Source organism: Botrytis sinoallii (genome assembly GCF_014898435.1).
Source record: "Botrytis sinoallii strain Bc 23 chromosome Unknown BSIN_003, whole genome shotgun sequence".
Classification (NCBI taxonomy): Eukaryota; Fungi; Ascomycota; class Leotiomycetes; order Helotiales; family Sclerotiniaceae; genus Botrytis; species Botrytis sinoallii.
In genome coordinates, this window is record NW_024066030.1 from 569,136 (window position 1) to 641,224 (window position 72,089).

At 38.2% G+C, this 72,089-nt stretch overlaps 11 protein-coding genes across 11 annotated transcripts; 5 read left to right on the plus strand and 6 right to left on the minus strand.

Moving 5' to 3' along the window:
• Positions 1-3,181: 3,181 nt before the first annotated feature.
• Positions 3,182-5,184, minus strand: EAF02_001957 (uncharacterized protein; the record flags this gene model as incomplete). The annotated part of the gene is made up of 3 exons (XM_038898005.1): positions 3,182-4,613; positions 4,666-4,957; positions 5,013-5,184. The coding sequence occupies 3 exons, from the start codon at positions 5,182-5,184 to the stop codon at positions 3,182-3,184; spliced, it is 1,896 nt and encodes a 631-aa protein (XP_038761697.1).
• A 1,626-nt stretch (positions 5,185-6,810) lies between these two features.
• EAF02_001958 (uncharacterized protein) lies at positions 6,811-7,017 on the plus strand (the record flags this gene model as incomplete). The annotated part of the gene is given in 2 exon segments (XM_038898006.1): positions 6,811-6,914; positions 6,927-7,017. The coding sequence occupies 2 exon segments, from the start codon at positions 6,811-6,813 to the stop codon at positions 7,015-7,017; spliced, it is 195 nt and encodes a 64-aa protein (XP_038761698.1).
• A 3,651-nt stretch (positions 7,018-10,668) lies between these two features.
• On the minus strand, positions 10,669-15,188 carry EAF02_001959 (uncharacterized protein; the record flags this gene model as incomplete). Its single annotated transcript, XM_038898007.1, has 12 exons — positions 10,669-11,168; positions 11,222-11,401; positions 11,756-11,895; positions 12,585-12,658; positions 12,722-12,856; positions 13,389-13,517; positions 13,809-13,902; positions 14,001-14,128; positions 14,195-14,344; positions 14,394-14,463; positions 14,538-14,671; positions 15,165-15,188. The coding sequence occupies 12 exons, from the start codon at positions 15,186-15,188 to the stop codon at positions 10,669-10,671; spliced, it is 1,758 nt and encodes a 585-aa protein (XP_038761699.1).
• Positions 15,189-18,413: 3,225 nt separating this feature from the next.
• On the minus strand, positions 18,414-19,463 carry EAF02_001960 (uncharacterized protein; the record flags this gene model as incomplete). The annotated part of the gene is made up of 1 exon (XM_038898008.1): positions 18,414-19,463. The coding sequence occupies one exon, from the start codon at positions 19,461-19,463 to the stop codon at positions 18,414-18,416; it is 1,050 nt and encodes a 349-aa protein (XP_038761700.1).
• Positions 19,464-21,033: 1,570 nt separating this feature from the next.
• On the minus strand, positions 21,034-21,291 carry EAF02_001961 (uncharacterized protein; the record flags this gene model as incomplete). The annotated part of the gene is made up of 1 exon (XM_038898009.1): positions 21,034-21,291. One exon carries the CDS (start codon positions 21,289-21,291, stop codon positions 21,034-21,036), a length of 258 nt encoding a protein of 85 aa, XP_038761701.1.
• Positions 21,292-21,818: 527 nt separating this feature from the next.
• On the plus strand, positions 21,819-23,525 carry EAF02_001962 (uncharacterized protein). Its single transcript, XM_038898010.1, has 3 exons — positions 21,819-22,300; positions 22,384-22,842; positions 22,896-23,525. Exons 1-3 carry the CDS (start codon positions 22,152-22,154, stop codon positions 23,101-23,103), a joined length of 816 nt encoding a protein of 271 aa, XP_038761702.1. The 5' UTR covers positions 21,819-22,151; the 3' UTR covers positions 23,104-23,525.
• A 3,043-nt stretch (positions 23,526-26,568) lies between these two features.
• On the plus strand, positions 26,569-29,418 carry EAF02_001963 (uncharacterized protein; the record flags this gene model as incomplete). The annotated part of the gene is made up of 3 exons (XM_038898011.1): positions 26,569-26,691; positions 26,855-27,386; positions 27,437-29,418. The coding sequence occupies 3 exons, from the start codon at positions 26,569-26,571 to the stop codon at positions 29,416-29,418; spliced, it is 2,637 nt and encodes an 878-aa protein (XP_038761703.1).
• A 4,647-nt stretch (positions 29,419-34,065) lies between these two features.
• On the minus strand, positions 34,066-35,145 carry EAF02_001964 (uncharacterized protein; the record flags this gene model as incomplete). Its single annotated transcript, XM_038898012.1, has 2 exons — positions 34,066-34,869; positions 34,954-35,145. 2 exons carry the CDS (start codon positions 35,143-35,145, stop codon positions 34,066-34,068), a joined length of 996 nt encoding a protein of 331 aa, XP_038761704.1.
• Positions 35,146-36,019: 874 nt separating this feature from the next.
• Positions 36,020-37,916, minus strand: EAF02_001965 (uncharacterized protein; the record flags this gene model as incomplete). Its single annotated transcript, XM_038898013.1, has 6 exons — positions 36,020-36,788; positions 36,857-37,142; positions 37,216-37,403; positions 37,457-37,499; positions 37,555-37,743; positions 37,790-37,916. The coding sequence occupies 6 exons, from the start codon at positions 37,914-37,916 to the stop codon at positions 36,020-36,022; spliced, it is 1,602 nt and encodes a 533-aa protein (XP_038761705.1).
• A 2,292-nt stretch (positions 37,917-40,208) lies between these two features.
• EAF02_001966 (uncharacterized protein) lies at positions 40,209-42,574 on the plus strand. Its single transcript, XM_038898014.1, has 4 exons — positions 40,209-40,305; positions 40,362-40,870; positions 40,927-41,014; positions 41,087-42,574. Exons 2-4 carry the CDS (start codon positions 40,577-40,579, stop codon positions 41,503-41,505), a joined length of 801 nt encoding a protein of 266 aa, XP_038761706.1. The 5' UTR covers positions 40,209-40,305; positions 40,362-40,576; the 3' UTR covers positions 41,506-42,574.
• Positions 42,575-47,040: 4,466 nt separating this feature from the next.
• EAF02_001967 (uncharacterized protein) lies at positions 47,041-48,114 on the plus strand (the record flags this gene model as incomplete). The annotated part of the gene is made up of 1 exon (XM_038898015.1): positions 47,041-48,114. One exon carries the CDS (start codon positions 47,041-47,043, stop codon positions 48,112-48,114), a length of 1,074 nt encoding a protein of 357 aa, XP_038761707.1.
• Positions 48,115-72,089: the final 23,975 nt, after the last annotated feature.

Here is a 72,089-nt window from a genome sequence, read left to right on the forward strand (position 1 = left end):
AAAGGTCTATACATATTTGTTATCAAGCATACCTAGTTCACAAAGCCACAAGTTCAAGTGAATGAATCAGAAAGCCCCTCAATAACTTGTTTATTACCCCGCTCCCCGGTCATCTCATAATCTGACCAGAGCTCTATATATATCACAAGATACTTCTCTCTAGATCCGTAATTAGACTACCAGCATGCCTGCCATTACCCGATCATGACCAAAGACCCCTCTTAACTATAGCTTAGTTGTCAAAACTACTGAGGCTGAATTAGAGCAAGAGATTTTAGGATTATACGCCGGGATTTTCGTCCAACTATGCACCTTTTTGGGTTTACAATGACAGCAAAAATTCGATCTCTCATCTTATCTCATCTCATATTATATCCCATTACAGTACTATAAAAGTGTATAAACACTAAGGTTACCTAGGTACTCCCCCGCATTTTCTGATTCTCCACCAAATTCTGATTGACATATTCCATTTTTCAAGTGCGAGTGTTATATGTACCCGCTCACCTATCCATTCCGGATCTTCATGAGACACTAGCCAAGTCTTTACTGCCATGCAGGAAAGATTTGACACACCTGTTAACATTGGCGCTAATGTTCTTGATAATTCGAAATATTTAAACCTATAAAGACATTTACAAATATTCTTCCGGACTTCTCATCTCATCTAATAATCCATCCAAAAAAACCTCACTGTCATTAATCGCAAAAATTGCTGTCAAGAACCTATTTACCTAGATATCTACCGCCAGAATATACTCTCATCGCCATCAATGTTCACTTCTAAATCTTACAGCCACGGAACTAATCAGAACAACACTATCTTCTTTGATGATCCATCAACTAGATGGAAACAATTGTATTTTCCCACCCACATATGAAGGCTCCTTGTGCTGGAGTTCATTTAGTCATTCTTACTCCTCATGTATTAAAAAGAGGGAGTTTATATAACAAGAAAACCTTCTCGAGCGTTTAGAAGGCATGATCAAGAAGGGAGAAGGCGAATCAACTTCTGAAGCTGGGTCGATCTCTTGAGGATGATAAGTTGTCAAGTGAATCAAGTATATTTACCAATTCCATCTCTTTCTTGACCCCGCTTATCAAAATCCACTCACTAAATCCAAATCCAACTACAAAAGGCTGGCTTCATGCTATAAGGATGTCATACAACTTTGAGATCTGGCTACAAAAGGTAGTAAGAATACCGAAGTCGTCTGACTGATCGGCTGCTACCAAAAGATTGTAGTCTCTATGCTGCTGATGAAAATCAAACAGTATTTGTTCCTTCACTATTTCCCGGGGTTATAGCTCATAGAACACTCATTAAAATACGGGATCTTGCATTCTGATTTGTATAGATTGGAGTTTAATTGCTTCAAATGGGAGTCTTTGTTGTCATTCTTTACTATTCATTCTTACCTTTCATTCATCGCCGTCACTCTCACACGCGACACCAATTGTCACCAAAATAAATTAACCACCATCTTCCGGACCTAACTCTATAATAATCATGTTCCCATCATCAGAGCAAGCTCTCTAAGATCACTAGAACAAACCATACCTTATGGTGCATTCCAGCCCCGAATCCAATTCCACATGTAGGGGGTTTCTGAATTTACAAGACTCCTAGATACTAATCTCATACCACCAGGGAAAACGGTGCTTTATGTAGATAGATATTTCTTCCTCATCTGGACCCTCAAACTTCACTCCTGTACTTTTTGAACTCGATTCACTTGATCAACCACATCGTCACCTCATTCCCATACCCAGGTAAGCATCAACATGTGACTGCGAGCCCCGGTTTCATGACACCGATATCTGAATCATTCACCACCCTAGCTTACGTCTCCCCCTCTTCTCTCTCAACCCCCATCCCCATCATAAAAGTCTCCCCTCCCCCTCACATTTCCATCTTCAGTACAACACCAGAATTATATCACTGTCGGCACCCATGGGAGCTTGGATCTTCGTGTCGTTGTCCTGTGATTCCATGCCATAAGCATTTCAGTACACAACAAAACACAACATGTTTTCTGTGAATTCGTAGATCAATTAATAGGTAAATGAGATAAGATGAGGTGGTGCTATCTTTCGTGAGTTGTGAAGAGATGAGAAGAGATTGGGTGAGATGATATGGGGTAAGATGAAAGGGGACGAGATGGTATAGTGTCGAATGAAATAGCATGGTGAAAATAGGATGTGAATATGAAGAACCTCTATGGCAATAGACGAGAACGAAAAAAGAGGTTTTGGTAGAAGTGAACAACGACATTGCTGGATATCGGTGTGTGCATAAGAAGAGTACATTAATCGAAAACTTGTCAGTCATCACACAAAGCAAATTACACATCATAAAACATCACATCACATCACATCACATCACGATCACATAAACCACATCAAGTATCTAATAAGTATTCAGATAAAATATCCATTCACTTCGCCATTCCCGCAAAAAGGTATCTACTATCTCTCATCTGCAAATATGTACCCCAATTCATTTTATGTACTTCATCCCCCTTTCCTCTGCACTCCCATAACTCGTCCTTCCTATCAAAAGCCCTCCCGCCCCATCATTCACCGTAATCATGAAAATGCCTTCCTTCTCCCATCCTCAAATGTAGATGCAAATGCAACGATATCCATGCCATCCCAGACTGCAATCCTAATTGCAAATCGCAAATCCCAATCCCAATGGTACATAACCCAAAGTAAAAACCTTAACACCAAAAATGTCTGTTTCTGCCTGTAGCAAGCAAACTACATGTAAGCCGCAATATGCCTCCCAATGCCACGCCCACCCCATGTCCATTCGTTTCTAGTGTATTTCGTTTCGTGCGTATAATTTGAAAGAGAAGAGAGTAAAGAGTTAAAAAAGAGAAGAAAATAGATAGAAAGAAAAGCCTTAGTGGGGAAAAAAGAATCCTGCACTGCGATGCAAAGCCTTGTGACGATGCTGATTGTTGTTGAACATGCGGAGAGTTTTGGCAATCTGAAACCAGAGATAATAGCAGCCAGATCCTGAGAAAAATTGGTTTTGTGAAAAAGCCAACGTGCTGGTATCAAGATGTTGTATTTAATCTCCAGCCGTTATTTTTTATTTCAAGCAAGAGCCCCTTGATGACCTTTTGAAATCAATGATAACGGAGGAAATCAGTTCTGATATCACAAAATTCCTTTAAAGTTCCCGGTAATCACTCGGTCTCGCCCTCCTCTGTCTTCCCACATGTCTATGAGGATTGACCGGTTTTCTGAAATATGCATTATCTTCTTCGTTTGGTAAAGGTTCCGCAAAAACAGTCTTTTGTTGATTAGGAAATCCAGCTGCTGCACCATTTGGTACATTCATTCCTCTACCCATGCCATTCATCTGTGGCATATTTCCATTCATCATGGGATTCATATTACCAAATGCGTTTGAGTTGTTGAACATAGGCATATTGTTCATACCCGGGAAATTCATACCCATCATAGGATTCATGCCCATCATTGGATTCATACCTCCCATACCGAATTGGTTCATCATGTTCATGTTTGGCATGCCGTTATTGAAACCATTTGCGTTGCCGTAGAATTGTTGTTGCATGTTATTCATGTTTGGAAACCCATTCATACCATTCATTGCGTTCATTCCGTTCATCATGTTTTGTTGTGGGTTCATGGCAGATTCTTTTTGACGCATAGCTTTTGGTCCTTTGGGAATTTTTGGATTCTCGAGTAATTCATCTGCAGGTCGCTTTTTACCCTGAGGTCCTGACGGAGCACCAGGAACACTAACAACTGGGGTAACCGATTTTCCTTGTTTAGGACTATTCTTCAAGACCTTCGAGACTTCTGGTGACTTTGATTTAGGTGATTGCTTTGGTGTTGGCGATTTGGCTTTTCCTGCCATTATTGATGCTTTAGATTGGGGGGGCGTTTTGGTGGCCTCAGACTTTACGCTAGGACTTTTAGCTCTTTGGTCTTCTTTTTCTTTCTTAGCGGCTGCATCTTTCTCTGCCAAATAAGTCTTGATCTTTTCGGTCATCTCATCATCAGGCTTCAGATCATCAATCAATACTCCATCAGTCTGACATCCTGGGCATGTGAAATCGCTTTCGATAAGAGCATTAGTAATGCAGTCATTGCAATACGTCTTCTCACAACAGGGCGTCTTCATTGGATCTATGAATATTCTCATGTCGAGCGCGCATTCCAATCCTCTATCTCTCAAAACTTTATCTCCTAAAGCAGCAGCTTTCTGGGCAGCAGCAGATGACTTGGTCTTAGCCTGAAATTGTTCCCATGAAGCTTTATCAGGCTCAGCAACGACAAATTCTCCTTCAGCATTTACCATCACACCAGATGGGGTCTTTGTATCATCCACCGTACCATCATTGGTCAACTGAACTGGTTTCTCTACAGTCTTCAAAAAAGATCTTGGAATACCAGTTGTACGCTTAATCCGAGCCTTGTTATCGAAATTTGGATCATCATTCGTAGGGCAGACCTGAATCCAATGACCTTTCTCTCCACATCGATAACAGATATAACCAGTTGGTGGTTCATGATCTGGAACGTTTGGTGGGGGTTGACCTTTCTTACCACCTGGCCGGAAGACTGGGGTTTGACTATAGATTTGTTAGAACAGATTACTAGATCGGAAAGGAGAAATTAACTTACTTGGCCATATCTTCTTGTTGTGCCGTCCATTGATCACTTTGAGCCTGAAACATAGCTTCCATCTTCTCCTCCTCAGTCATCGCACTATTCATTTGTGCCAACCCTTGTGTAGATGCAACGGCCTTTGCATTTGCCTGCTTTCCTTGTTCTTTTCGCGACGAATTCTTTTGTTTTATCGGCATTTGTCCCGACATGTATCTGGCAGCTCTTCCTGCTCCCGGCTTGATGGAAGGCAATCGACGAGCGATGATCGAAGTTGATCGTGGGATAACGGTAGTATCGTCATCATATTCTATGATGGTCAGCATCAGAATCGACATCTAGTTTGGAATATAACAAATGCTTACCTTCGTTGTCTGCTTCATTGTAAATTTGAAGATCGAAATCGGTTCCGTCACCTAATCCACTCTTGATAATGATATCACGCTTGAGTTCAAATACGGAGATACCAGTACCATCAAATTCAACTCTAGAGGGTTCCTTTTGGGATCTGAACTTGAAGAACACGGAGGACGTCATGACTGCTGTTGGTTAAGTTGATCAAAAGTTGGAGTTGTAAAGGAAGTTGTTGATCCTCGAGTTGAATAAATCGATTTCGTTGGCGTGTACAGAGAAACAAACTACTCTTCCAATGCACTCAATAAGATCAAGTAAACTCTTGGGGATAAGTTAATATGATGGAATATGGAAGGGTAGAAGGGATAGTTCGTGAATGCGACCGGTGCAATATCAAGATTCTTCTCTCCGTTCAAGAAAATGAAGTGAAATCAAGTATGATTGCGATCACTGGAGATAACTCTGGTGACACAGAAAAAGCTCTCTCAAAAGGAAATGATTGTACAAGATTGCAGATAATACTGCTATTGTGATGTTTCTTTCTTTCTTTGAAAACTGCCGCTTTCCTCCACAAGACCAAACACAATTTTGCACCACCAAGATGATCCACTCTTCTTTCTCTCTTCTTTGTATTATTCTTTTTCTTTTCCCTCCAAATCAATTGTTTTCCTTTTCCTTAAGTTCTTTCCCGACAGTGCAAGTATCTTTTCCAATTGTACAAATTCTTTTGATGCGAAAACCTGGTCGTAAAGACGTGAAGTTGTGGTTGTGTTGATGTCGAAAAGAACGTTGATGAAGATGGAGATGTAAGAGAAAGAAGGGCTTTTGGGGCGAAGTTGACAAACTCTTTAAACTCTTTGTTGTACGGAGAACTGCTAAGCCTGAACGCTTAATTATCGGAAGGCACAGTAGCTGTGAGACGCTAGTACGAATACGGCCTACCTCAGCTCAGATAAAAATCGTGCTGATAGGATCTGCTGACACGTGATCAAGATAAGTACTGTACTGCACGGTCCTCCAGTCCTCCACTCCACTTCACTTCCTCGGTTTCGGCATTCACAATTTGAATTGATGGAATGGTAAAATGGGTAAGTGTGGATGAGAGAGAATGAATGATTCATTCCTCCTTGAAAGTCTTCAGCAACCGTGGATGAAACATATCTGCCATTTTCTGAATGAGTTGAAAATGTTCATCACCATTTGTATCTCTGAATGCCAAGACCCTCTTCAAAAAAGATATATTTGGCAACGGGAGAACAAATTTACACCAGCACAGACAAAGTATTTCGTTTGGTCACATCCCCATTCATTATTATTTGGCATCGTCTTGTTTGAATATATTCAAGATGTCTAGTTATTTAGCAGAGTTAAACATACCCCATGCTATTGGAGGATGTATCAAGATGATATATATCGACGTTTACTTCTGTCTCTGCTCCTTCCAGAATGCAACTCAAATATTTGCATGTCTATTGCCAATGAAGGCAAGTACTTTATATAGGTAGAGTTTCTCAGAAGAGAAATTCAGGCGATGTCTGCGCGAGCTCTGACAAGTTGATGTGCATTGTTCTCCGTTTGCTTTTCTCCCATGACGATAATTCCCGAATATGGTTCTACGAGACTGGCGAGAATGATGCTCCTCAACGGTTTTCTACCTTTCATGGTAGGAATGAGTTATCAATTTTCTTGAGAGGTATCATCATCTCGTCAAGCTGAGAGCCGAAAGTGAAGGCTGTCTCGCACTAGAGCTAGTTAATTGTCGACAAGCTTTCTGCAACTCCCCTTTTCTCTCCAAGGACAATCCAAAATATGGAATCGATTGCTATTGCGGAACAGCAAACATCAACTTCTGCATATCATTTCAGCCAAACCAGCAACACTATTCGATTAAACTTCCTTCCAGATAACATCACGTAAATCGATAGTCTCGCCGACTTTCGCTCGCCACCGACCACCTGCTACACTCCACCGATGAAATCTCATCAATCTAAGAACAAGTTCATAGCTTTCAGTTGACATGGTTCCATCCTCAAAGTAAGAGGCTGGTTTTAAAATCTCAGGGTAGATTCTAACCAGCTCTCCTAGACTCGCTAAGGTCGTATATCTTCACCTCACTATCTCTCCTCTCTGAGCTATCATCTTTCAATCCTCATTCCATCCTTTTTACGAATTCCAGTTCTGTTGTTCTTCCATTCAATGGTACCAGAAACCGCTTCTCGCATAGTTCTCATCCTCTCGGTGCTTTAGTCTCTACAAAGCTGGTGCGCTCAATCTTGTGATTTTGGTTAGCAAATCATACCTGTATCCCTCGGGCGGCTCTAGATTTAAGTGCACAAAACTTTGCCATTTCTTTCCCTAAGATGGATCTACTATCATCAATGCAAAATTAAATCTACTCGGCGATCTCGTATCCGCAAAAGTGTTGTATAGTTTGATAGTCGCATACTTCCCGGTATAGGAAACGTTACTTAGGATGTATTTGCAACGAAAAGCCGAGACTGTTTGTAAAGTGTCGATGGACGACTTGCTTTCAGAAGTCTAGCTGGAGGATGTCATTTTCGAAACTCGATCTTACGAACTCGTCACCTCCGCTACTGATGGTCCTGTCTTTCAATAGGGAAGTCAACCAGAGCTCTAAACCCAATATCGCACTTAGGAGCTTTGGTTGCCCTTGAATTCAATCGTGTAAGAGGTGACATTAATGCTCAATATCGGCTCACGCTTTCACAGTATTTCTCAAATAACAAGACGACTGGGAGTCACAGTAGTCTGGAAACAAAAGCTTGACAGTCATTCTGAACCAAACTATAAAGGTCCTGCTATGGGGTCGTGTCCGGATTCGAATCACGATATTTCTCAAACTCACCACTGTGTTCTGCCAGTTCGAACCGAAATTGCATGCCAAAACACGCCTGGTGGGAAAGGTCTTTCGTTGCTATTTGAAATCCATTAATGTCAAATTTGGCTTCACTACATCAGTCTTCTTACTGGGAACAATCAAACATATCAACGCTTCAGTGCCCTACAGACTCCCGTTCTTGATCCTTTCAGCGTCTGCTCTCAGAAAAAAACGAAATCGCAATGTGGAACAATGTGGAACAAATACTAGACGACGAAATATGATTTTCAAAAATCTGGCAATTGATACTATTTTCAGGCTTCAAACTAATCTTCTGCATGGTTGGGGTCATGCTCTTATATACATTATTCCTCAAAAGAGGCAACAACATTCATTGGTCAACGGCTGCTCTCCTCACGTTGTACCCCTTTGAATAGATTTCGTCTGGAGGCTATACAATTGGACTTGTCACAGAACCATTCGGTGCATCCCGAAGAATCATGACCTGAAGTATCAGGCGGAGAATGAGCGATCGTCTCCCAGAATTCTTCTGTACCTCAGCCCTCCTATGGTGAGGATAGCTGAGTAAACTTCATCCGGCAACCTAGAATTATAATGAGTATTTGGACCAGATGAATTTGTGGAATAGGGAACTTACCTTGGGGTTTCGAGCTTTGTCTTCTCCTCTCGCCGACCAAACGAAAAATCGGGCCCTTGGGCCAAGGATGCGTAGCGTGAACGTCTTCAGTTACCTTGCCGGTAAGTCTTGCAGCAAGAGCCGTACTTCGAATCGCTTTGTTTGATCATTCTGATACGAATGACCTGCTGCTCAGCGTTGTTATCATTTAACGTCCTCAGTTACCTTGCCCGTCGTAGAGGTAAAGCAAGCCAGCAAGATCTGGAGTTGCAACTAAAGCACTCGAGCAAACCCCATGCTTGTTAACGATTTCGGAGATGCTTGCCTTTTGGATGCGTTTTTCGGCTTCGCTAAGCTCTTCTTCCAAAGAAAAGGAAGGAAGTAGGTCCATGCTCAATGTGGGATGTTGTAGCGAGGAACGAGCGAAGTGTGAGTGGCTTTGTGTCTCCGAGAACCCGTGAAGAATATTCACAGATTACTTGGGTGTCGGAGACGAAGACGGTGGGAGCGGCAAGGAGGTATCGAGAGTCGGTGTTGTTGGCAATGCCATGCCGAATATAACGCGCGGAGAGGTGTCTGTTGCCTTTTCATAGAGGGAGCTTATGGTGTGTCAGCCACACTGGTCCAAGTTCTCATGACGTTCGCCATCTAGCTATCTTGATGACAGCTCTTGGAGTAGGTAGCCCCGCCTCTTCGTGTCTAGCCTGCTTCAATGCTGACTAGTTATATCGCTCTCCATTCTTAAAAGTGGCCATGTAAAGCTCTATCACCTTCTATCGGCGGCAATTTCAGTAAACTCCAATTGACACAAATCTCGGTACCTCGAAATCCTTTCACTCCAATGTAAAAAGAATTGGCCGGATAATTAGCCGGGTTTACCGGTCGATTCTCTCGAGTAGTTCCTCCCATAAGCTTACACATCCCCAGATTGCCTCCTGTCGCATCATTAAATTTATCTTCGCCAAGTTTCCAATGAAGCTTTTGAGGAATACTAGAACGTATGGAGAAGCTTTGCTCATCTCCTCCCAGGTTTGGGGGTGGGAGAGAGGGGAGAGGAAAGGCCTCCCTTCCCCATTTCCAAAGCCAGGAAGATAAAGTCCCAAACGTCTTGCCTTCTTCTTCTTACTTTGCTTTTGAGGAATACTGGAACGCACAGAGAAACATTTCTCTCTTGAACTCTGTCGAATTCCGGAGAGATGATTTTGAGATCATCTCCGTCTTGGAGATGACGATCTAGAATGCTAATGTCTCTTCCAAAGACTTGTGGTAACTATCCCATCTTAAGACATGGATATCGCCGTCCTGTTCCAAAGCTACTTTCATTATCATTAGCCAGAATCTACTACGATAAGGTCTATTTCCAAGTTCACTTACCTCAAAAGAAATGAGCACCCGCTGGTATCTGCATCAAATATCCAGCATATTTCCCGGTTCCTCCGAGGAGCATGCCTGTTCGAGCGTCATTTCAACCTTCAAGCTTAGCTTGGTATTGCTGCGTCCTAGAGCTCGTCACCATCCTTTTCCTGGTATTTACCAGCTATATTCTGAAAAAATTCAAGCAAAATTAGTGCACGAAAGCCACGAACCTCAAAAACACACATCAAGAAGCCACGCCGAAGCGGCTAGAGTGAACGGAATATATTGCTATATAAAGTAAAGCTACCATAACACATTAAACATGATCATAATCTCAAACCCCGCCAATCTTTGTACCTTCTCCATCTTCAACCCCTCCACCGCTGCCCTCCCAATCCCACGCGGCCATCAACAAATGATGCAAGACCTCGTTCAATCTCATACCACCTTGAAACCCCCTCCAATATCAAACATACAAAACGGCACACGATGAAGACGATATCGAACAATCCACCAATTGCATGTCAGATTTCTGAAAATTCCAATGCTTCATTTCTTATTATTTAGCAGAGAGCGCCGCTCCAATGCTAATCGTTCATCTTGCTTTCTGGCAGCAAGTCGCCAGAAACCCGGACAACTGTTTAGGCATTCAAATGTTCCTTCTGGACACTTGCGAAGATCTATATATCACATAGAATCAGCGATGAAGATAAGAAGGCTGTTTGTTGGCAAGTACTTACGATTTCATGCTCGCGCTCGGATTTCCTCCGACCTGCACTTTCCAGACCTACCCCCTTCCTTTCCTCCCCTCCTGCGTGGTCATCCATACGTTGGTCTAGAGTTGCTGACGGGCTGAGGCCAGTATTTCCCTGCCCATAGCACTGGGCGCAGGGAAACAGGGCCGAGCAATTGCTGAGGCATTCAAATGTTCCTTCTGGACAATCCAGCAATTGGATTTTAGTTTGCTAAAAAAAATCCAATGCTCCTTCTGGTGGGCAGAGAGCGTCGCAACAAGTGCGGCTCTGCCAAACGACGCTCCAGCGCTTATCTCTCTTCCTTTTTCCTGGCAGCAAGTTGCCAGGAAACCGGACAATTGTGAGGCATTCAAATGTTCCTTCTGGACAATCTTAGCAGATTGTGAATTATCGTGAAATTCCTGAACCGGAAAGTAAACATGGCGAATCTTGGAGAATCCCTGCAGTATCTGCTCTTCAATTTCCCCCTCAAACTTATCTTTCCAGTCCATGCACTCCTGTCTATTGACAATGCATGCACCAGCTCCAATGTCCTCGATAGGACGTCCATAAGGAACAGCTTCAAACCTCGTATTACCGACTACAATAGTCATAGGAACTAGCTTTGCATGGTGAAGGCCACGCCACCAACACCGAAACCAGTGAAATTAAATCCGTTGATTGGTGCTGTCCAGGAGCGTCGGAAACCGCGGCGCTTGGAGCTCAAGGATGTGGAGGCGATGTAGGCGGGGGACGTATCGGGAGGAGGATCGGTTTCGATTGTGGTTGGTTCGACTGGGTGTGAGAGCCCATAATCGAGTGGGGGCGTCTGATCTCGCACCCGTTAGGGGGCATTCAAATGTTCCTTCTGGAAAACTCGAGCAATAGCTTGGAGGTTGTCATGGAATTCTTGCATAGGGAGTCGTGACACCCAAAATCGAGGGGTCGTGCTCGATTTTGCACACCCAGGAATATGGAGGCTTTCAAATGTTCTTTCTGGACAACTCGAGCATGGCTTGGAAATTGTCATGAAATTCTTGCATAGGAAGGCAAATGTGGTGAATTCTAGAGAATGTCTCCACCGCACCAATGAAGTGGAATGGTGGTGGCTCTTCGCCCCGAGAATTTGGATGCTTTCAAATGTTCCTTCTGGACAGTGGCTTGGAAATTATCGAGGAATTTCCGGACTGGCAGGCAAATGTGTCGGATCGTCAAGAAACTCTCCACAGAACTTAAGAGCCCCAACAAAGTCGAGGGTTAGTGCTTGGTTTTGCACCTCAGCAATGAGGATAGGACCAATGCTAGTGGATGGTGCTTGCTGATGTTTCCTTCAAAAATCAGGATAACAACGTTGCTTTCAGTTCGGAGGAACCGCTTTCGATGACTACCCCTTGACTTGATTGATAATTGGCCAGAAAGAGCTAAGACTTGCAATTTGGCTGCAGGAGGAGCTCAAATCTTGAACTTCCATAGAATGGTGCTTGGATTCAATCATCATGAGAAAGAAGATGGTTGATGAGGAAAGCTGTTAGGTCGTGACTGAGATCCCTCGTTATGAAACCAAGTAGCGGAGTAGAGCTGGTAGATTTTCATTAGCACGAGTTCAAAATCCAAGACATTAAATGATGATTTACCTCTCAACATCCTATCAGACATCCGAGGACGAAGACTTATCACCACAGACACACTGTCTACGTGCAAAGAGAATTAGCATAATTCGACCAGTAATAAGGACAAAGAAACTTACCGATACCAAAAGACAACCATCCCAATCTCCACGCATGATGAATATCACTCAAATCATATGAAGATGCACGCCGAAGCGGCTACGGGAAACTTCATTTCATTTCCTATGACTGTCTATATACAATATCTGCAGTAGCAGTAATGACAGATTTCCACCACGATTTTTTCAGCCGCCCGGGACTTCCACCCCTGGTAGAGGTATGAGAGATCTAGCCCCCACTTCTCACCATCAGTTCTTGAGTCTTTCTTGAAAATTCGAAAGAAACCTCACGTCTTCTCGTTCTCTCTATAGGCTAGAGTTGGCGATATAGCCTCCTCGTCACCTTTCTCCATTGCCATGTCGAGCTGAGAATATGTTAGTACCAACTAACAAGAGAAATGGGTGATGATGGTGTGAGGTCCTAATACGTACATTGAATCACCACCAGAAGGGTGCATCATCCACTGATCTTGATGTCGGACGAATGGAAGGAGCGGTGCACTCCGGTCTTCCGAGAAGGTCCACAGGACTCTTTCAATGACCGAGGCCAAGAGGAATTGCCACTGAAGTGGTCTTTTAGTCAATAAAGGACTTCAGAGGAAGTTTGAAGTGATGGATCAGACTACTATTGCGTCAGTACAAATCCGTTTAAAGAACTCTAGCATGGGAATGAACTTGGAACTGGAAAACTTACAGACAGTTCTGTGCAGAAAACTCAATGCAGTCGTGAGAGATTTTAAACCCGTTTCATCGTCGTCAACGGGATCCGTTCATTCATCAATCGCTTCGAAAAGACTTTTCATCTCTCCGATCTCCTTGATTTACTCTTCATTGAAATGGTGCCCGATTCTATCCTATTCAAAATCAGCATCAGACATCAGACACGAAAGTAAGAGCTAAGAAACTTACTAATCACTTTGCCGAAGGAAGACAACCACATGTCAACGGCTGGATTGACCAGACCACCCTTCTTAGTGCCATGGTACTTGGATGGGTTGAGTTGGAACATTGGTCTATAAATGCCAACCCAACCCATCCATGCAGATAAAGCACCCTTACAGGCGTTTAAGAGTCTTGGACGCGTGGTCCAAGTACTCTATATTGGTCAGCATCAGGCAAGTAGCCGATATGCCCTGGCGAGTAGACAGGCGTGGAGGTTGTGACGAAGTCTTCGGAGTGACCCCGGTATGAAATGGCCAAGGTTTGAAGACGGCAGGTATATGTCTGATGATGTGTTAGTGATTTGTACTTCAAGAAATTGGGTGAAAAGAAAACTTACATTCTCCGAATCTCGTTGTGAATACTACCACCAGCACCATGTACACACATTTAGCATTATCTCTTACGATCACAACTATTGAAGAGTTGGATCGTTCGCAGCGAGGCGATGGATATGCAATACATTTCACAAATTACATACCAGGGACAAGGATCAGTTCCCCGTCATTCTTGTAACGATCACGGCAATCAGTGGAAAACCTCAAGGTGAATATGTTGCCATTGTATTAAACAAACCGCTAAACTCTTCCTCCCATTCATTCCGATATTACCACTCGCGCCGAGAAGTGTCTCTTGGATGTGTTGTTCAGTATTGTTCAATGCCCAATCCCTATCAAAAGATTAGTAAGTGTATACAATCCGCAACAAGATTTGAATACATACCATGAAGAAACTCCCACCTAACTCCCTTTCCAATCATTCGCCCACCCCGGCCTTGCTACCTGAGTATCAGAGCCGGCGCCAAGCCGCACCGGGGTGAGTATGAAGGCGACCGGTAGAACGTTTCGTTTGCTGATCGGAGGCGATTGAAGCCGTCGATCAATATTGTTTTGTTTCTAACGACACAAGTAAGAATCAGCGTGCGTCAACGAGAAAGTTTCATCAGCATGAGGAACACCAACGCTTATTCTAGCGAGAGTATTGAGTGCCGAGTCCATGTCGGCTCTTCTCATCGATCGTGCCAGCCAAGCCACCAATTTCTTTACCGACCGAGAAAGCCGGAGGAGATTCACGGTGATGCATGCTGCGTTGGCTGAATTCCGTTCGTAGTACTGATTCTACGTTAGTAATAAGAGGTAATTTTTGGAATCAGTTACGTACCGTTGAATCCTGAACGTAGTAATATCTCTCGTTATAGGTTCTCGGTGTGCTTGTGCCAAACCTCAAATTTCTATGGTGGTGATGGTGTTAGAGAAAGCTTGCAAAAGTTGGAAAACTGTAGGCACAAGCTTGTCTCTAACTTACAGCTCTAGTTGTGTATAGGCCACATCATGATGGCGTCTATTGTTTGAGTTGGCAGAGCCCAAAGACAGAAAGAGGTAGTTGTTACTTACTTCTTTTCTTGACGCTATGCTATCATCGGCAACGACCGCGACGAGCTTGTCGCCAAGCGACGTAGATCAGAGACCACAGGAATCATGAAGAAAGAGCGAAAGCCAGAGTAATTCTGCGTCCTCGATCTTTGCAGGTTTGGTGCTCAGAAGGTCAGGCATTGAGAATTTGATCTAGCAGCAACTTCAAAGTTAGCCAAGCAAACCCGTAGATACTTGATTAATATCTCACCTGCATCAAGACTCTAACAGTATTCCTCCGATCTTGCAGATCAAGTGATCAGCTCATCGTCACTTTACCAGGAAGTAACTGGACAAGAAGTTCGTTCCTATTTATTCATCGTCAGTTTTTAACCATCAAGATCAATTGACAAATACTGCGAAGTACAAGTGCAACCTCTTGAAGTAGTGGCACATATGATTTTACCTGCCTGTAGCGCAGCCTCAAGTTTCAAACTCAAGAGTTAGAGTTGAAGTTGACGGCGACTCAAGGTCCAAAAGATAGTTGAAAAAGACGTAGAAAAGGAGAAAGAAAACTTACAATCCCCCAAGAAGAAGAATCCATTGGTGCTATCCACAAATAAAAAAAACTATATCATTGTGTTGTTGGCAACCAAAAACTATGGTAATTCGTTGTGAGATCGTTGTGTTAAAGTCCAAGAAGCTGAAGTTGTGGAAACAAACTCAAGGAAAGAATAACAAAACAAAACAAAACAAGAAGCACTACCCCATTTCCCAAAATTGAATTTGTGGGAGCTAATCCCACTTAGGACGCCGAGACACTAAGATGCTCGAGGGTATGGTTTGTAGATTCTGGGTTTGGGTTTGGGTTTTGGTTTGCTTAGTCGTTCGAGTGGTGTGGTGAGAGTGCTTGACTTGAATAGTTGATGGGGTTTTGAATGAAAGTGTTTCACTAAGTAGCTTGTGAGAGGGTTCTCTAGGACTTTTATTGAACTTATGGAACTTTGCAGTATAGATATATTCGTTTGTTAGAACTTGAGGGGGAAGTCCTTTTGATATTTTGAGTTGAAGAGCGTTTTTCATAGGGAGAAGCAGGATATCTGGATACCTACCTATGTAAGAGATTGAACAATGAGATGAATACTTGCTTGCTAAATATTCTTTCAATTAATATTCTTTCTCTATATAATTCTATGAACTATCTAGTAATTCTAATGGTAAGATATAAATACCAGGTATGTACGTGACATTATCAGTCAAATCTCTCAAAGCAATACTAGGTATATATCCCATAAAACCTTAGTCAACCATACTCTTACTCGCCAACAAATCAACTACCTATGTATCTACCTTAACCCCTCATATCCTCATACCCTCAAATACTCCAGCCTCATCTTCACAACCTCCAATCCCAATCCCAATCCCAAGCACACTCAAAAGTATCATAACACCTACTCAAGAAATCAACATAAATACCTACCTAGTATCTACCATCTACCCATCTAATCACCATCACAAAACCACAAAGAACCTTCAAAACCTTCATCACACATATAGAAATCGAACCTCGATTTTCCAAAAAAAAAAAAAAAAAAAAAAATGTATATACATCCAGCGCAAATCATTTTATATATATATCATCCAACTCTCACTAGATAGTACCTACTACCTACTATTCAACTCAATACTCAACACCTACTAGGTGGGCACACCGAACAAAATATACTCTTACCTACCTAGTATGATCCCCTCCATCCAACTACCTCCCTACCTCCACACTCCCTCCCCACAACCATATCAACCCAACCCATCCCATCAGTGCCACGCCTCTTATAAATGCCAGTCCCAAACATCTACCTAACTACCTATCATCCCCCAACTTCCAGCGCAGTAAGAAATATTCCCAGATTCCAAGATTCCTAGATTCCCGCTAGAACTCATCTATCCCCCTCCTTCTTCCTCTCCTTCTCCCCCTAAAGTAAGACTTACATCGCTAACCCTTTTATTTAATTTCATAATTTCACAATCCCAAAATTTCACAACCACCCATCCATCCGTCCAACTATAGATAGATATCAAAACCTATCAAGACCTATCTACCTAAATATCTATAATCAAATTAAATCAAATGAATATAACTTTCAGAAATAGAATCCTATCCCAAATTTCCTCTCCATCTCCTCCATCTCCTCCATCTCCTCCATTTCTTCTACCCCTCACATCCCTCACAATCCACAATTCACAAAATCTACACCTACACCCAGACCCAAACCCAAACCCAGAATCTCCCAGAATCTCCCACAATGCAATAACACAATAACACAACCAGACCCCTAGAAACTTCCCCTTCTTCCCCTTCTTCCCCTTCTTCCCCTTCTTCCCTCCCCTTCTTCCCCTTCCTTCCCCCTTCTTCCCCTTCTTCCCTTCTCCCCTTCGTTCATCTCTCTCACCCTCTTTCTTCTCTATAATACTCTTCCTCCTCCCGTCTTCTTCCCTCTGCTCTCCTCTCCTCTCTTCCATTTCCATTTCCATTTCCATTTCCATTTCCATTGCCTCCCCCTTCCTCAATCTCAAATCTCAAACCCTCAAATCTCAAATCCTAAAACCCCAAACCCCAAACCCCAAACCCAAACCCTAAATCTCAAATCTCAATTATCAATTATCAACTATCAATCACCAATCAAACAAACAGAGATATCAAATAGAGATATCAAGTGAATAGAAAGAGAATGATTAATATATTTAGATATATACATATTTATATACATATATATATACATACACATATAATAAGGATACGTTCGGATCGATTTCCAATTCATTTTATGAAATCTCTAATAATATTAAAATGATAAAAGTATCAAGGTTAATATATTTGAGTGATATTGAATATATCTGAATGATATTGAAATGATATTGAAAAATGATAGGAATAGATAATAATAAAGATTTATTAAAAATTTACTTATAAACTTCAAAAAACTATGTTATAATTAATGTATAAGAATCTGAAAAGCATGTGTTATTTTAAAAATTATTTATCAAATAAATAAATTATTAGGAATTATTTGATAACTCTAAACATTCGATAAACGCATTTATTTGTCAAATAATTCCCTAATAATTTATTTCATAACCTTAAGTGTTCGTTCGGTAAACCTATTACTTCAATTATTAAATCTAAATTATTTAGTAAATAATCTCAAATAAGTCGAAATAAATCGATCCGAACGCACCCTAAACAAGCAAGCAAGCAAGCAAGTAAACATCTCTCTTTATAAAAAAAGCTATGTATACTACTTAATACAATAATATACTATACAATATTATACCCTACTGTACCATATCATATCATACCATGCTATACTATACTATATCCCCATCACGATACAAAATTCCCAACAAATCCCATCCCATCCAATCCAATCCAATCCATCCCATCCCATCCCATCAGTCCTCAAATCACAGATAGATTAACGAAGCACGAATCCCCAACCCAAAGAAGAGAAAAGAGAGGAACCCTCAAGATTCTCATCAACACAAATTAGACCACCCAAATGAGACAAAGCAAAAACACCCAGAAATTTTCCTTCAGAATGCCTTTCCTCCATCCATCCTTGTAAATGTATATCTATCCATCCATCCGTCTTTCTTTCCGTCATAAATCATAGAGTAGTCATAAACCCCTTTACATCACATCCCATCGCATCCCATCGCATCTCATATCAGCTCCTCCTATTTCCATAATCCTTCCAATTATATATTACTACCACCATCACCACCACCCCCACCACCCTTCCTATCCCCCTCTTTCCCTAATCCCCCTCTCCTACAACCCCCCGACTCCACTATCCTTACTCGCCAACCTCTCCCTCTCCACCTCCTTCCTCCTCCGATCAATCCTCCTAATCCTTCTTTTCTGCGCCACCTCAGCATCCCAAATCCCCGCAAAAAGTTCCTCACACTCATCTTCATCTTCCGAATCAAAATTCACCCACCCCTTCGCTTCTTCCTCTTCTTTCGTTTCCACATTCAAAATATGTAATTCTCCATCTCTCCTCGCACCTCCAAAATTCCCCATTCCCACCCCCCCAAATCCCAAATTATCATCCTCCTCGCCGCGAAAATCAAGCGAATGCGTCCGCACATCCTCATCCTCAAACGTCTCTACAACCCCCACCCTCTTCGTTTCCAAAATAAATTTTCCAATTTTGTATCTCTGGCCCGCCTCCCGCGCATCCACATATTTCCACCCTAACAACGTATTACAAACCGCGCAGTTTACATCTGCGACGACATGATGACCTGTTAACAATTCTCGATTCGCAGGACGCCCGATGCGGACGTTGGAGATATTTTTAGAGCGATCGTGAGCGGTGGGTGGAAAGGGAGGGATTTGAGGAACGGGGGAAGAAGGAGGCGGAGCGACGAGATAGGCACGGCCGTGGCGACCGGTAAAGCCTTTGGAGATTATTTGCGAGGAGTACGAGATGTGGGTGGAGCAGGTGAGACAGCGGATTGTAGAGGGAAAGGGACGGGAGAGATGAGGTTGAGGGAGAGGTTTGGTGCGAGGAGGAGAGGTGGGAGTGGAAGTTAAATCATGACTCTCGTTTTCATTCTCATTCTCGCTCCAACTCCCACTCTTGTGGGTGGAAGTAGTTGGAATGCGCGAGAGAAAACTCCCAGATGTAGGTGATGCGAGTGGAGTTTCATTACAGCTACTGGTAGGCGAATAGCTTAATCCTGGAACCAAAGGATTTGCGCTTGTACTTGTGTTGAGCGATGCGGTTTTTGTGCTAGGAGAGGATGTGCGACGACGAAAGGGGAAGGAGAAGGAAGGGAGAAGATAGGTTGGGAACGTGAGGCGTTCGTTGGACATTTTTGGGACGGTTTCTTTTGTTCTACTCGCAGATAGCTACTTCTCGTGCTTGCTAGCTAGCTAATAGTATGGAAGATTTGCGTTGTCATAAAAGGTGTATCGTGGTTAGAAGGATTATTGGATATTGTCTGAATGTCAAGATTAGAAAGCTGCGATGAAATGACATGATGGTGAATAGGGGAAAAATTGGGATTCAAGTAAGAAATAAGTAAGTAAAGCTAAAACATCACACACACAAAGAGTCGCGTGGGAAAGTCTCAAAGGTCCTAAAAGATAAGACTGTTTGCGCGACGGAAAGGGATGGCATGATCACTCACTTTTATAGATGAGACAATGCTATTATTGGCATTTGTATGTGTGTGTGTCGATGAGTTTCGCATGTGAAATTGGGGAATCTTGTGAGCTTTATTTGAAGATATCGGAGGGTATGAGATGGATAGCATAGATATAGAGATATCTAGGTCGAGAGACCAAAGAATTGAGGGATAAAAATGAGGTATTTACATGTATATAATGTCATACCGCGCAGCTTCTTCTTCTCACCATTCAAATGATTGATGAGAGATATTCTAAGCAAAAGTACCGAGATCAATCTGATGTCGTAGGACAAGAAGCGATAATAGGATAGTGTGGTAAGTGACATGTGCGTGTGAAATAAGAAAGCGATTTGAATAGCGATTTATATAGACAAGCAGACTTACTTAATCTTGGATTTGAGAATTGAGGATACATTTGTAGATATGTATGACCGAGACGAGACGAGACGACTTACATAAATCATGTGTTTTTTCCCACTTTTCACTTTTCACTCACCACTTACCACTTCCCACTTTAGTATTCAAGTTGTGCAGAGATGTGTTGTCGCATTCATTTGTACAGAGTGAGTCCAGACAGAGTATTATCGTGGGTTGTGTGATTGTGCCTCCGCTTTGCAGAAGATAGATGGAGCTGGTGAGAGGACTAGGTGACAAGGGAGCTGGGTATCTCGGAGCCAAGGGAGGGAGGAGGAGGTAGTCGGAGGTAGTAAGAGGTAGTCGTAGGTGATTATAGATAATCGATAATTTACTATCACTTACCTAGGTTGGCTTATCGATAAGATAATTGTGAGAATGATTGTAAGGATGTACGGATGGATGTAAGGATGATTTATATCAGACTGCCAGTACCGGTAGTCAGATGATTTCTGGTAAATGATGCTTGATATTTACGAGATGGGAGAAAAGATAAAAGATGGAAGATCTTTTTCCTTCTTATCACAACTCCATTTATTCTTTCAAAAAAAGAAAGGGACCATTTCGTATACAGACAAGGATTGAATGACTACCTGCATATTCGTTCTATCCTTCGAGCCTTCTCACAATGTTTTGCATAATCTACTAGAATACATATAGACACGCAGGAAGGAGGAAGCAGGCAGGGCAGGAAATGCTTGTTGTTCATCTCAACTCGGTGATTCAGGTATACTTTTGTACTAATGCGATGTGAATATTATGTATGTACCTATGTACTATGTACTCGTATGTACCGCGGTTAATGGGAATGGGGAGAATAAGCTGGCTCCATTTTCGGATCAATGTACTCGTAATACTCGTAATACTTGTAGTACTCGTAGTACTCTGTGAATTATGGGAGCATCTTGACATTTGACTTTGACTTTGACCTTGACCTTGACCTTGACCTTGACCTTGACCTTGACCTTGACCTTGACTTTGACTTTATTCTTAACGTTTGACTCTGGACCTTTAGCTTTGAACGCTTCATCCTTGGTCTGGTACTTCCATACGCAGTACAAACAAGTGAAGGGATCCCTAGATATAATCAGGTACATATAACAATGAAGAACGGATCCAACAAACTGTCAGTACTCCGTACCTACGATTCAAGAAGTGGAGTGATCGAATAGAGGTACCAAAAAAGAACAAATCAGATTGCATTCAATGTGCATTCAATATACACTCATTCAATATGCAACTCAGATGAAATGAACATATGGTGAAATGCATGCATGGTGTTGTGTGAGTCGTGACTTACAAACTCGTATTTCCTTGGCAGTTTCTGTTTCGAGGGAGGCCCGGGAAGTTGAAGGAATGGAATGAGAAAAGGCAATTTCCTGCTGACTACACTCTGTACTCTGTACTCTGTGGTAATTCTTTTCTGATGAATGAATGAATGACCCTACCTACCAATTGTCATAATTCATGATTGTATCACATTGATTAATAATAACATTCAAACTTCACTGAAAACAGGTAATTGAATCCTCCTAGAAATTTCTAGTGCTTTGGAGTCATGGCGGTTGGTTGTGTTGTGTTGTATACCAATGTGCATGAGAATTCATCATGATTGGTTCATTGAAAGCGGGGAAATTACAAACTAAACTTTTCTACCTTTGTTTAAATCTGGGAGAGAGAAAGAAAGAAATCTGAGCCAGAGCCGCCTCTTTTCTCCTTCCAGTCACCGATTTATCAAATAGTGCAAACTCCGAATTTCAAAATTCACAAGAAAGAAATCAAATCTCCCATCCAGGAATTCCATCTTACAAATCCTCCCTGCAAATCTCACTTCAATCCATCGTCGCAATAAATCAATAAATCAAATCGCAATTAAATCAAAATCAAAATCCCGACTAACTGGTCAAATTCTATTCCCAAACCGTTCACACCGCAAACCTGGCAATTTTCGAGAACAATGGCTCCAAGTATGAAAAACAGTCATAGTAGTAGTAATTGTGGCGGCGAGGTAGTCGGCTCTCAAGCCAACGTCCTCGCCAGCTGCTACATTGTCGATTCTTCCGCTCGTCTTTCTGGATTCCATTACTCCACTACCGGCGCTGGCGGGTTAGTTTCCCCCTTTTCATTTCCATCCACCCAACGTTCGCAAACCAAACATCAAATACTAATCTTCTTTCAACAGGGCAAAGTGGTATCCCTGAGGTCCGCTCAGGGTCAATATCCCCTCCGTCAAGTCCCCCTCTTGCGGCCTTGACATCTGCCAACGAATTCGCATTAATCAATCATTCAATGAAGAATCGAGGTAGAACTACAAGCCGCAAAGAGGGGGCAGCGTACGCCATCCGGGAAGAGTGTGAGAGACTCTTTTGCGAGAACATGAAAACCATTTTTCTTGGTGAAGAAGAAAGTGCGAGTAGTGACTCAAACGTGATGGGTGCGGACACGTATTCAAGTCTTGACGATGATGTGGATACGCATGATAATTACTTTGGTGTCGTCAAATCAGGCCATGCAATCGATGCTTGGGTCGAGATTTGGGATTACACGGGAGGGTGCAGTTTTCGTGGATTTGTTGGCGGAAATGGTGATGAGAAAACACTCTTTGCATTCTTTGACAATTCAGTCATTGGAAGGGATTTAAAACAGGGGTAAGGATTACTTTGTTGTCGTCACCACAATTTAAGTTACTAATGAGCAATAGACTGATGGCACTCATTGAACTCGCGGATGAAGTATTCGCAGTCTCCAAAGTCGTTATTAATGTTGATCGATCAATTCCGGAAGGAGATAGATCAACTTTCCTGAAAAGTCTTCGTTGGGTTGGATTCGAATTGACAACCCTTGACATGTGGTCGCATCAACTGGATACCACGAGTGAAAGATGGTTATTGATGGGATTGGAAGTTTAAGATGGATTTGATGGATGAGGGGAAATAGATAAGCAAGGTGCTAGGTGGATAGGAAGGAATCTTCTTCTATAGGCGTACGGTTATACGAGCAATTTTCTGCAAACACAAGTTGTTCATTGCCGGGGTTCGTGGCGTGGTCGTTGATTTTTTTTTTTCTTGAGTCTATGTTTTCATGGGACGTTTGATTCAGTGGACGGAGGGAAGGAAGGTAAAGCAAAGGAAGGAAAAGGAAGGGAGGAAATAAACACTTTCATAAGTAGTAATTCTCGTTCTGGGGTTTTCATCTTCATATGAATATGGATAGGGTAAATACTTTTTTTTTAATAAGATTTACCCTCTCTTCCTTTCGATTCTACATAGGTTGTTACATATGAATTATTCTTCTTATTCTTCTTGTTGTTTGTTAGGCATGTGTGATTTTCTTGGTGACTTGATAACTAATTCATACTTGGAAACCTAATCCGTATTGTTTTCGGAGTATACTCTATGGATATAAGTACGTATAATGATGAGCCTCGTTGAGGCGGGCGGTTTGGATTGAGACTTCAATTTGATTTGATTGGAAATCGGGGAAGGGAGGAGGAGGGAGAGAAGGATTGCGTGGCGTGGCGTGCAGGTGGTGTGTGGTGTGGTGTGTGGCGTGTAGTATGTGGCGAGATGAGATGAGGCAAATGGTTGGTTGGTTGGAAGTAGGGTAGATAGTTTTGGTTTGGTAGGTTAGGTGAGGATTTGTTTTGGATTTGGTTAGGTTGGTAGGTAGGTTAGGTGTGGGTGTGTGTGTTGTGTGTGGTTTTGGTAGGTTGGTAGGTTGGTAGGTTGGTAGATGGGGTAGATGTGTATTTGAATTGTGGATATTGAGTATTGAGTATTGAGTACTAGGTAGTCTGGAGGTGGGTTTTGGAGGGGAGGGGAGGGGGGAGGCGAAGGGGGTGTTTAGTGGGGGGAGGGGCGAAAGGAGAGGCGAAGGGGTTTTTTAGGGGGGAGGGGAGAAGAGAGGGGAGGGGAGGGGTTGATATGAGTGGATTTTGGAGTGAGTGATAGTGGTAGTAATAGTTAGTTGATTAGATGAGTAGATGGTAAATAGGTAGATATATAACATATAGATTTTTTATAAAACATTTGATTTGGAGATGATTTTATATGACTTGGTTTTATATGAGATGATTTTTTATAAGATAATTTGATTTGATTCAACTACGAGTAGATTTCTATAATATTATAATAAACAGTATAATATAATATTACAATTCCTAATCGATTTTGAAATATATTTTTATAATAATTCATTATGAAAAGTTTTTGAAAAGATGTAATTCTGATGTACATATCTCTATATAGAAGAAAAAAGAGATCGGGTTTAATCACTTTTAATACTTTTAACAAACCAACTTCTTCTTTTCAAATCTGAAATTAAATATAAAATTTGATAAGATCGATATAAATAAAAGATGAAAAGTAATTTGATATTGTCAGATTTATTTATTTTATTTGTAGTTGATTTATAATTCAATTAATTTAGAGATTTCATTAAAGATTTGTATGATCAAAATCGGCCTCTTTTTCCTCCTATGTAGAGTATGTATTATGTATGTATATTTAATAGGTAAGGATGGGAATGGATGGGAATGAATGAGAATGGATGAGAATTGGAGAAGGATAGGGGGGGTGGCATGTTAGGGGTGGAGATATCTTATGATGTATTGTGAATTGTTTATTTTTGTTCTTGATATTGATATTGGGTAGGAGGAAGATGGATGGATGGATGGATGGATGGATGGGTAGAGTGTAGAGGAATTTTAGAGAGAGAGAGAGAGACTAGATAGTTAGTATTTTATCACTCTAGATATACGTACTCGGTATGTAATAGGTATGTGACCGAGTAGAATATATAATATAGATAATATCCTCGTGCTCCAATACTCACCGATTGAGGCTTGCTTGCCGTGCGAGCTTGTTATTGAAGAACTGAATGCCCTCGTGATGTGAGAATTAGTGGTAGGTAGGTATGTAGATATGGAGGTAGGGAACTATACTATTATATGAGTTCGAATGCTTGGTCTTGGTTATTTGGAGAGGGACTACTGGGTAGGGATTCTCGGGGATTCTCGAGGGATTGTATCATCGATGCGGGATATCGATTGGGTTGGGAGGGGGTTTACTGGAGGGGGTTAGTTTGGGGGGTAGTTGGGGGTTTTAAGCTGGGAGCTTAGTTGGAGTTTAGTTTAAGAATCTAGCTAGGAGGAGAGGAGATGGAACTTGAGAGGGACTTTTTGGTAGGGAGGCGTGGATATGTGGATGCGTGGATGCTAGAGATAACGTAGGGAGCGAGTAGTGAGAAAGCGGCAGTGAGAATGCTCCAGTGGAGTATGGATAATGAGGGGATGGATGGGATGGGATGGAGATTTGAGTGGGATTGAAGATGTGAGATGGATGTAAGATGTAGTGTGATGTAGTATCATAATGAAGCTGTTTTGATTGTAGAGAGCATCTAGATACGTATAATAGATATTCATTCGCCATTCATTCGCCAACGAGAAGATGGAGATGATTCCAGATGATTATCTAGAGCTTACTAGGTATGCTGAAGAGGATGGATCTTAGATGGCAAGATGTTACAATACTACCAGGTAAGATTCAATTACCTAGGTAGTATCTCTACGGAGTAATACATAAACATCATCTACCATACTGATACCATAGAATCAAATCGAAAGAGGCAAAACTCATACAAACATTCATTATCAATCTTGATCATATTCATTCATTGATTACCTACTAGGTACTTACCTACCTACTACCGAGATATTCAACAATGACCGTATCATTCTCGCATTCACCCTTCACAAGTCGATCTCTTCTTCCCTCAATCGGTATTATTAACAATTACCTACAGGCCTTTCTCTCCACGTACCCTTCTACGGCAGCCTTGCTTATTGATTTTAGCGATTGGTTTTCTTTGCCCATGCCGTAAACTGGTTTTCGTAAGCTAAACCCAACACTTGTAAGTTATTCCCTCCCTCCCTACCTAGTCCGCAGCTACACTCCATCTTACATATTACCTACCACCTACCACCTACCACTTACCTACATCTTCCTCTCCACATCTTCTCCATCCTCTATTCCTACAACATACAACATACAACTTACAACTTACAACATCAATCAAAAACACATCAATCCACTTTCCCTACAACAATTCCCTTTGCATAATAGATCAAAGGAATATCCTTTGATTCTTTTGATCGCTCGATACAATTATCGAATCCTTCGATTCTTCCAAGATACCCTATTCAAAGAATCGATTATTCATAATAAGATAGATAAGTAAGTCCGATCGATTCCTGGCCGGCATCATTCCCTGCAAGGTCACCGCTCTCTCTCGACATCACTTATCACTTCATCACTTCTTCACTCTGGCACACTTACTGACAACGATACTCTTCAATAGATTTGTTATTTTCAACCATGGCGTCCATGACAGCCCCAACTCCAGATACGCTGGTTACCCTCAAGGTGAATATTGAGGGTAGCAATCGAAGATTCAAGCTTCCTCTTCGTGATCTCGGTGCTAGCACTCTTCCCGATAAGGTATGTGATAACATCAATCTATCTCCAAACACAGCTCCATGATTATGCAAAACATAATATATTGTTTAATCACGATGGAGCTTGATGAAATCATTTGAATACAGCTAATCATTCCCATCTACATAGCTTCGATTCCTTTCTCGCCATCCCTACAACTTCCGAGGCTATCTTTGAGAGATACTCCGATAGTGCTGCTGCCTTCATCGTACTCGATGCAACCAATCCTTCAGTTTACAAACAATTGTATCGTGCTGCCAAGGCTAAGCTTAAGCTTAGACTCAAGGTCACCATCAAGGACAAAGAACCAGTCGTGCCAAAGCCAGCTTCCGTCGAGGATGAAGAATCAACTTCAGCCAAGCCTCTTGTAGCACAACCTGAATACCCCTCATTCACCATTCCCGTATCACACCCATCAACCACTGAGATCCCTAACGCCAGACGTAGCGTCGCTTTCGACTCGGAGGCGAGAACGGAAGCACAATACAAGGAGTCGAGTGCCGCTGTGCAAGTGCAATCCAAAGTACAAGAGCAGATTGAAGCAATTATCTCCCTACAAAAATCCTTTGATGAGATGGCTGTCTCTAATAATCACGCCGCTTACCAAACAGCAATCGAACACGCAAAGCCACTTCCTGCCTACTTGCTGGACCGATATGACGTGGCTTCAGGAAGCTCAAAGTCACCAGAACCTGTTTGTCAAGCTCGTTCTCGTTTTACTGTAACAGTTGCAGTGTCTCTATTCCAGATATCCACTATCATTGCAGCACCTGTGATAATGGTGATTTCGACTTGTGCCCAGAGTGTAACGATGCTGGAGTCACCTGCAATGGTGATCACTGGTTGATTAAACGCATCGTGGATAAGGGTCAATACATTCACAGCACAACCGAAAAGCTCGCCCCTAAACAACTTTCTGGCTACAGAGATAACAAGCTTCAATTCTCCGACTCTAAGACTACCCTCGTCGCTCCCGCAGTCGAAGAGAAGGAACCGGTTCCCACCCGCACTTGCAACAGCTGCATCTCCGAAATGTCCGAAGAGAACTTTGTCACTTGCATCGATTGTGCAGATTTCGATTTGTGTATTCAATGCCACGTATCATTGAAACATGGCCACAACCCTAAGCATGCTTTCGCTTTCGTGGATGAGGATGCTAACTTTGGTCCAATGGCCTCCGCTCTTCTCGCCGCAGGTCGTAACGCCTCTCACTCTGCTATTTGTGATGGATGTGATAGAAACATCTTTGGTGTTCGTCACAAGTGCCTTGATTGTCCAGATTGGGATTACTGCGATGCATGCATTGCGAATGCTACCTTCATCCACCAAGGTCACAGATTTGTACCTCTCTATGAACCTGTCAGTCGCTCGTGTGCCCAACAACAAGCTAGCAGAGTTCGTCACCATGGTATTTTCTGTGATGGACCTCTTTGCAAAAACAAGCACCACACCGAAGACAACAATGGTAACGTGTCTCCCGCTTATATCACTGGAGATCGTTACAAATGTGCTGTCTGCCATGACACCGATTTCTGTTCTGTTTGTGAGGCCAGTCCATCCAACACTCACAACAAGACCCATCCTTTGATTAAGTTCAAGACACCTGTTCGCAATGTTAGCGTTACCACTCTTGGTGATCATCCAAATGGTAAACCCATGGCACCAATGGGTGATCGTTTTGCTCCAACAATTTCAAAGGCAACTGAGACCACTCCAACTCAGTCCACCAATGCTGCAACACAAGTTCAAACCGTTGCTGAAGTTAAGCCTGTTGTTGAGGCTAAACCTGTTGAGGTTGAGCCTGTCTCTGAGATTAAGGCTGTTGCTGAGGTTGAACCGGTTGAGGTCAAGGAGGAAGTTATCGAGGAGGTCACTGAAGAAGCTCCAGCTCCCGTTGAAGAGGAATTGGTTGCACACTTTGTTCGTGATGCAGTCGCTGATGGTACCATCATGACACCAAACTCAGTTTTCGAACAAACCTGGTATCTCCGCAATGGTGGTAAGACATCTTGGCCTGCAGGTTGCAGTGTTAGATTTGTTGGTGGCGATAACATGTGTGCTGTTGACCCTGAACACCCAGCCAGTGTACATGAACTTGTCAGTGCTGCTGAGAGCACAACTTGTTATACTGAAGTCGCTCCTGGTCAAGAATACGGTTTCACCGTCTTGATGAGAACTCCAAACCGTGCTGGTAGCTTCATTTCATACTGGCGTCTTACCACTCCTACTGGTGATAAATTTGGTCACAGACTTTGGTGTGATATTACTGTCAATGAGCCAACTCCAGTCATCAAGACTGAAGTTGCTGAGACTGAAGCTCCTAAGGTTGAAACTCCTAAGGTTGAAGCTACCAAGGTTGAAGCTCCTAAGGTTGAAACTCCTAAGGTTGAAGCTACCAAGGTTGAAGCTCCTAAGGTTGTAGCTGATGAGCAAGAGCTTGCCTCTGAAGTCTCATCCGAGGTTCAAGACTTACCTGAAGCCGAGACTAGTCAAATGATTTTCCCAAAGCTTGAAAAGGAATCTCCAATCTCAAGCATTCATGAAGCTCAACCATCACCAAAGGTTGTTCCAACTTCCGAAGAAATTTTCAACGATGACTTTGAGGAATTCAATCAAAACTTCGAAGATGATGAGGCTGAGGATGGATTCATGACTGATGAGGAGTATGATATTCTCGATGCCAGTGATGAGGAATACCTTGCCGAGCAAGAATCAGAATCTAAGAAGTAAATGCATCACCCAGCAAGTTGTATTAGGGTAAAGATGACTACATAAATAAATGGAAAGGACGTGGATGAATATGGCGAAGGGAATGGGGATGAATTATCACGAATAAGGCAGGCGTAAGATTGACACACAAACAAGCTCTGGATAGCGGATGGATCAAGGGAAATGGATGGAGCTTTTGGGATTTTTTACTGAACGTATTTTTGGGGAGGGGGGAAATGGAATCTATCTCACTCGTTGCTTTCTTTTCTATTACGTCTTTTCCTCTGAGGCCTTTCTTTAATTTTCTTTTCCCACTTTTGATCATATGTGATGATATTTTTCGCAAGGGAGATTTCACACAAGATTGATATGGTACTTGCGGTTATGGTTCGGTGGTGCTTTTGTTATTGGGCAGGAATAATCTGTTAGGAAAGAAAAATGATGATTTTTAAAATATTTATTTTTGCTTGATTTTTGTGATGTGATTTTGAAATGACGTGCGATCTGGTGAGAAAGTGGAAGACATTAAAGGTAGAAATTACTAGTGATGATAGAATGGGTTGATACAAAGTTGTGATGCATGGAAGATGTATTGTGTGTAGTATAAGTAGTTAGTGATTGATTGATTGATTGATTGATTGATTGATTGATTGATTGATTGATAGGGGTGATGTGAATAGTATTTTGAAGAGTTGGAAAGGAGAAATATGAAAGGAGGCGATGAAGATGGGGAGTGGAGAGTTGGTAAGAGGTGGTGGTGAGGGAGGGCAAGAGGAAGAAGAAGAGGAAGAGGGAGATGAGTGGATGGGATAGGAGAGACGAAGAGGGAGAGAGAGGAAGAGGCGAGGAAGCGAGAGGTGGAGAGGAATGAATAAGGAGGGAATAAGGGTGAAACTAAGGAGGAATAATCAGGAATGATGGGGATGGGTTGATGAGAGGTGCATGGGATGGGAGAGGGGTGGAGGAGTAGAGGAAGAGGACGGGCGAGAGATGGAGAGGAAGAGGGAGAGATGAAGAGGGAGAGAGGAATAAGAAGAAATGATGGGGAATGATGGGTTGATGAGAGAGTGCATGGGATGAGAGAGTGTATGGGATCGGAGAGGGGAAGAGGCGGAGAGGGGAAGAGGCGGAGAGGGAGATGAAGAGGAAGACGAAGAGGGAGAAATAGGGGGGGGGTTGATGAGATATATAATATATACAGGATTTCTTTTCTTTTCTTTCTTTTAAATCTTGAATCTTGAATCTTGAATCTTAAATCTTAAATCTTAAATCTTAAATCTTAAATCTTAAATCTTAAATCTTAAATCTTAAATCTTAAATCTTAAATCTTTAAATCTTAAATCTTAAATCTTATATAATATAAAGAATATAAATAACTAATTAGAATATAATACCTCACTTACTCACTCATTCATATTTATACTCATTTAATCCCCTCTTATTTTTGAATCCATCTCAATATCATTTATTTATTGAATTATCAATTCAGTTCAAAATAAATATTAAAATCTGAAAAGATTAATAAAAATTTAAGTCCTTTTTATATTATGAATAGATAGTTAGAATTTTTTATATTCACTATTATATCAAGAAGACATTCGAATTGTTGAAGTGCTTTCGAATGTTAATTAATTCCCGCCTATTATTTCGCTAATGTAGAGGGGGGGGGCGCTTGATATCTCGCTAAATTGCTGGAAATGGATTGGGTATGCTTTTCTTCCGAGGTCTTCTTAAAAGGGGAAAGTACCTCTTGATTGGGTTTTTCCAAGCAAGCATTAAACTGACAGTCAATTTTCTGATGGGTATTCAATGTAACTAACTAACTACCATGTTTGGAAGTATTTCGATATTTCTTCCCTGCTGGGTTCGAGGAATATCTTTCAGTAGGAATTCGCAAGAATTTATGGTCCATAAACAATGAAAATGACCATGACAATGACAATAATGATGTAGATTCCATACTCTCATCCTATTGGACTGTTCTTGTTGTCATTCGACTTGCGACTTTTGCTATTCTTCATGATCAATGTCCAATGTAACGGCAGTGGATGGGCACTATCGAAAATATGATTTTCCTTTACTCGCGATTTCTTCGAAAGAGATACAACATATTGCACATTAAGGCACGATACCCACACACACACACACACAACTTTGAACCTCTTCGACTGTGTCACCTCAAGTATCTTAATCCGCCCATTCCCAACACCTGATCTCTTTTATAACTCTCGATTCCTCTAAATTCGAACTCGGATTATGATTCCCGCTGAGTACAACCTTGGAACATATGAATCATCAAAAAGTTGATTATAAGCGCATCACAATTCACCTCTTCTTTTCCCCGTCCTCTTACTCCCCACGCATTCCCTCCCCTCAAAATCCCCAAGTATAAAAATCCCATTATCCCCGACTGAGCTCTCCAACAAATTCCATTCAAGATGACCCGACTTGCAAATCTATGGGTGCGATGCCAACACCACTCTTTATTTTACCCATCTCTGCCCATCAAACCCGTAAAGATAACTGAATTAGACATACAGGGAGAACTCGTCATAATAACAAGACAATCCTTACTCTCGTCCCGTTAAAAATTTCTTGTTGTGACTCATATTATTACCATATCAAATATCTGTTTTGTGGTTATTTCCCTCATTCAAGCCCACAAAACCCTCAAATTTCCACGATCTCTTCCTGGGGGAGGTAGATAGATATAAAACAATGACAGCACAAAAAGACATGCCGTTTAGCTATTCCCAAAGACTGTTAAAGTCAGCTGGTCTAGAAAACACAATGAATTAAAGAAAGTCTCCAGAAAAGATATAAGAATATTCTTATAATACCGTTCTTTTTATAACTCCCCTTTTTTAGCTCGACGCTCATTTTGTGGATCCGCTTGGAACTTTCTAAGCAAATAGTTGTAAATGTAAATGTAAATGCATCATTCACTCCTCCCAATTTACAGTATATGTGCCCCTCTCAATCTTTTTCCATCAGGGTGAAAAATTTCTCAAGTTGTGGATATATAAACAACACTCTCACTCTCCAAAGTTTCCTCACAATTACCTGGTTCATGCTCATGAAATATCCCAAGGTCCGAACAGCTGGAGTCAATCTCAACTTTCCCATTACGTTAGAACATAGGTACATTGACGCATTGGATTGAGTTGATGTTTGTGAACTTCCAACTTATCAATACCTATGCAATAAAAAATTCCTTCTATTGTCATTTATACTATTTTTTCACCCGCTATCAAGATATAAGTGTGTAGTATTATCACTCAACATCATCTAAGCACCGCGCTCATAACATCAAACCAAGACAACACACAACAGCCATAACCTCACTTTCCCAATTCCTAGCCCTATGAAAAACAAAATCCCAAACCACAACTCAAATATACAATTGGAAACCCCACACATTCCGAGCTGCAACATAATATAGCTCTATGGATTATTTTCTTTAAATTGCCCGTCTTTCCCAAACTTTAGTCTCGTGATATTTATATCTATCACTCCTGTTAGCTTTCGGAACTCGTCGGGGACTTCTTGTTAGAGTTATCCCGGAGATCAGATGTATATATATATATATATACTGTAGGGTCTGAGGTCTATGATCTGTGCATGCAATATATATCATTCACTTCAACCCCACAACAAAACCCCTCTTCTCCTGGTTCCATCATTCCCTCCCCTCTCTTTATTCCAAACACATAAATAACACCTCTGGCTCAGTGCAACTAAGAGATTAAACACCAAGAGAAACGAGAGAAGCTTCAACAAGTCTGCTACCAACTGCATCAACTCTCCCTCACACCCCATGGAATGTCTAGTTCCCCATCACCAACACCAACCCGAAATATACACATAAACTCCTTCACTCATCACTTTACGCGCGACAAAAGCGCAAGGAAAATGAGACTTCTTGTGTCGACTATACTGCAAAAATCTCGTTATCTTCCCCCCCCCTATTCCAACACTAATTTCAGATCCATCACTATCACCATCACTATCACCATCAAAATACCACCAACTCCGCAAAAGAAACCAAGATCCGATAAAACAAGCCGCGACGAAAGAACTCCCCCGAAGATAACTCCATCCCCACATAAAAAACAGTGTAACAATACATATCCAGCCTTTCCACAATTCAATTTCAAAGAGTCTGATGCTCGACCTTGTTGTTATTGGGTAGGTACCACTCGAATACATTTGTTTCTTCTTGAGTATGCACACCGTACCCCTTTAACATTCGCGAGATCTCAGTAGGTTACTGTGACGCTAAGTTGAGGTTTTGATACGATGACGTGCTGTTTTCACTTCCTATGTTCACATTGAAAGAGTCTACTAGTTGCGGATATGATAATCTAACTCGCTTGAGAGGAATGAAATGGTTCGGAAAAATGCCTTGCACTTATCGAGATTACAAGAATCTTCTTGATATTTCTATATATTATTAGTCTATATGCTCCTTTACAATCTATATACTCCATCTCAGCTGATCTAGTCTATTCTAATCTAATCTATATGAACATGCACATCAAACATCTCGACTCCGCAAAAAGTCTCTATACTCTCACAACAAATCTCTATATTTACCCAACGCCGGTCCCTGACTTCCAGTAAACTCCTGATGCAACCCCTCCATCGCAGCAAAATGTTCCGCAAATTTCAATCCTCGTTTATTTTCCCTCTCGACTCTCTCCCCAATTCCATTCCATTTCCACTTCCCCCCTCTTTAACCTCCTCATCCTCAACCTTCGCCTCCACAAACGACTCATCCATTTCCGGCGTCGAAACCCCAGAATTAGCCATACTATGCCAACCGCCCGGTCTCTCCGGCAACACCCCACTAGCATTCAACACCACCTCTGGATGAACCGTCAACCTTCCCAATTTCATCACATACTTACTAACCGCACTTGCAAAAATAGCTTTCTCATCCACCTCGACCGCATCTCCACCCTCTCCCTCCCTCTCCTCAAACCTCGCATTCCCACCCCCAAACCAACTTCCATCCCCCAACACAAACCCCCTCGGTCTCACCGTCCCCTTCTTCACAAAATGCGTCACCACATAAATCCACTTGCGATCCCAACACAGTATGCGACTCCACATCTCGTATTTCTCATAGATTCCTATTTCCCTCTTGAAATTACACATCACGCCTCCGAGCATGATTCCCCATCTTCCGCGTACCGCTTTCCCTTCTTTATCCAGCACGAGTTTGTTTTTCGGATTCGCTTGCAGAGCGTGAATGCCCGGTTCTAGAAGACAGCAAATGATATGCGATCGCGTGACGTCGAGATCAGAGAAATAGGTACTGTTCGATTTATGCAGATTGTAATCGCATTCCCAGAGGGGAGCATGGGAGGTTGTTATAACGGGGAGGAAGAGCGATGCGGGACCGAGATCCGAAGGGATATTTGGGATGGTGAAGATGAGATGTTTGAGGATTGCGTTCCAGACTCGGAACTGCAGATATATTAGCTGATGTTATTTTTTCTTCTTCTTTTCTCGTAAAATGAATCAGATGCAGTGTAAAAAAGGAGAACATACATGCCACACTCCAGGCAAACTTTTCAAATTCGCTAGAATGACAACGGTAGCTGCAATCCGCGAATAGCTTCCCGGTCCGGTAAAGACATCGGAGAGTAATTTTTGTATATTCACATGAGAGATACCTGCTGCGGCCACCACTGCCGTCGTAAACGCAATCGATTTGAGCGGGAGACGAGTTGCGGATGCCATTTTAAGGAGGTGGGTTTCCGACTTTTGAAAGCCAGTAATCTGAGCAGGAATTGTATATACAGGTAAAGAATGAACCCGCACACTTATAAGCAATCAATGAGAAACAAGCAAAGAAGGGAAAAAATAACAGTAAGGAATAAATAAAAAGGTTCAATCTCAAATAATCTCAATTAATAATGCTACTTGGACACTGATAAATCATTGAACACAACACAAACATGGGTCTACCGAGGCACGGAGGAACCTATGGCCGACGAATTTCAAATGATGAAAAAAAATCAAAAAATCTCAAAAATCTCATCGTACAAAGACCCCGAGGTTTATTTTAGGGGGGTTCCGAGAATCTGAGGGTGGGATTTGCCATGTCTTTTCTGTCTTGGCTGTACTGATTATGTATCTGGTATCCAGCTGGCTGGTTACAGATGTCAGTGCCACGCCAGTAATCTTCACACGTTATGAGATATGAAATATCTCCGAAGCGTGTAGATCGTCGACTACCTAGTAAAAGATTTCTTTTTCTCGATATGCAGCTCGGTACGATACATTGATCTCCTGCATGTGACAGACCGGTATACTATTATCACATCGGCACATCCGCACGTCATGTAGACTAACATGTGATGGATATCAAGAACGGGTATTTTCCTTCTTCTAATTCTTAAAACTATTCATACAGTAGCGGCTTTTCCTTAAAGATTTTAACTCGCTAATCCCAACCATTTTTTACATCCATTAATCTTTCTATCCTTCCTATATCCAGATACCCCATATATATACATATTTCCCCTTTTTATACAAAGACTACCGATAGAAAATCAATCCGGCACTGAAGGTATCAATCATAAAATCATTAGAACTCCTCCCATGAACCGATTCATCTCGTCCATCCCTCATGCTCATCACTATCATCCAGAATGAAATCCCGATGAGACAATAGGTCGATATCATCAAGAATTGTCGTATTTCCCACAGTTGTATTTCCTGCCGAATCTCTTTCCCTTCCAAGGCTGTTATCACTCCACTCTTGTTCCAATGCCAGGCCAACTTCCAAATCATTTTGTCTAGCCCACGCTTCCCCTGCATCACGTTCGTCTTGGCGTATCCCGGGTCGAGATGCGTTTCTGGCTGAAGCTGGAAGACTGAAATTAAAGTTGGCTGTTATTGGACTTAAAGTTCGTGTATGAGTGTATACTGACGATTCTGGTCCTTTTTTCCCTGTTTGTGTCGTGTATTCTGTATATTGTGTCCCGACGGATGTTCGTTGGTCAGGTAACATGCCTCGCATTTTCGCTTCCAGCACAGCTCGTTCTTCAGGCGTGACGACCTTTGTTCCCATACTAGGTAATCTTTGAAATTCGGTACCCTGTTCCTCATCTCCAGATCTCATAACACCTCTTCTTTTGCTTTTAGGAAATTTCGTACGCTGGCCACAGCAACTAAGGATCAAATCTTTATATTGCGTGAAAGATTTGGCGGTTCCGAAAACGAGAAACACTAAGAGTGACGCGGTGACTCCGGGGATGAAGAGAATAATATCTGTAATACAGCTAGATATCGAGAAGTCGGGAGATGACGATTTCGCAAGTTTTTGAAAGTTTTGTTCGGAGAATAGAGAAAAAATGATTAATACAACTTCGAGAGCCCTTTTTAAAAATTGTCAGCTGGTCTTTCTACCAACCAGTTTAGCTATTAGGACACCAAAGAGACTCACAGAATAATAACAAATCCAATCGTAAACCGGGTAATAAGTGCACGATCGTATACAGAGCGACGAGCTAATTTGCGATTGTTGGCATTAGATTGACCGGTTCCAGTTCCAGTCCCAGTCCCAGTCCCAGTCCCAGTGCCGGTACCCGTTGTGTCAGTCGCAGTCGCTGTACCGCTTGAAGCCCACCACCCATTACGCTTTTCGTGTGCAAACAGAAGTCGCCGTGTTTTGATATATTTATAAAGAATAAGTACCATGAGGATACTGCCGGTTGACAAGCTTATGAGCACTATTATCACAAGTCAGACCAAGCTCTGAATGTACACTTTTAGAAATAGAAGATTTGGCTAAGCATGACTTACTTGTGGAGTTCATTAGAATGAAAGCCGCCACGAGGCTTCTTAGCACAGCCGGAGCATGCCCTACGCCCACTAAAACCCCGGGCACGATGATTGCAAATATCTTGGATATGAAAGATATGTGTTCTCGTAGCCAGCTACCAAGGAAGTTCGCACGTATTTCCCAGGAACCACAGAAAAGTTTGACAGCCCTAATTACTGGTAAATCTCAATACTCAACTCATCTGATTTTGAATCGACTTACCAGAATAACACCATTAAAGCCATAACATTATAACAATAGAATTCTGAGTCAAGAGGTTAGCAATCATTCAGACTGGCAACATCGGGATGAGAACTTACGAATTGTAAATAGTACAAGATCCACATTATTTCCCACACCCGAAAGCCCCAAAGCTGGTGTGTCTACAGCTTTTAAAGCCGTCGCATAAGCATCATGCTTAACTATGAGCCAAGAGCGATTATAATGTATCTGCTGTGCGATAGATCCAAGTGTGCTTAAAGCAGAGAACTTTGCGAGGAATGTCACATCTATCTTGTTAGATGTATTGGTATAGGTTTTGATAAAGCAACTTACAGGTCCATCTTTCACCATAGGTCCATAGCATACAAATGAGTAAGGTGACCAAAATGAGGCATATAGATGAGTATGTCAGGACGGCAGCAGAAGCACCTATGGCCTCTTGCGGAATCCCGGTGCCCATTCAGTACTTTCAAAAGGGAGTGATAGCAGGACTTGCATTTAAGTCAACATGGAGATAAATTCATGCCTATCAAGTATTCAGGCAATGATCTATTGATGCCAGAACAACAGATAGTAACATGAGCAAGATTGAGAAGAACGAAAACCCAAAAAGACCAAAAAAATATGCTTTACTGGAAAGTCTGGACCTTACATATCGATCCGCATATAGGTTTGTGACATTTGTAGATCAGGCCAATGGATGAATAAAACTGTCTATTCCTTGCAATGAGTCCCCTACCCATTGTAAGAACAAGGTATCTGTACCTGTATCCCAATACCTTCCTTTCTTCCGCATCGAACATCCCAGCTTCTCTTGGCCAATACTATTCGTAAGTATTCAGTTAGAAAAGTCTTCTCCTATCCCAGAACCCGGGAACCTCACCATCTTAGGGAGAGTGTATATTCCATGTTCATTCTAGCAAACGTGAGAAACAAGGATGACACGAAGATTGCGGGATGGATCGAGAACAAGGGAGACAGGGGAGATAAGAAAATAGCTAGATGAGCTGACGAGACACAGTAATCTGCCAGCCGCAAGCTTTTCCGGAAGGATATATCTAGATGATCTACAGACTAACTAAAATTTCGCGTATTTCTAAAAAAAAGTGTAAACTGACCCCCATTGAACTTCTGAAGCCTGATGTGGTTTTGAAAGACGGCGCTGGCTCGGATGATTCTTTTGGTGACACGTTGCCTAGTGATTAGTGTAACCAAATATTCTGTGCGCAAATTTGAAGAAACTTCTAGGAGGTATTTTGACCTTCTATGAAAGTTCCTTGCTAATGTCGGTAATGAATACATTGTAGGACATAGGTCTGTGTGCATCGATTGATTCAATGGTTGCAATGGTAAAAATCTACCACGGCAGATAGACATCTTCATAGACCCGAAGGAATGGATAAAATAAGAAAGAGCTTACGTGCCATCTGAATTTTAGGAAATTGGTTCCGTGCCTATTTATCATAGGATTGTTGGACTTATATTAAGCGTAGAGTTTTCAACGAATTACATACCTCGACGTTAATACTTCCTCCATTAGCCATGCATAAAGTGTGTTGGGTAATCAATTGGGAACAACCTTTCTTCCTAATGCTTGTTACTTATGCAGGCTGTATAATTAATGTCCATGTCCACTTTAGTAGTTTGTACTGAGTAGCTTTGGGAACTGCAGTGGCAATGTGACATGTTGTCACCCATCATCTCCATACCCCTAAATTGACTCAATGGGGCTCCTGTGACGATTACTTGTCATGTTCAGGCGAACGTTAATATAACAGCATAGAAGAATGTCTGCAATGGCAAATCAACATCTTGTCCAGATTATCGTTACAGTCCAAGCTCTAAGGATACCAAGGATTTTCGTTGTGGAGAAGATACGCGACAAGATCAAGGAAGATCATTTGCTGGCTCTCTGGTATCGGGGGCACCAGGGCCATACTCTAAATTGTAATACAACGTGACATGGTATACACTCTAGAGTTGGCAAGCGCAAAGTATCCTGTTGAGATTGTATGTGTGGGAGTTTGAATACTTCTTCGAAAGCTCGGAAATTGGAACAAGCCATCAAGATAGAAGACGACGTGAAGTCCACGGAATTCTGCAATTATTTGCTTGCCTTGACGAATCGCGCGGCATACCGGATACCTCGGATATGGAGTCTAGATTGCCACACGATCGATATATTGATTCAGGATTCAGTAAGTATCGAAAAGGTTCAGCTCGGAATTGGCCCCTATTGCGATTAGAAGAATGCATGAGAGACTCATAAAAGTTAAAACGAAGAGCTTTTGGAATAGAGGGAATGGATGGCATGATTTCTTGCGAGCCGTACGCCAGATTTGGGAAGGAAGTGGAATTCCTCAAGTTGGGAGCGACCCTGTTTGGGCGGAAATAAGTCCACCATGTATCTATTTAGTAAGCTCGAATATAGGATTAAGTATGTATATAACATCTTTCGCTTAGACTTTCCAGTTGATTGTTCTAGGAACTTACCTGTAGTGGACACTTAGTTCTCTAGTTCTTATAGCTTCTCTTTCAAACGCGTGTTGATGTTTCAGGGATCTCTTGAACTGTATTGAAATCGGCTTCAAATGAGCATCAGGTACCAATATTAAAACAAGGACAAGGTTGAGACATCAAGTGGACTTTGCTATAATGAGGATCCTTCCGGACCTTAGGCTGGCCGGTGAGCTACCAGTGCGGAGAAACACTCTCCGCTACGTTCGGACTCTTCTTTTCGATGGTTTCGTTGCTGGTAATTCTAAAATCTATGAGGTTTCTCACCGCCACTGCATCATCGACCAGTTCAATTGTAAAGGAAGTTCTGAGCGTTAGAATTGGCTCCAAAAGTATGCCCAACGTTCAAATTTTGCAAGTTTAAAGTCTGATCACCTAATATCCGAAGTATGAAACTTCGCGTAGCAAGCAATACCTAGGTATCGATGCAAATCCTCAGCCTCAGCCTTGCACGATTAGTCACTACGAGCTAAACCTTAACGAGTGCTGAGTCGCTTGCAACAGATGTGGTAGCCTTCCAAGATTAACCTCACAGCCTTACTACCTAGGTGGGCATGAACACCACTTGGAAACATACATGTTGAAGACCACAGAACTCTCGTTATGCAATCCCTCGTTTGGGCCTCTCATATACCGTTGTATATCACTCATCCTTCTTCTACAATACCTTATTTGATCAATATACCCCGAGTCTCTTATCTGCCGCTCCTTCTCCCGCGATTGCTCTCTTTCTTCGGGGAAAATGTTACAAGTTTTTCCTATGAAGGAATTCTATTGAAGAATCTACCAGTCGGTCTTTTATGTGATCTATATCAACCAGAATTGCCATGGAGAATAGAGTTAGGAGATGGCCCATCTTTTGATATTCATGATACTTTTATCAATAGCGTCAAAGAAGTATCTACCCTCCCTCGAGTCATTTTTAGCCTCGTTTACTAACAATCTAATTCCAGGCCGATTTCATACGCAATGGAAATGCAAAGGGGATCATGAGCATGTCAAAAGAACATTCGACACAATTATGGAACTCAGTTCAAGATAGTATGATGCCTTTTTGGTCTACATTCATACACAACAACGACATAGCATAAACTAATCTCATAAAATCCCCAGACGATCTTCACACCTACCTCAAGATTTCCACCATCCTCCTCAACCCCGCTACTCCTCTAAAACATATTCCATTACGTATATACCTACCTTCATTCTCATCTCCATCTTCAACTCCTCATCCAGCTTCCTCGAGTTCATCAAAAGCTCCAGGTACTTCTTCTCCACCTCCACCACTTTTCGCATTTAAAACGGTACAAACTCTCATACAACCACAAACTGCATCTCGTGAACCTCAAACATTGGGAGGGGCCCTCAATACTATTCTTCCCAGTTTGTTTCCAAGTAGGAGAGATGCGATTTTAGCGGATGTCATCTTACATGGGGCAACAGTTCCGTTCAAGGCACCATTGGAGGATTTAATGAGGGAAGCGAGTTATGCGGATGGATGGTTAAATGTGTGTGTTGTTATGCTGAATTGATATTAGAAGTGATGATTATAATGATTACGATGACTTTATGAAAAGGATGAAATGGCGTTTTTGAACCTTTTGGATTTCAGCTGGGGAAGATCGAGGCTGTAATTACAATCACCTAGTGGATAATTGATTGATGAAAACATTACAATGTCCGATCAACTTAAGAGTTATTGACTGAAGACTTTTTATGGATTTGTTTCCTATATGATAGTTTCTCCAGCCAATGCAGAATTCGTTAATATAAGTATTTCTTGCTTTGTCATAATTCAACAAGTGTGGTTATTAAGCTATATCAAACTTCCGTATATCATTTTCATTGATTTAATAACCTACAATAGCACAATTCTCATTCGACGTCAACCAACTCAATCTATCATACCACATCATCTGCAGATTCTGACACAAGGATCCTCAATTTCCTCACCAATAGCGAAAAGCTCTTCGACTAGCTGTTCTTCCCAAGAAAGGCTAGAGGGAAATTTCGACCTTGGTTCATCACGATAGCTCAGAGCTTGGGATGTTTGGGTAACAGGAGATTACTGTTCTTGCTAGTGGTTTTATTGAACTTTATATCTGAGATTGGTATGCTGGTTTTGTTCGATGTTCGATGTTTGATGTTTGGGCGAAGATGGTTACTTCGATATTTGTGGGTAGTAATTGTGATGTGTCATGTCTTTATTGCATAGTAGGTTTTATTCTATCAGTGGTGCTCTCTTTTAGGAGAAATGAGGAATGGGCTGTGTGTATGTTATGTTGAAATTGTAAGTGGTTATTCATGTTGATATGCAGCGGTGTTTTATGGATTGAGGATTTGAGGTTTAGTGAATCATTGCTCGAGATGGATGGGTAGAAGGTTTACGTGTCTGTCTGACTATTGTTTGTATCGAAGGTTGTATATATATATTTTTTTTTTCATTATCTTACAGAGTACAGCAGACTTGAAGTTGGGAGGTTGATGACAACGATTTGGAGAAGTTTGAGGCATTTCGAATGATTTTTTTTTCCCTCTGGATATGCATGGTGTTGAGGTTTAAGAAGGGTTCTGTGGTTGTATTTTTGTTTTTTGTATTTTTGTCGTACTGGAACTTGGCGGAAGAATAAAGGATGAAAGGGTTTGGAGATGGGTTTGAAGAGGATATGGAGTATTTCACTCTATCATCGTATACAGAGGACTTTGGGAAACTGGGAACCTGGGAATCTGGGGAGAGAAACTTACGAGGAATGCAGGGAGAAGGGGGTGGAAAGGATTGAGGATTGATAGAGCTTGCTTGAGATGTGGAGGATAGTTTTTATTTCTTTTCTTTCTTTCTATATGCAATATAAATAAATAGTGCGGTTGCAGTGTTAAATGTGGTTGTGGTTGTGATTGCGCTTGTGGTTGTCCTAAGTGTGTGATGGGATGGAGGTTTCTTTTCTTTTCTTTGGGTTTTGGATCTTGGACTTTGGGACTTGGGATCTTGGACTCTGAACTTGGGGATCTGACTTTGAACTTCCCCCCGGTGAGATTTTTTATTATTATTTTTATTTTTGTCCTCACGGTAGGCAGGCAGAGTGAGAGTGAGTGACTGAGTGAAGAAAGACGAGAGAGTTGGAGATGAGATTAGATTGGATTCTAGTAGAATAGAGTATTCTATATTCTACTCTGCTATCAATTTTATCTTATGCTTTTAGTCGGCGACGAGCTATGGGTAGGTAGGTGTATGGTAGTTTGTAGGAAAGTTGGTGGGTGTTTATTTTTATTTATAGGTGGATGTAGCTTTGTTTTTTCTATAGTTTTTTTATCTTGATTTAAGAATTTCAATTATCTTTATGGATGTTGAATGGATGTTAATGGATTTGGGGTTATATGGGAGTAATATATATATACATACATACATATGCAGTTTTGAGAAAGGGAGAAGGGTGTGTGCAGTTGAGATTTTGTTGTGGTGCTTTTTGATTTGTTTTTTGAGGGGGGGGAGGGGAGAGGGGACTGTGTATTTGTATGTATAGGTATATAATTGAGTATTTCCTTTCTTTCTTCCTTTCTTTCTTTTCATTAAATATGCATATACTCCGGAGATATTTCTATTCATATTTTAGAGGAAGGTAGGAGAGAGTAGAGTTGCGATTTGGAAAGATTTTTGAAAGATATAGAGAGATGGGGTGGGGTTGAAGGAGGAAGAGGGAAAGGAGAGATGTTCATACTTGGGGGTGGGAGAATGGATGGAAGAGTGTTGACGAAGAGGAAAATTGAAGAGGAATTTCGTGGCGTGTTGGGTGTGTGTACGTGAGGGAGTCTTGCCTATATTATCGGGCGTGGGGTGTTGTAGGGAAAAGGGAGGGAGGGAGTGAGGGAGGTGGCGGGGAGGGGAAAAGGAATGGAATGGATTGCTTAGACGTTTTTGACTTTTTTGAAATGTAAGTTGGGTTTGTCATGGAAAGGGGCTTGTTTGTAGTGGAACTTGGGAAGGTTCTTTGATGAGTGAGTGACTGAATGGATAATGGATGATGGGAAATGAAGTTCCAGTTTGAAGCTGAGAATAAGCGAAGTGGAAATAATATAATAGTCCAAGACCTCCGAGTACAGTAGGTGGTTATATATCAAACTGTCTCGAAAGCAAGACTCTCTACCTATATAGCTACCTACATGTCAGTACGAGAAGAATACACACTATATAAAAACATCCGACACACACTTTTCCAATTTCTCAGAAGATAATCTTACAATCATACGTGATACTATGACATCGCTTTTGAAATCACAGAGAAGATAGATGGATTCTCGTCTTTCCAGAAGCTCATTTGAATATCTATTTTATTATTTCTTAATGGGGTTTATAGATATAATCTTGATACCTATATATATATGTCCTGACACAATAGAGATGAGTGAGATATTAAACGAGCGAGCGAGTAGATATCACTGATATTTCAACTCGTTGTAACCTTACGCACAACCTTAAAAACATGGGTGTATACTCGAATTTTTAGTATTACCGTATCGGCACAATCCTCCCCTCTTTCTATTAGTGATGAATTCTTTCTCCAGGCAACGAGGTTATGTTCTGAAAAGATGTAATCTGGAAGCTGGATACCTGATCTTATATCATAGAATCTGCTTATTCATGGAAGATGTGAAATGAAATACTCCGTACGCCTGGTAATATATGAGAAACTTGATAGGCGCGTAAATGGACGGATGGATGGGTGGATGGATGGATGGATGTTGAAATAAGATTGTGCAAGCGCTGGTGGGATGGAAGGGTACGGGTTAGATGGAAGATAGGAGATAGAAAGAAGATGGATATAGATCACGATATGGAATATAGAAGAAAGTTTGTTATGCTTTGATCCTGGGGCAGAAGGAATAGTATGGGATGGTTAAGAAATGGGGATCGAGGTAGAGGATGATTATTGGTTTCATTGATGAAAACGAGGAGATGTGGTATGTGGTGTACCTAGGTATCGTAGTGTAGACATGAGACGGAGGAGGCGGATAGAGATGCGAATCCTGATATCTATCTGTAGCGGGTGGATTGATGGGGTATCCATAATGTGAGGGAATGCGGGTTAGGGTTATTTTGATGTTCTTTGCAAAACAATTTTGATGTAGGAATTTAAAGCGTCAGTGAGCGGCAAGAATAATCTTCTCATCTATCTCAATTATTATATCTTCATCATATTAATATGAGACTGAAACGGGATGGATGAATGGATGGAGGGAGGGATAGAAAACCAGGGAAAGTTTGTGCAGATCTTTAGAGTGATCGTGTTTGAGGGAGGAATGGAATGGATGGAAGATTGTGATAGATACCTAGATGGAATTAGTATGATGGAATGGAATGAATAGAATGATTGTTGATACCACCTACCTAGTATTTTGTAGACACCCGTAGTTATTCTAGAATTGGTATGCGGGTTGTATTGAGTAGAAAATACGAGATTGAGATATATATGCAGATATCAGTGTCAGATAACGTATATGCAGTATTCAATGCCGTGTAAGGTTTCTTGTGTTGTTTTCACTGGGTAATGTGAGGATCGTTGTCAATATCAGTATCGATATCAAAAGCAAATACGAATCAAGACCTCGTTTCTCTCGTATGTAACGTTTCCATATGCGTTTTGATCGCCATCTCCATTCCATTCCCTTTCTACCATCATCATGCCAAAATACCAAGTGACACCAAAGAATTCATCAGATCAACAATCATCATTAATGACGGAATACATGCTACCTACTACCACCCTACTCCCTCCGTCTTCCCAGCGTTTACTTTACCGCACAATAACGGGTAGGATGTAACTCCACTGTCGATCCCAAAAATCACCAGCACATACCCGTTAATCAGGGGTTTATCGAAGTGAAGAAGCGTTCATCAGCCCCATTTTCCAGCCACTTTTATACCAGATGAAGTATAGATTGGGTGTATTGATGTTTCATGTGATATATAAAGACTTGGCCAATGAGGTAGATGGTAAATGTATCTAGGTAGGTATAATATTATGTTGGTGAAAGGGAGGACTTTCTTTGATGATATTTGGTATTCTTGTGAAGATTTTGGATGTATACTGTGAGTGAATGAGCTTTGATGTCATCGCCACCAATACATAGACATTCTATTCTCGGATTGCACCTAAGGTAATGCATTCGGCTGCACATCAAAATACTACAATTGGTCAAAGATCATCTAATCATCTTCAAGATCCTTCTCCAGGTTATCAGATTCCTAAAGAAGGATTGGATTGGATTCTTGAATACGAAGGAATACAACGTGCAAGGGTGTTTAATCTTTCCCCACAGTAATGTTATACAGAGTACGATACGATTATCGGTAATACTGGTGTGATACTGACAGAGTAACCTTACCTGGTAGATGATGACGATGGATGTGGATGTGGATGTATCGTACAAACCCGACAACAAACAAACAAATCAATGCTTGTTCAGGAAAAGTGGTGAGACTTGAATCTTTTGTTCTAGTAAAGAGGTAATGAATCAACAGGATATGCAAGAATATGTAATGTATCTATGTAGAGAGGTAGATGGGTTGATGTTTTTCATTAGTTGAGATATTTAAGTACCTATATACCGTATCCAGATTACTTCTTTCCTTTCTTAATCCCATCTCCATCTTTTCATCCTTCTTCCTTACTTGACTCGCACCTCCTTCACTCGAATTAGGATCAACAACAACAAAATAGCCACCAGCAATAGCCACCAGCAATAGCCACCCGCCATTGCTGATTTGAATTCAACGCATAACGCTGAGAGCTGTCAAAGCTTCAATCAATCGAACCACCGTCTACCTTGTTGTACCACAGCCCCTCACAGCCCCTCTTCACCTCAACCTCACCTCACCTCACCTCACCTCAACTTAGATACAAAATAGAAACACTTACCTCTCCTCCACTTCCTTCATATCAACCTCCTCAAATTCATCCTCTCTCTCTTATTACTTGTACTCATTTTTTAAATCTTCAATCTTCAATCTTCAGTCTCCAATCCTAATTACCTAAACACACAAATTCTCTACAACTCTTGAAGATTTCATCATGAAGTACTCACTTTCTCTCCTCGCTCTTGCAGCCACTGCAAATGCTGCTGTTCTCCGAAGACAAAGCGTTCCGTGTACCTTCTCCATGGCTGCCGTTGGTGATCCAACCGGTTCCATTGTCGAAACCACCATTGGAGAAAATCGCATTGGTGGCTCCTGGCCTCAAGGTGTCTATAGCATTAATGCCAAAGTGCTCACCGATGCCGAAGGTCACATTTGCAGTATCTCTCCTACTACTTCTCAATTTCAATGTATTGAAGGTTCTGGCGTTACTCTTTTCACACTAGGAAATAATGGAAACCTGAACTACAACAACTCAACTGAAGATTGGGTAGCCTGTCCAGCAACTGGACCAGGTGAAGATGGAAGTTATAATATCTTTACCCAAGCAAAAACCAACACGACTGGATGCGAAACTATTCAAATAGTTACGGGAGGTTTCAGCTGTGCAGCATTGGGAAGACCATCTAGTTCATCCACTACTTCAGTCGCTGCTGCGACTTCCACTTCCACTTCTGTACCGGTAGCTGCATCAACTACTTCTGCAGCTGCAGTTTCGTGCCCGACTGATATCACATCGGGACCTTTCGAATATCCGCATCTGATTGTTCCCGTATCGTCTGAATCCCCAAATCACCCATTTGGTAATCAATACACTGCGCACATCACGCCACAAAATAGCACAATATTCAATTTCGACATCCCATCCACAGCCCCCTACACCGGTAACTGCGCCTTACTTTTCCTTTTCCCTGTCGCGTCAAAAACTCAAGCTGGCACATACAGTTTCACCGGCATCGAAGAAGAAACCGCTGAAAATGGTGGAATTGATTTCTCGCTTCTAAGTGGTATTGCTAATGCGAACACCACTTTTAATACTCTGCCAACTGTCGCAACTGATTTTGGAAAAGTTGAAGTTCTTCCCGGTAAGGGATATACGGTTTCGACATTTGCGTGTCCAGCTGGAAAGACGGTCAGTTATGAGGCGAAGAGTGTGGGAGGATTGGGATTGGAATATTTTGAGAATAGTGCACCGAGCGCTATTGGTCTTTATATGGTGCCGTGTGCTTAGATTTTTGTTTTGGAGAGAAACTTGGGAGAAGTTGTTTGGGTATACATTGGTTTGTGTACTTGAATGGATTGAGTGTGGGATATGGATGGTTTGGAAACGTGGAGTCTGGAAAAGTTTCTGGTAGATTGGAATGCGTTAGACTTGCATGAGTAGTAATTCTGATGGATTGGGATTTCTTTTTGGAGAGGGGGAGATTACTTTAATTGTTTAATAGATGCGTTGGTTTACTTTGGCTTGGTGGAGATGGGAAGGTACATACATGGACACATACATGACTTTAGGATCATTTTCATGATAGGAAGGCAATGTCCGCATGTATCTATCTATTTCTATAATACATGGAAGGGAAAGGAACATGGTGTGCGGGAATTTGGAAAGGAATCGTGGATGAGTAATGAAATGAAATGAGAGATGCGGGATTGGAGATGGAGATGAGGATACGATACGATATGTTACGTTACGTTACGTTACATTAAATTACCTAGGCATTGAGTTTATGATTAATGAATGATAATTCTTTGATAGATTTTTTTGTTGTTTATTGGTTTGTGGTTTGTGGTTTGGTGATATAGGATGTGTGGAGTGGAGTTGGTGATGTGGAATGAAGAGTGTGAGGGTAAAGGGCGAAGAGTGTGAATGAAGTATTAAGTATGAAAAGTGGAAGATAAAATAATAAAGTAAAAGGTAAAGAATAAAGAGTGAAGGGTAAAGAGTGTAAAAAATATAAAGAGTGTGAAGAGTACAAAGAGTGAAGGGTGGAAGGGTAGAAGGTAAAGGAGTGATATTAAGGATTTGAATTATATAAGGATTTTCTGGGGATTTCGTGAAGAGTTTCGGGGTATGTATATATGTATGTATGTATGGAAGTATGGAAGTGAATTCCTAGGGGGAGAGAGGGAGAGTGGAGTGGAGTGATGTAGTGTAGTGGAGTGATGTAGTGTGATGTAGTGTAGTGTAGTGTATAGTGGAGGTGATTTGAGGCTTATATTGTTTATTGAATAGAGGGAATATGAGGAGAAAAGAAAGAGGAGGGATAGGTGAATATAGAGAAATGAATATTAAAAGAGAGTGGTTATAATATAGAGTATAGTATAATATAAGATATATAATCATAATATAATATATAATATAATATAATATAATATAATATAATATAATATAATATAATCTAATATAATATAATAATATAATATATTAATATAATATATATATATATAAATATAATCTAATATAATATATATAATATAATATAATATAATACTATAATCTAATATATGTTAAAAGGAATAGAAGGTACCAGTGCTAAGCACGTGTAGTGATTAGTAATACGGCTACCTAAACAGGCTAGATTAGACGAACCATAGACAGGCATATTGATCCCCTCATATAATACTATGGGGAGATCAATATGCTTATACGCATAATTATATAATCAATATAGAGGCCTCTTCTATTCAATCTTCTAATAGATTATGAGGACCCGATTAGTATAGCTCTTTGGATAGATTGACGTGATCAATATTACATCCAGTTCGCAAAGCTAAAGAGTATACGGTATTACTTTATATCAGTTTACAGAATTGAAAAGTGCATGATATTACTTTACAATCAATATGCGATATTACAATCAATTACTATTATTAACTTGTGGAGTTGAAAAAGTATGTAATGCTATCTACACTTATATATTTATAATTACAATCTATATAGCATTGTCTATACAAAAAAAAGGAAGGAAAAGGAAAAAACTCTGCAAATTCTTTATATAGATATCAAAATGGATGATATCAAGGACTAAGCTAAGTATATTTCAATTTTTATTTAAGAGATTTATAAGAGATGGTTTTGGTAAATGAAAATACAATTAAGAAAAAAGAATTAATTTTATATAATTGAATTCACACTTTAGAATTATACGAAGATCGGAGAACTTAGGATGGAGATTGATGGTATTGAGATCTTCTTGATTACTGAAAATACTATAACAATACATATCAGACTCAATATTGAGAAGAAAACTATATATTTAAAGGATGAAACTAATGTACTTTTATATATATATAGATTGCTTAGCAATAACAATGAAGTACTAGCCGATGAATATATATAGTATATATATTATGAAATTATTTGAAATCCAATACTCGAGAATAAGTAATATCACAACAAATTTGTATCTGATAATAATCCAGATATTTATCTTCAAATCCTTAAATCAATTGGAGATAATTATTATTGAAGCTTGGAATAAGCTCAAAAAATATTGATGTAAGTTTGGTGTAGCCAATTCTATATTCAAAGATTCATATAAAGATTAAATTCTCTTTTTAGTTTTTATAAAAAGTCTATTAATTGATTATCAAATAATAATCGATGCTATAAGCATTTAAAGCATATTAGTAATCGAAAATAAAATCAAGTATCTTACAGCTAAAGAACTCAGCATTAAAGAAACAGAACAAGCTCATATCGCTAGTGGAAAGTATGTGATCCCGGATTGACAAAAAGAACATAAAGAATCAAGCCTATTTAAAAAGCAAAAACAAAATAATAATGTAAAATCCTTTATTTGTTATTTGTATAAATAAAAAGATCTTTTATTTATATAAACTCTAATCCGCAAATACTATAGAGTTTAATAATAAAGAGTAATATTTAAAAAGATAACCAAAATATTATTCTTTAAGAAAAGCAATTAAACTTATTTTATAAATAATAAGAGCCTTCCAATTGATCTCAATTTATTAGAAAGCAAGAAGAATCTAATAATAAAGAATACTATATATCTAAAGAGTTTGTTTGTAAAATCACCCCTTCTTATTAATATATAGATATTAGTATTTCCTTATATATATCTAATCAACTTTCTCTTTTAGAAATATCAAAAAGATAAAGAGAAAGATAATAAAAGTTGATAGGAGAGTTATATACTGTAATTGGATAGGTACTGCTGTAATGGAACTGGAAAATGGGGGTATAATTTTATTTTCAAAAATATTATATATATCGGGATTAGGAGTTTAATCTCCTTTTTTAGTAAGAGATTTGTAAGCTAGATTCAAGGGCAGATTTAATTCAGATTATATATACTTTTGAAAAAATAGAATAAATATTATCAAAGCAAAAATGAATAAAGGAATTTATATGATTTTGAATATTACAAAAGGATATAAAGATATCACTTTACCGAGTATAAAGATTCTTAGTAATATTAAGCTAAATGAAACTATTCTAGATATCTTTTTAAATAAATCAAAAAGGATCTAGAAACTTATCTATTATAATATAAACAATTTAACTATCTGGCTTAAAAAAAATATAGAATCTTTATAAAATTATTACATTGAAAAGCCAATCAAAGTTCCATCCAAAATCCCTGTATATAAAGTTTGTATATTCATCAAGATAAAAAATCTAATTCCGAAATAACTCAGTTCTTATAAGACAAAAAGACTAAAGCTTATTCACTTTGATATCACTAGCTTATTCCCAAAATTATTATAAGGAAACCGCTATTTCCTATTGATTATAGACAATTGGATAAAAGTGATTGGATTTTGATTCTAAAAACAAAAGATAAAGTTATATCAAGATTGAAGAAATAGAAAACCGAATTGGAACTCAATATTAATAACAAAATAGTAGCTATTCGAACTGATAATGTATTAAAGCTAATCCAAATTATTAAAAAATGGAACTCTAGGATCTGATTAGAATTAATAACTATAATATTATCTTATTAGAATAAAGCTACTAAAAGAAATATTGATATTACTAAAGTTAATATAAGAGCTATACTAAAGAAGTCCGGATTGCCATTAGAATTCTGAAATAAAGCTATTAAATATAATATACATTATAGGAATAGAACAAATATTAGATCAATTATCAACAATAATGTAATCAGTCTAATTGAAGTGTTTATAGAATCAACCCTGAATATTAGTTATTATAGAATATAAGAAAGCAAATACTATATATATATCAATCCAAAAACAATCCCAAAGGATCAATAATATAACAAATTACAAGATACAGCTCGAGAAGGTATTTTTGTGGATATTTGACCACAATTAATAAATATATTAGAATATATTCATTAAAACTAGGCTATATTATACAAGCAAGCTGAATGATTATAAATAAATTCAAAAGAAAGGAGATTTAGACTTGAGAATAAGAAATTCAGTATTAGATCCTCAAGATATAGAGAATATTATTTTTGATAGAAGATCTAGAGATAGATCTTATAAAATATAAGAGAAATTAGAATACTTATCTGATTTATTATAAGATATTGCTATCCCCGAGATTCCAAAGGTAATAATCCCTAGTGTATTTAAAATAAACAATATCCAGGAATTCAATGAAATAGCGAAGGGAATATTATCGAAATTAATCCATCTGAGAATCCAATATTATCTCCAGAAATAATAGAGACAAAAATATTAGATATTATATTTATAACTCAACCCTTAATCGAAACCTCGATTACACCTATAGATATAAATACTTCTAAAAAATACTCTTTTCGAAAACGCAAGTGAAATAATAATGGATCAAATGGCCTCAGGGCATGCGAATCGACCTACAGCAAGCGGTATCCGCTCTATAGCAAAAACTGCTATGGAATTGGCAGCACAGGCGTGGTGGATCAAACAGAAACCAATGCTCTCCAAATAGTATCAGAAATGGAATCCAAGGAGTATAAACAAATGCCCTAATAAACTAGAACTCTTACAAGCTACTTTTTATTGTATGCTAGCGATCCGCTCAGTATATAGCGATTTCGAAAACTATTATTAATGATTTAAATACGAGGAAGCAACAATTTATTGCTTATGTGGTGTATACAAATCCTTTGAGCATATTGTGTACTGTTGCAAAGTCCTCGCAATTTACAAAACCTGGTCCCCAGATATCAGGCCTAAATACCCATCCCACAACCGGGCAGCTCAAGAACGACTACTGAAACAACTAATGCATACACTAGCTAAGTTCGCTGAATTTATTGCTATAACAAACTTCTATAAGAGTATATGCTCTAGAATATTATTAGAAGAATAAAAAAAGGAAATAAAAATGGATCGACTGATCCGGGTGAACATAAATATAGAATAGGAGGCAACCGATATAGCAAGGCTATAAAGAACAAAATCGATATATGTAATACACTACACTACACTAGAATATATATAAAAGCTATTTTTATAGAATAAAGCAGTTTTCAATCAAAACATTATATAAAAGATCGGAAAGCGTATATAGAGATACTTAAAGGATTGGAGACAAAAGCGCAAGCGCGCTAACTATTGCTTGAAAGACTATTAAGAGTATTGAGACCCCATTCTTAGGAGAGGGGGATCATGTAAATTAGAGATCATCCCGCAGTTAGCCCAATCATAATGCCCCCTGGGAGGTTCGCCTATACGGCCCGGTTGAAAATTACTAATAATAATAATAATAATAATAATAATAATGGATCAAATGAGTATATTCAAAAACTGATTAGAGTAATAATAGCAATGCTTATAGTAAACCTAAATAAAAATACTATTGAATATACTATAATCTTTATATTGTTTATACTAAGAATCAATATAAATATTAAAACAAAATTATCCAAAATCTATAAGTAATCTTAGGAAACCTTACAGATAAGGATACAGCCTTTCCTATAAAACAGATTTTAGAAATCCCTATTTTTATTATATATTATTAAGCAATTTCGAATCCCAAATATAAAAAAAAATGGAAGTAAGCTATTGAAGAAGAGATTAATTTATTGATTATAAATAGTATTTAAAAAAAGTATATTCTATTGAAAGAAGGGAATCTTGTTTTAACAAAATAAATATTTACAATAAAGATAAAGAATAATAAAATCAAAAGATTCAAAGTATAATTAATAATAAAAGGTTTTAGTCAAATTCTCAGAAAAAAACTACAATAAAACCTTTGCTCCTATAGTGTAACTTAATATACTCTACTTATTCTTAATAATTATTATAAAAAAGAACTCGGAATACTAACATTTCGATATAAAGAATACTTTTACAGAATCCTATTTCAAGAAAAAGATATACCTCACATTACCTTAAGGACTCAAGGTATTAGATGGATATGTCTTATATGTATTAAAAAGCTTGTATAGCCTTAAACAAATTGAATGAGATTAGAATCAACTTCTAAAGTTTCAATTAATCAATTAGGGCTTTACCTAAAGTTTCGTTAATCTATATCTCTATATATACACTACTCGTCAATTCAATCTATTAGTATATATCAATAATATAATTGTTTTCTTAATCTTAAAAGATCAATTCAATTGGTTTTTTATAATATTTTTATTATACTTCAATACCAAAAACCTAAAGGAGATTAACAAGATTCTAGGTATTAGGATTATAAGAGATTGAGTAAACAGATTTCTTATATTAGACCAAAAAGAATATCTAGAAGCTATACTCACAAAATTCGGAATTTCATATATTTAGTATTATATTAAAAAGATACCTACTATTAATTACTTATATCTATAATCTACTATAGAAAACAATAAACTAATTAATATTATTGAATATCAATAAGCTATAGGTAGCCTCATTCATCTAATGGTATATATAAGACCAGATATCTCCTTTGTATTAGGCCGATTGTTATAATATATAGCAAAACCAGCAAAATGCTATGGAATAGAAATAAAGAATTTATGCGATATCTAAAAGCTACAATCACTCAGAAACTCAAATATAGGCCTAAGGGAATACAATATCAAATTACAAAGGAATACAACCTACCAATAGATACTATAAAAGTCTTTACTGATGTAGACTAAGCAAGTAATCAGTATAATCGGAAAAGTATTTCTGGGGGAATTGCTATATTCTATAGTAAATCAATATTGTAAGCTAATAAAAAGCAGAATTCAATAACAACATTAAATACTAAGTCCGAATACATATTAATAGCAATATTCATTAAACAAAAAAGATAATTAGTTCAAATACTTAAAGATCTTAAAAAGGCTGAATATATATCTATATACGAAAATACTATTCAACTATTAGACAATAATTAAAGAGCAATTGCTTTAATCAAAAACCTACATTTACATAAATAATCAAAGTATATTAATATATACTATCACTTTATTAGGGATTTTATTGAAAAAGAAAAGGTGGTAATTAGTTATATCAATATATTGGATATAGTAGTAGATAGGATAGGAGCTTTACCCGTCTACAAGACAACCCCGACGACCGCACTCCTCGTAGAAGCTGATCTCCCAGCTGGAATTGTTGCACTAGAGCAAGCCAGACTGAGGTTTGCGTTTCGGCTTCAGACAGTGAATGCACAACACCTACTTATAAACCGATTGAAGCTATACATCAGAAAGAGAGGATGAGATACAGGTACTCTAAAAGGTTCTAATACAAAACTGTAAAGAATAGGATAAGCAATCCCTACCACTAAACACCCCAAACTCTTACAGCCTCATTTTTTTCCCGAATATTATACCGATCCAATAAATGGTATAAACAAAAAGAATGTTATAAAAGTATTCAAGGAATAATAGGATTTAATTCTTTAAGAAGACTACTCTGTGTTTTCAGATAGGTCTAAACAATACAACAAACATAGTCACCGCGTGGGATATGGCTTTACAATTTATTGTAATAAGCAATAAATCGATAGCAGCTATAATTGTATATACAAATAGTCGTATGTTTTTGACACTAAGGCAATCGGTGTATGGCGGGGACTAGAACACCTTCTGAGTATTATTGATCGCCTTTATCAGGAACAAATATGATTATATATTAATAGTATATCAGTAATCTAGGGAATACAAGGAAGTGCTGTTGTCTCCTCTCAATAAGCATATTACAAGTACCATCAAGCAATGCAACATTACAATATTGTAATCAAGTAGTTCTCTAAGTATACTAAAATTGAGGGCAACGAGGTAGTCAATCGCCTCACTAATCAAAACACAGCTGGGCTACTTGACCCTAACTTATCCTATCTTTCTACAGTTAATAGCTTCTACTCTATTCTACATATCAAATGTTAGCACTCCGAAAGTAAATGGTAGAAAAAAAAAAGAGATCTGATTTCCAAAATATATAATGTATGAAAACCGGTATATAATATCTCGAAGTCGGAAAGCCTCAAGCTTCCTCGCAGAATACTATACAAACTTATAGCGATACGAATTGGATACAGTGACTTTGCAGCCTATCACATCAGATTCAATTACGAAAATAATACGAAGATCTATATATATAGGATTGAGAAAAGCCCACTACACTTCTTTCAATATTCAATTAATAATCAGATGCGCAGCGATTAGTTATTTGTACCAAATCGACTTCAATCCGAATAGAATATAATAGCATATATCAACCACGTCCTGCAAATACAATATAGCTTTACTGACCTTTTCGCTAGATCTAGATTCTATATTAGGATATACCCAAACTATACGAAACTACACAAATTCCAACCTGCTCCAATACCCTGAGGATAAACTTTCTACCCCAATCAATCTAAAACCCACACTGACCAGTCATAAACGTTCCGAGCACTCTCCCAATCGACAACAATCGACCTGATTATTCGCCAACACCCAAATAGCATACAAAACAAAGCCCTCTGAAACAGGACCACAAACCCTTAGACAGAACAACCACAGGATCGCCATAAACAGTATTGAGCGGGGGAATACTAAAGGCAACAAGCCCCTGATTAGCTAATATTATACTACTATGAGCGGCTGGAATGCTAGCGGCCTGTAGGCCCACTCCTTAGTACGTCTAGAATACCCCTTGGGAGGTCAGATATTAGACGTTAATCACTATAAATAAATAAAATAAATAGTAGATAGGATAACTAAACTCTTAATGAGAATAGTATTCGAAAGATTCAAAAACATACTGGAATTGAAACAATAGAGGTATGGAAGATCAGGGAGATTAAAGATAATAATTTTTATGGGGAAGTATTAAAAGGAATAGAAGTTATTAGTGCTAAGCACATATAGTGATTAGTAATATAGCTACCTAAACGGGCTAGATTAGACGAACTATAGATAGGCATATTGATCCCCTTATATAATACTACAGGGAGATCAATATGCTTACACGCATAACTATATAGTCAATATAGAGGCCTCTTCCACCCAATCTTCTAATAATATAATATAATATAATGTTAACGTGGTTTATCAGCAGTCCGCCCATATCACTAGTCCGCCCACTTTTCTTCTAATTCATACCTTCAAATCTATATTATTCAATAACAATTGAATTAATTGATTAAAACTATTAAGAATTTAATAATCTAGAATCGATTATATTGCTTTAATAAATTCTTAAATTATAACCTGGTTTTCTATATTTATTATAACACTTATTAAAAAATACTTTCTTACTAGAATTTCCCCTATTTTGATACTCGTTGTGTTGAATCTGAATATCAACTTTTTATTAAGATAATATATCTATAACCTTTTATCTAGTAAGTACTCCTTTATTATATAATTGAATCTTTTTAGTATATCAATACTTACTTAATATCTCATTTACTTTTCGAAGTATACAATTCTCTATACTTAAAAGTATATTCTTATAAGCTAATCTCTCTATATCTTTAACTAAAACTAATACAGTTTCGAATATAGGTATAGGAAAGTTTGATTGATAATAAGCTATTCGAGATTTTATTAAAGTTGATTGTAAAAGAGCTTTAATTAGATTGCAAGATGTTTAAGAAATCCAAGAATCTAAATCAATAAATAAAGAAATAGGTATACAAATTCGAATATCCAATTTTGAGAGTATAGCTTGGGAATCAAATGGTATTAGACCTGCTCCTCAAAAACCAGCTTTTATATTCTGAGCTGTAATTGAATCTTGATATGCAGTTTTAAAAGCTATAAAGAATTCAACCTTTGTAATATAATTGATATAAGCTTTAATAAATATATCAATTTGATAACCATATACCCGTTTCAATATATCAAAACAGCTAATATCGAATGGTTGAATTAAATAATTTGAATACAATAATAACTTTAGACATATAATATTATGTGACTTATAATATAACTGAAAAGATATCGATTCGTGACTTTTGTGCTTATCTAGTACTAGCATTCGATATTTGCCCTTCGTTCGATAAATAGTATACTTGTCGAAGTGCTTTATCCATTCTAATCCTGTCTCATTGTTTGTCCATCCATTAGAAATAGGTTTAATAGCCCAATCTACAGGAAAACCGCTTTCCGTATACTAATTAGAAAAATGATATTGTCCTTGCACTACTAAGAATAGTAGTATAGTCTCACCCTCTCTATTCCCATATATAATCGCTATAGTCCATTTTCTATTGCCTGGTTGTATTGCCTTGCTTCTGCTATTTCATTCAGTATTAGTTACTATCATTCCGGGGTATATTATATCCATTATAAAGCCGGTTTTATCAAAGTTATAGAAATCGCAATTGAGAATACTATATTTTGCCTGCATATTCGAAACTAATCAAAATCATTTTTTAACAAGCTTAGGATCTTTACAGAAAGTTCTTTGAAAGTTATAAATGCAACTAAAACGCATTTTTAATTCTATATAACGTTTTATAAATCGATGAGCCTAAAGCTTTTCAATCTTTTTTGCATCTTGCGTTTCGAGTATATAATTCGCTATATCTTCAATACCACTTAATTTAAATGAAAATCCTCTATTATTTATATCAATTATATATTGAATAAGTACCTTGTTTTTCAATTTAATCAAATTATAATTTTTTGATTGATATTCAATTATATTGGTATAATCTTTAATTCTATCCCTCAAAGTAGATCGAGGTATATTATAGAGTATTGCTACTTCCCGAATCGATAATTGTGGATTGATTTTAATAGCTTTAATAGCTAAGATTATTCATACTTTTTTAAAATAATTCTTTATAAGTAATTATTGATAAAATGTGTATTGAAGTGAGAGAATTGAAAATACCAAAAAAGTGGGCGGACTGTCACGGTGTGAGCTCACGTGATATGCTGGTCCTATCGGAGAGGACCGAAAGGAGCGCTCGCACCGGAGCGCAAGCGAGCTAGGGCCCGATCGGGCTAGCTCGCTGTGAAAATTCCGTATATCTTTAACTCAGAAGATCCTGTATTGTAGCTCTTTGAGCTACGTCTTAATCCTCAATCTGAACCTATTACCCGAATCAGTATAACTTTGCCAGATTAGGGTAAAGTTATTAGAACCCTATCCCGCCCGCCTGCCCCTGTGATACGGACTAGTGATATGGGCGGACTGCTGATAAACCACGTTATGATATTATATAAGTTTGAGATTATATAATGTTATAATATTATAACGTGGTTTAACAGTGGCTCGGCCATATCAGTAAGTCGGCCACCATTTTTACATACAAAATACGTCTGTGCACAACCGTGCACTTTCTTTATTTATTGATATAATTTTCTAAAAATCTAATATTAAATATTTGATTATATATAGATTATAAAAATCTAATTAGTTTCAATAAATTAGAATTTTTAAAATAGTTATTATAAAAAAAAGCTTTTTTGTAACGAAAATCATGACAATTTTGATTTTTTTTGAAATCGAAAATAATTATTTGAAAAAAAAATTATTACTTTGAATAACTGATTTTTTATTATTATTTAATATTCTTTTCTTTTTCAAAAATAATGATTGATAATTAAAATATGAATATTGAAAAAGGCTGATTTTATATGTATTTTAAAGTGGCCGACCTACTGATATGGCCGAGCCACTGTTAAACCACGTTATAAGTTTGAGATTATATAAGTTTGAGATTGTATAAGTGTGAGTGTGAGCTGGGAATAAGGAATGAGTATGAGTGTGAGTGGGAGTGTGAGATAGGGTGAGTGTGAGTGTGAGCTAGGGTGTGAGGGAGGGATAAGAATGGGAATGGGGATAGGAATAGAAATAAGGATAGGAATAAAGATGGGGATAAGGATGGGGATAAGAATAAAAATAGAAATAAGGATAGGAATAAAGATGGGGATAGAGATAGGGATTTGAGAATAGAGTTTATAATAGTAGTGATAGTAGATATATTGATAGGTAGATAGATAGATAGGAATGTTGTACCCTAAACTATATAAAATAAAGGGTTTAGTAAGTGTCACGGATCGCACTCAATCGCAGCTGCGATCGCTTATGTGCGCGCTTGCACATATACACGATCATGTGTATATAGCTAGTATATAGAAGCACTCTACAAGCACTTTGCTCCTGATTCTGTAATTGTAGATTCTAAGGATAAATTGTACCCTATTTTTATAATTCTTTTAAGACAAAATATCACATTATCTACAATTCATTATATAATTATATAGTCATTTAATGACTAATCAAATAATATCTTATAATCATAATACCTTTTTGAGTATATCAAGGATATTCAATATTACTTATAGAAAGAGGACTGATTCCGAGTAAATCTATTTGATAAAAGATAATAAACCCTCAATATACAGATTTACAAGTATTACTATTATATCCAACCTATTTATTTCAAAGGGACTTTATTACTCTTCTCCTCTCGCTAGCCGAGCGCCCCTAGCCGATGACAGTCAATTTCAATAAAGCGATGATTATAGTCTTTATAATTCTAATATAAATATTAGTAAATATGGAAAAGGTAAATAGTCTGAAAACAATTCCTCGATTAAGGTATTAATTCTCGAGGGTAATATATCAATGTACATTCTCTCGTTACAAAAAGAACAAATACTAATCCTTAAAGACTTTGAGGATTTATAAAACGAAATTGCAAGATTCAAAGACAAATTGCTACAGTATAGTTTTAGTATTGCTTACCTATCTCAATCTCTTAAATAGTAATAACAATATTATATAGGTTTCTTAGAGAATCACGGAATCCGGATTTCTAATATTCTAGTTGATTTTATTAAAAGGGTATCTCCTATTATTGGGAAAAGAAAGAATAAGAAAAACCCTTGTTCGCGAAGTCAATCTTTGTAACAATTCCTTTTGAGTATTGATAGCAGACCTCTCTTAAATCTGATCGCTTTATTAAATGATTTACAAATTTACTGAATATTCTATTTTCATTTATCTACTATTATAATAGAGTATCTGTATATTCCAAAGCCCACTAATCTTTTATTCAAATTCAAAGATAGTATGAAATCGAAAACAAGCCTTTAACAGTTATTATTTATTTATTTATTTATTTATTTATTTATTTTAATTTACATTCAGGGGGCAAGCCACAAGGGCTCGCCACGACCTTCCAGGGGGTACTAGGGATGGACTATACTAGCGGGGGTGTCAGTATAGCCATACGTTCTGTTCTTCTACAATTGTAATATAGGCCGAGAGAGAAGCGGCCAGGAGTGCTATACGTATTTTTACTGTTTGTCTCCTGCTTGCAATATCGATACTATTCAATCCACTTTATATTGAGTAATTCAGGTTTGCAGCTAATTAGAGGGCTCTATATTATCAGTTTTTGTTTAATACAATTTATATATAGTAGTGAAAGGGAGAAAGTGGCTTTAGAGAGGGTATAATCCCGATTAGCAATATAAAAATGAGAGATTAGAGGATCTTCAAAGAAATTGAATATAATTGCTTGAAGTGATTAGTAATTATTAGAAAGATTGTAAAGTTTGTTGAGGTTTTCAAAAAAAGAAAGAAATAATCGATTGCATTCTTTGTGTCTCACAGAATTGAGCTGGATTTGTTCAGCTAATTATCGAATTGAATGCAAAAGTATTGATAAAGCATTAGATACTCAAGCTCTTTGCTGTATCCGCAAAAGCATTCTGAGGTAATATTATTGTATTGAAAGTATTGATAGTAAGATATAAAGTCCCTATATTCGGTTTTGAGTATTATCAATTACTGAAAAATAGAATGGGGAAAAGCAAATTCCTTAAATTCCTTAACTTGATAGTTAAAATGCTAGCGATGGTATTAACTAATAAGGATAATCTTATTTCGCTTCTACTATCTTTATTCTACTCTTTATCTGAAGATTCTGGCTATTGAGCTTATTCTATTAATAGTGGGAAGTAATGAATTATTGTTTTCGATACAATCGCTACAAGCGCTTAGATCGGCAAGCCAATTGATCTTCTTGTTTCCAAGGATTCCAGTATATCTAAACAATCATCGGATCGCCACTTACCTGTTCCTTATAATCTTATAATAACATAAAAACATTTATTAGAATAAATCAAAAATATTGTCCCTGATATACCAGATAACTGAAGTGCTATCGATACATATAGTGATCTGCCCAGCCGACTCTAGTTGAATAATATATTCTAAATCTTTTAGAATACTCACTATCTTAATGTTGAAAATATACAAAAGCGGGTTGATTATTTTATGATTAGATATTATTAGAAATTGTCCCTGATAGATTATATAGCCATAGCCAATTATCTTTTGCCTTTAATAGTATTATTCAATGTTATCCGAAAAGATTATAATATGATTATTAGGCAGATAGTTCTATTATTATATAAATTCAAATGCAGTTGTTTTTTTTTTTATATCTCCTATAGAATTATTATAGCTTCTTGCAAAGAAATATAATAAGGAGAGTATTGGTCTTAATGCTTTCGGAATCAATCTGGTTAATCTATAAAGATTGATATTATTCATTTTGTATTAAGATGCTTATACTAGATGAATTGCTAATAAATGATTTTTGTCCATTTTGCAAAGTCGGAGCACAAATCTTATTCGTACCTGTTCGAATACTAACTTACCAGGTAATAGTCTAGAGTTTCTTAGAATTGCAATAATCGGAGTTGTATACCAAGTAAATAGAATTCTTTTTATTATTAGAATAATTGTTTAATTAATTTTAATAATATAATTATCCAGTCTTATATTTATTATTATATTATAGATAGCTCCTCTTATTTGGTTTGACTTTATTCAGTCTATATACTATACCTCAAATCTATAAAGAATAAAAGGAAGGATATAGATGATTACCTCTTTGCACAATATCATAACTAGCGGACTATAGCATGTTTATATAAGCTCTTTGATATATTTTGTGATCTTGTAGGCTTTTGCTTTTTGTTCTATTATATATCTTTTGAAAAAGAGTTTTCAATCAAATTAGACTCCCAGTTAGTATAGAGCTAATTGAATAATTTTATTGCTTATCTTGTTGATTAAGCAAATTATTATTTCATCGTTTACCTTTAAATATAGAGTATACACCTTTCTCCTTTAGAAGAAATATATTATCTCTAGCTTTTCTGATATAAACATTATATGGTTTCATTTATTCTATTAAAAAATCTAATGGAGATTGTATTTGAAAAGATTAATATTCTTGTAAACATTCTTGAATGCATAATAGATGTAAATATTATCAGTATACCCAAAGTATAGCTTAATATCTTGATTCAAAAGTTTAGTAAGGTACAGAATATATAATACAAATAAGAATAGAGAGCCCTACAGAATACCACATTTAACACAACTATATTCTGTGATTATATTTTTCAGCCGAACTCTTATTAAATGATCACTCAGAAAAGCTTGAACTAGTTATAAAAGGGAATAGGGCTATCCTTATTGGCATATGCATTTCAGTAGTCTGTTCAGCAGGAGTATATCGAACACGCCTTGTATATCCAGTATAACTATTGTAACTTCTTATTTGTAGGCAAAGGTTTTTTCGATATTGTATATAAACAAAGTGATTAGATTCATTACTACTTGCTTGGGGAGTACTTTATTATATTAGGGGCTAAGTATACTTACTATCATTATAGTTTATAAGATATATCGAGTGATTATGCATTCCAGACCCTTCGAGATATATGAAAGTAGGGCTATCGGTCGCCAGGATTGTATTAACAATTTATCTTTCTTTCCAATCTTAGAGATCATTATTACTTCTACTTGTTTCTATCTGTTTGGGAAGTAGCTAAATTACAGATATTTATTGAAGATCCTAGCGATTATTAGTTCAATAGAGTCTCAATAAGCCTTTAGAAAGCGAATAGTAATCTAATCGGACCCCAGTGAAATACTTGAAACTCCTATAACACTCTTTTCCACTTCTTCGAGAAACACTTTCATACTTTATAGGAGTTTGTTGGATATATAATCTGGCTGGAATGGGTCCGTTATAAGATCGTTACTATTATCGAAATATTTAAGGATCTTCTTTTATAGAATCTGGGCTTTTTCTACAGTATCTTCGATCACCATATTATCGACAATCAGGGGTGGTGCTCTGAGGTTGATAGCAAGCTTGTGCTAACCGATCACTTTGTATAGATCTTTGTTGTAGCTTACCCTGTCAATGATCCCATGCTAATATTAGCGTTTCGCTTTTTTGATCGTAATTATCAATCCCCGCTGCTATTGTTTTGTTTAATTAATGCCCTTAGTTCTGATTATTTTATAATTTTGATATACTATTCTATATTTGTTTATCCATTAGGGGGCAAAATATTTGAAAACTGTCACGGTGTGAGCTCACGTGATATGCTGGTCCTATCGGAGAGGACCGAAAGGAGCGCTCGCACCGGAGCGCAAGCGAGCTAGGGCCCGATCGGGCTAGCTCGCTATGAAAATTCCGTATATCTTCAACTCAGAAGATCCTATATTGTAGCTTTTTAAGCTACATCTTAATCCTTAATCTAAACCTATTACTCGAATTAATATAACTTTGCCAAATTAGGGTAAAGTTATTAGAACCCTATTCCGCCCATCTATTCCTGTAATACTATATAGCTCCTACTTATTAAAATATCGCTTTCGCAATGATTGCTCTGCACTCACCTAGCCGGCCTGGGGACTCCTCAGAATTTGGTGTTTTTGTATTGGAGGACCCCCAGGTTTGGTATTAATATCTCTAGTCGGCATCTGTATATTATGTTGAGCTGGAGGAGATCAATAGATCGCTTGAATGCGAAATTTCCGAATCCCTAGTTCGCGAATGTATTTAAGTTGCTTTGTACGAGTAGATTGCTATTCAAAACATTTGTTTATTTGATCGCCTTGCCAAATCTACGCCTACTATATCTGCTCATTTGGAAATTATATCTCCCGAAACTCTTGCTGACTCTGTTCCCGAACCTATTGTACTTGCTCCAACCACTCGATTGAGTGAGCGCATCCCCGATCTGAAAGAGTTTGATAGTATTCGCTCCGATCTACATAGATTCGTTTAATAGATATATGGAAAATTGAATGCAAATAATGATAGATTCCCAACAACTTCTGTCTGCTTGACTTATACTATTGGAAGACTTATTGGAAAAGCATACGAGCTTATACTACCTAAGATCTCCTATGGAATTCCTCAGTTCACTGATTATACCGCATTTCTCGAATATTTCGAAAATGTCTTTGGGGATTCTAATCGAATACAAAATGTATAGAATAAACTATATATATTAAAGCAAAAATATCTCGATTTTAATATCTTCTTTGCAAAATTTCAGAGACTTGCCTTAGAAGGAGAGATACCTAATGATACTTTAACCCTGCTTTTATTTTAAGGAATCTCTTATGAACTACAAGATATATTATTGCATAACTCTACTTTGATCTATAAATTTTGTTAATATACTAATTATCTATAACAATTCGATAATCAATTCTGTTAATACTAACAATAAATCTATTGTATTCATCCTATCGCTTTCAAAACTTCATTCTGGAGAATAATCGCTGTTCTGCTTTTATGACTTACTAGCCTAAAGTCTACTCCTGGAAACCCAATGGATCTGAGCTTAGAAAAAAAGGAATATACCGCTAGGAACCTGGATTCGTGGTGGGAACACAGCGAATGCTATTATTGCGGCTCTGCTAGCTATTTAATACAAGACTATCTGTACTCCGATACCCATCCTGTTCAACTCCGAGTTATCACTATTACAATCAGCCCTATGAGAACCAGCTCTGTATTGAACAGTTCTTTGAGGGGCCGAGTCCCTATCCATTCCCTATCTCACTCTTCTCCTTATTTATCAATCAGCTTAGTCAATTTGGGAAACGGGATATGCCTGACCTAAATTATAATTAGAATAATTTTTTGTATATTCTTTATTTATTTATTGCTGCTATTTATAGTCTTTCTTTAAAAAAAGAATTAAACAATTATATGGATCTAATAATTCTACCCGTCACCCTGCTCTTAGAAAAAGATATCCTCTCAATATACGCTATGGTCGATAGCAGATGCAAAGGAATTGCCTTCACAGATCGAAACTGGATATCTTCCCAGAAAATACCAGTACACCAATTGTCTACAGTATTCGAAGTTATAGGATTTGATAGAAACATTCTGCCCGATAATCGAGTTACCTCCTATATCTGAATAGGACTCAGAATCAACAATCATATCGAAAAGAAGATCATTTTATATGTAATCGAGCTAGTCTACTATCCTATTATGCTGGGGATAGCTTGGCTTAAGAAACACAACCCCCATATCGACTTCGCAATAAACTCATTCCAGTTCGATAGTTCGTTTTGCTACGAATTTTGTAACACTCTGTCCCGCCTGTTCCGCATAAAAGCTCTGCCAGATGTTCCTTCAAAAGCCCGATCTGTATACCTGCCTGCCCGCTCTGAAGGGTTAAAGAATAAGGATATAGCTGCGATCTCCCTGAGAGCCTGTTCGGTTTACGCCCACCGGAAATATGAAATATTCTAGATATTAATCGAACAAATCGATAATATTCTAAATAAGAAGAAGAAGGTATTCGACCCCAAAGATTTATTATCCGAATTTCGAAATTGGAAAGATATCTTTTCTTTAAAGAATACAGAGAAACTACTTCCTCATTAATTATACGATTATGAGATTTGTTTCAAAAAAGGAGCTGTTCCTTCTTTCAGCGCTTTGTATTCCATATTCTGTTTTGAATTAAAAGTTCTAAAAGAATGGTTGGAAGAGAATTTTAGAAAAGGGTTTATCTAGCTGAACTTTTTTCCTATTGCTTTCCTTATTCTGTTTATCAAGAAGGCTAATAGAGGCCTTTGATTTTATATAGATTACTATACTTTGAATAACCTTTTGATCAAGGACCAATATCCTTTACTATTAATAAAGAAATCTTTGAACAACCTGAAGGGAATAAAGTATTTCAATAAGATTGATATTATCTCTACCTTTAATAATATAAGAATAAAAGAAGGGCAGGAATATCTAACCGCGTTCTATACCCGATTTGAATTATTTGAATTCCTGATTATACCGTTTGGGCTAATAGGAGTACCTGCAATCTTTTAGAGGTTTATCAACAATTTCTTGCGAGGATACTTGGACATATTTTGTATCGCTTATCTGGATGATATTCTGATATACAGCTGAACCTGAAAGGAATACATCCGTTATATCCAGAAGATCCTACAAGTATTGCGGGAAGTTGGTTTGTTCACTAAATTTGAAAAGTGCGAATTCCTGAAATCCGAAACCAAGTTTCTAGGCCTTATTGTAGGAAGGGATGATATTCGAATGGACTTAGAGAAAATCAGAACTATTATGGATTGGAAACCGCCTGCTACTGTAACTAATGTTCAAGTGTTCATCAGGTTTACGAACTTCTATCAACGATTTATTAGAGATTTCTCGAAGATTATCAGCCTGATGGTAGATCTGATCAGAAAGAATATCCTGTTCCTGTAAAGCCTTGTCTATCAAAAAGCATTCAACCAATTGAAGCGAGCATTCATTGAAGCCTCTATTCTGGCTTTCTTCGATTGGGAAAAGGAAGTCATTTTAAAAACTAACACCTCTGACTATATATTTGCCGGAATACTCTCCTAATATAACAATAAGGGAGTACTGAGATCTATTGCATTTTTCTCTAAAAAACATTTAGTAGCTAAATATAACTATGAGATTTATAATAAAGAACTATTAACTATCATCCACTATTTCGAAGAGTAACATTTGGAGCTGGAAAATACCATCTTCCCAATTCAAGTTATCACTGATTACTGAAATCTGGAGTATTTCATTATTATAAAGCTATTAAACTATTATCAAGCCTGTTAATCCGAATTTCTGTTTCGATTTAATTTCCGAATTACCTATTACTTCAGAAAGCTAGATGCCAAATCCGATATGCTGATTAGGAGATCAGAAGATCTCTCTAAGGAGAGAGATGAATGCCTCCTGCACCAAAGCTGTACTATTCTGAAATGAGAGAACCTAGATCCCGACCTGTTTCCTACCGTTATTACTCTAACCGAATTCAAGATTGCCAAGAAAGTATGCTTCATTGTAACCACTTGCAATCAGAGAAACCCCAATCCTATCAATATTATTAATTATTTAGATTCCAACGATATTATAACTTTGCTAAAAAATAGTAAAGTTATAAAGTCTGCAATTCTATTTGCTATATCTATACCCAACCCCACAATACAATTAGAAGACTCAGAAACCCTTCTAAATCTTTCTATCGATTTGCTTATCTTATTCTATGAAGGCTATCAAGCTAACCCTGTATCCGAATCTGTTCTGAAATCCCTACAAGAGGGATCCCCGAAATACCCGAAAATCATTTTTGCTGAGTATATCGAGAATAACAATTTGCTGTATTACTGAGGGAAATTATATATTTCTAACCACAATCTCCTAAAAACCTATCTGTTCTGTTTATACCACAAATCGCCCACTGCCGGTCACTTACATTATACCTGAACCTTTGAATTATTGTTCCGAAACTATTATTGGTCTGGATACTATAATTATGTTACACAATGGGTCCATAACTATTATAGTTGCTATTGCACTATCCCGAATTATAGAGGTTAGAAGGGAATTCTCCGCTTGCTCCCAATCCTATAAAGAGCTTGGCAAGATATCTCGATAGATTTCATTATACACCTGCCCGAAAGTACTAGTTTCGATATTATCATAATAGTAATTAACTGATTAACAAAAATGAAACATTTCTTGCCCTACTATAATACCTACAACTCTGAAGAGGTTGCCTATTTATTCTAAAAGAATATCTGAAAGCTCCATAGCTTACCTCTATTTATTATATCTAATTGTAAAGCTCAATTTATCTCCGAATTCTGGAAACATATCTGCAAGTGCTTGGGTATAGCCGTTAAGCTCTCGATTGCTTACCATTCCGAAACTGATGAACAAATTGAGAGGGCTAATACGATATTAGAGTAGTATCTCTGATTGTATATAGCATATCTATAGAATGATTAAGCAAAATGGTTTCCACTTGCCGAATTCTCTATTAATAACATCTAGTCCGAAAGCATTCGGATGACCCCGTTTTTCTCGAACTACGGATTCCATCCCCGCCTAGACTTCAAGCCTACACCGTTCCAGAATAACTATCCTGCTATATAAGATGCTGAAGAATTCGTTATTAAAATGAAAACTATCTCCTTATACTTACAGATCAAACTGATTATTAGTCAAACTCGATATTCAAAAAATATTAATACTTACTGTTCCTTTGCCCATAGATACCTACCCAGCGACCTGGTTTGGCTGAATGCTAGAAATATCAAGACCCTATGTTTACAAAAGAAGTTTGATTAAAAAAACCTCAGGCTCTTCAAAATCTTAAACCCGATAAACCCTTATACCTATAAACTAAAGCTTCTAGCCTCGATGAAGATTTATCCTGTTTTCTATATCAATTTACTATATCCTATATATAATAATCCTATTCCTAAATAATATAATCCGTTACCACCCCTTATAAAAATAAACAGCCTCAAGCATTTTAAGATTATCAAAATCCTAAACTCCTATTAAAAAAAAAGAGATTGTGAAGAACCTTGCCTGAAATACATTGTCCATTAGATCAGCTATAATACACTGATCGAAGAACCTGTGAGTTACTTGAAAGATACATAAGAACTGATCTGCAACTTCCATTATAGATATCCTAACAAACCCGGTTCTGCTTGACCAGGCCCCGCCTATCTATAAATTGTAAATTGTAATATACCGCCTCGATAAAGCTCGATCTTTAGGAAAGGGGTAATATCATGGTATGAGCTTATATAATATACTGGTTCTATCAGAAAGGACCAAAAGGAGCACTCGTACCGAAACGCAAGCAAGCTAGGGCTCGATTGGGCTAGCTCGCTGTGAAAATTCTGTATATCTTCAACTCAGAAGATCCTGTATTATAGCTCTTTAAGCTATATCTTAATCCTCAATCTGAACCTATTATCCGAATCAGTATAACTTTGCCAGATTAGAGTAAAGTTATTAGAACCCTATTCCGCCCGCCTGCCCCTGTGATAAAAACGCCTTTCTTTTTTTCTACTAAGCGAATTACTGATTCAAATAAAGAATCCAGTATTCCTACTAATTTATTAACCTACCTGATAGATATATTCGTTAAACTTGGAAAATGAGGAACTTCATTTTTTATAATCCCCTGAAAGACTGAAAGGCCTTTCTCGCTGATTATACAATCAAAGGGCTTGGCAATGGATGAGATGAGGTTTGGGATTGTAGTTATCTGTATTTTGTGGTCGAAGCCGCTTTTCAGATTAGTATCAACAATAGTATTAGTAAAACGGATATTAGAGAAGATCAGATTAATTATATAACCTGCTTTGTGGGTAGGGATTTCTGAGGTTCTAATAAAGTCCATCCTATTCGAAATAGATCATTTTGTAAGAAGAGCTCCTTAGTCAATTGAAGTTATATTAAGTTTGAATAGATCATACTTGGCATTGAAGTTACTATCTATTATTATATAATTGGGGAATATCATAAAGACTACTAGATTTATTATTTCTCTGATATTTGGCTATTGGTATATATTAATAATCTGCATATCGTTCACTTCTATCCAAAGAAAATCCCGGTATAATTGAATATATCTTTATTAAGCATATAATTACTTGCTTTTATATATATACATTATTATTCTTGGTCTCTCCCTTTTTCTTTCGGGATCATTCAAGCTATCCCAGCTATTTGTTAATAATAAAGATTGTACCCCGAATGGTTCTGAGTTCGAGTTTCAGGGTATATAGAGAGTTTCTATATATATAGAACCTCCAAGTTTTATTTATATATTATTTGTAGTATCACAATATACACTCCTATCTTTTTCTATACATTTGCTTAATCAATCTATATGAATTAGGCTATGGCTATTTGATAATTGGTACTGCAATATTAAGAGAAGTGGCTACTTATTCAGATCAATATTAATATCCATATTGGTATACTGCGATAATATAATGTTGAAGAGTATTTTTTTATTCAGACTACCCTTATTTGAACACTTCCTTTTAGAACGGTAGGGGTCCTCGGGCAAACTGCTAGTTGGGAGGGTATTCTGAGGGGTATATTAAGAGCTGCTCAGATTTTTATATATAATAATATATTCCCCGCGAATTGGGAGGGGGATCTCTACTGCAATACTCCGAGGGGCTATTATAGTTAAGATAGATGTTTTATTAGCTAGTGCTTCAGCAATTAAACAAGTTTTTCGATTATATTTTTTAATCTCATGGATTTTGAATTTTATAAGGTATACAACTTTTCTATTGACTTGGCGTAGCATCGCGGAATAGTTATTGTGCTTGATTTGAAATGGTTCTATATAGTTTGCGCATTTAATCTTGATCTTATATTTAAATCTAAATAAATTATTATGATTTATTTATAGAATATTATAGTTATTATATCTTAAGACGTTTTTGTATATTATTGGGTTACAGAAACCCTGGCATCCTGAATTATAATAAGTAATACGCTATTTTGGCTTAATATACTAAGCTTGTTTGGAGTTATTGAAGAGCCTAAAGGAAAAGACTTTTTTTGATAGATTAATAATTCAGGTCTACTTATAGGAATTGGCAAAATAATCGACAACTTGTTTTATATATAAATATTCAATGGATACTAGCTATATTATAACAAATCATATTAAAGGAATCTTA

Excerpts from the sequence above, each read along its gene's own strand:
- EAF02_001962 (XM_038898010.1), top strand. The coding sequence starts at position 22,152 with ATGGCTCCAAGTATGAAAAACAGTCATAGTAGTAGTAATTGTGGCGGC. Across the intron at positions 22,301-22,383 it reads TCCACTACCGGCGCTGGCGG|TGGTATCCCTGAGGTCCGCT; the intron begins GTTAGTTTCCCC and ends AACAGGGCAAAG. Across the intron at positions 22,843-22,895 it reads GGAAGGGATTTAAAACAGGG|ACTGATGGCACTCATTGAAC; the intron begins GTAAGGATTACT and ends AATGAGCAATAG.
- EAF02_001966 (XM_038898014.1), top strand. The coding sequence starts at position 40,577 with ATGCAATCCCTCGTTTGGGCCTCTCATATACCGTTGTATATCACTCAT. Across the intron at positions 40,871-40,926 it reads TTATCAATAGCGTCAAAGAA|GCCGATTTCATACGCAATGG; the intron begins GTATCTACCCTC and ends ATCTAATTCCAG. Across the intron at positions 41,015-41,086 it reads ATGGAACTCAGTTCAAGATA|ACGATCTTCACACCTACCTC; the intron begins GTATGATGCCTT and ends TAAAATCCCCAG.